The following is a 72,089-nucleotide window of genomic DNA, read 5'->3' as shown; positions in this document are numbered from 1 at the left end:
AATCTATTCTTTTGGCCTCCCAAGGATTCCAAACAACAAACATTACAGGGATTTTGTTTTTAAATGTTTTATGCTTGATAGAAAGAGATATGACATAGATTCTTTTGATTAGTATTGTTTTTAATTAATGTCACCCTTATGCATCACTCAGTGCCCATATATGTTTTGACATTGATTTGGCTCAATGTAGGCATATAGTTAAGATGTTTTTTAACTTCTTTCTGTAAATATCTCATAGTTGTGACTGCTACATTGGCTACTGTGACTAATTACTTAGATTAGATGATCATGTCTCAAAATCTAGTTAGGTTAGATAATCACAGCTCTCTCATAAGCTTGAAGCTTGTAAATTGGCTGGAGAGAACACATGGTATTCAGACATTATGTAGGATGAAACTTGAGATAGCTGTGTTGGGATTTACTAGTTTCTTCAAAGGATATCCTTTGCAATTAAAGATTGGATACTCCCTTTAATAAGATATAGGGAATGTGAAACTTTATTATATTCCTATACATTAACCGAGATCCATCTTGAGCTTCTCCAAACTTAGTACTACTAGCCGATATTGTTCGTTTTGGTACATTCGTATCGATTTTAGTTTCACGGTTTTTAAAATACGTGTACTAGGGGAGAGGTTTTCACCCTCTTGTAAGAAATGTTTTGTTCTCTTGATAGTTTTACGATTTTTAAAATACGTGTACTAGGGAGAGGTTTCCACCCCTGGTAAAAAATGTTTTGTTCTCCTGTCCAACCAACGTGTGATCTCACAATCCACCCCTTTTGGGGACTCAACGAGCACACTGCCTAGTGTCTCGCTCTGATATCGTTTGTAATAGTCCAAGTTCATTACTAGCAGATATTGTCTGTCTTGACTCGTTACGTATTACCGTTAGCCTTTTCCTTCTCTGACTGATGTGTGATCTCACAATTCACTCTTATTGGGGGCTACCAACGAGCACACCACCTGGTGTCTGGCTTTAATACCACTTGTAACCGCTCAAATCCACGGCTAGCACATATTGTCCGCTTTGGCTCGTTACGTATCGCTGTTAGCCTCACGATTGTTAAAACACGTCACTAGAGATAGATTTCCACACTTTTATAAGAAATGTTTTGTTCTCCTCACTGTAGGATCTCACAAATATGAATGATTTGATTGGAGGAAAATGTGATACAACAGTTGGAAGAATAAATTCAAATGAAGTGTCCAAACTTATCATTCGAGGTTATTAAAACAAATAGATTGATATGGTAGTGATTCGATTCACAAATATTTTGTAAGAATAATTAGTTCCATTATTATTAAAAGTGTATTACACACGAGTTACATGTGAATATTATTGTATCTATTTACGTTAACTGGTCAAAGTATACCTTCAAATTTAAGGTCCGAGATTTTAATCTTTCACCGGTATATATATATATATTATAGTTTGACTAATATATATATATTTTAAGTAATTGATGGGATCCTTTTACAGTGTTATTAAAGGTTATAAACTGAGTATACAATGTTTGATTGTTGTTTTGGATATGCATCATTGTGATGTCAAGGGAGTTATGAGCCAATTTAGAAGTTGCTTTCACGTTAAGCCCCATGTTTTTGGCAATAATTTATGCCAAATTTAATCCCAAAAAGGAAAAAAAAACTTAAAAAGTTTGTATTTACTCTTTTGAGCTGATTACGTCAAATTTCTGTCTCTCATCCTATAGATGCAGCTAGAACATATTTTCTATTGTACATCAATTAATTTGTGCCCTCAAATTTCTTTTGTATGAACACGTTTGTGCCGTCTTCATCTAGTATTACATAAATTTAAAAGAGATATGTATATCAATTCCCGATAAAGATCTCAAACCTTTAATATAGGAATGAATATATGTCGATTATATTTCAAACCGTGCAAGATAGCGTTGGTCAGTTGTTGCTTGTCTCACGGCTTTCCAACTTCATGGAAACCCAACAATAATTTGAAACGAAAACGATATGTTCTTAGTTTAGTTGTTATGTAAATAACTTGTTTCCTAATGATATTAGGTTAGATGACGATACGGTATTAGTTTTTGTCGAGTGAGAAAGTTGAAATAGAAAAGAGAAGAGTTAAATGGAAAGACCCAAATGAGATTAAACGAGTAATAACTTTAGTGAATTGTACGTCGATTTCATTTTCCGAATTACTTGGGTCTATAACTATTTGGTGTATAACGTTTCAAACAATTTCCTATTCAAACAAGAAATTCAAGAGAGTATTCAACAAAAAAAAAAAAAACATGCCAGGCCTTTTTCTTATTAAAATTGATAGATCTCCAATTTTGGCTAATTATCTACCACATAGCTATCAATGTAGGATTAAGCTCATCCCGTTAATAATCAATGACTACATCAATGGTGCACGTACTGGTGTTGCTATATTTGAAAAATGTTATTTAATCATTTGCAAATAAAATCGAATGGTAGAACAAAAGGGAAAAAAAAGTTGATATCTATTACAAAGTTAAAATACGATAAGAGCGGTGTCTATAATAATATAAACTTTAACAAGTTTGTTGAGATATAATATTTGGAGAATATATTATAATAATTAGTTATGGAATATATTTTACATATTCGTAATCAGTTAATATTATTTCATTTATGATTTGATCCGTAGTATATTTTATTTTATTATCAATATTTAATTAGTTTATATTTTTTTTAATTGGTAGATATTAGTTGGTAGCTTGTATTCTATTTAAACGTTATGAATATCAATAAAGAATATACACCTTCGATCCATATTCTATTTCTCATTCTTAACAAAGTTACTTAAGGATCACTCGTAACGACTTTTTAACCGTCTAAAAAAAATAGGCAATAAAAAACTAAATGAATACTTTATATTATTTTCATATTCATAATATTTTTCTTATCCAACCTTTTCTTTTATACTTTAATAGAAGCCACAAGAGTGAGATCCAGCCAGCCACACTCACAATCAAACCAAAAAGAAGAAAATAATAATAATAATAATAATAAAGAATTGAAATAATTACATATAAATAAAAAAAAGACCATAAAATTAGGCCAATCCAAACATTTAAGACTATCCAGAAAGAAAAAACAAAGTCCAAAAGGGATGGTTAGTGCATATTTGGAAGCCTATCTATGCTTCAAAGGGTGTTTTTGTGAGCTGAAGTAGAATCATTGGTGCAAGGTGGCTCATAAATCAATTCAATCTATTCTATATGGATTTGACCTAAAATTTTAAAGGTACGTCCAGGTCGAAGATTTTACCCAACCAATAGTGAAATCGTACAAATATTGCTCCTTTACAAAGTAGATAGTGGCCGTGTGCAACTATATAATGAGTATTACGTAGAACAATACTTATTATCGAGACTATTCTAGTGACCCCTTCTCTCACTGGTGTGCACGCGTACACGTGTATACCCACACCCATATCTTCACATGCGTACTGAAACAGTCAAAACTCATTGTTAGTAGATATTATTATTTTTGGGTTTCTCCTCAAAGTTTTAAAACGGTATGTTAGAGAGAGGTTTCCACACCCTTATAAAAATTGGTTCGTTCTCCTCTCCAACTGGTATGAGATCTCACACATACACATGACCGTCAAGTTTAAGCTTACAGATTAGAGGTTAATTCAGACATAACCCAATAGTAGATATTAATAGTAATAATAATAATAAAAATCGATGGATTAGACGAATCAAACTCTTTTTTTTTTCGATAAACATTAATGTTTTGCATTAAAGCATTAAACTTTGAAGGGTTTTAATCCAAAATTGGCTATAAAAGAAAATGGAAGATGGTTTTTCCACAAGGCAATACAACTGTTAAGCATGATACCAACATGTAACTAAAAAGTGCGGAAAGGCAAAGATCATAGTGTTTATCAATGTTGATATTTAATAAAAGCTCTCCCACTTCAATGCCCTTTCATGTCTTGTTTAGTCATTCATCCACACCATTCCTTTGTATCCAAATAAAAAAATTTCCAATTTTTTCAACGATGTATAAGGAAGATCGAATCATTGATATTTCAGATAATAATTAATATTTTATCTACGAAACTATATTCGTATCATCGGGTACAAACTTCAGTGGCCTTTCAGGTCTTGTTTAGACATTCAAGCCATTCGATTAGATAAAAACAAAAAACCCAATTTTTTTTCAAGGATTGGAGGGTGGAAATCGAACCTAATATTTCATATAGTAATCGATATTTTTATCCATATAACTATACTCGGATTGAGTATTGACTTCATTGACCTTTCACGTCTTGTTTAGACATCAAAGGCATTCATGTATGATCCGAACAAAAAAAATCCAATATTTTCAACGATCGGTGGGTGGAGATCGAACCTAATATTTTATACGGTAATTGATACTTTATCCATATAACTATACTCGAATTGGGTACCGACTTCATTGGTCTTTCATATCTTGTTTAGACATCCAAGCCATTCATTTAAATCATGACAAAAAATCAATCTTTTTTCAAATGGTAAGTGGAGATCAAATTATCCATATCTGAAATAGTTAAGTGGATAAACCTCATTCGAACTTCATTACTTATTTAGACATTCAAGTCATTCATTCCGACGGTTTAAACGATAAAGGTGGAATTCGAACTATCAATATTTCAGATGGTAATTGACAATTTATCTACATAACTATGCTCGAGTGAGTTGAGTATAAGAGAATAATTGAAAATACTTTATCGATAGTCAAATATATTTCTATAAATGGCAACAAAAAGCACTTTCATTCACCAAATATGTTTAAATTCTTGTGTTCATTACACATTATTTCACAAACTTTAAATTTCCACATAGTTTCTACTACAAGCCTCTCTCTTTACATATACATTATTATTTATTTTTACACTAAAAAGTACTTTTGATAATCCACACATAAACGCTTGGATTGGAAACATGTGTCCTAAATGATATCAAAGCTTTTCTTTACTTAATATTTATCTTTTAAGAAAATTAAAGCATTAATTAAGTACTTAGTAAAATTAATAAACAAAGAATGTTGTCCAAATCACATGAAGAACAAACCAATTCCAATGGCACTAAAAAACGTGCACTTTTGTTGATGTGATTTCCAATCCAAAAGTATATCTTTGCCTTATAACCCAACCAATTAAGTTGGATTAATACAAACCCATTTTTCTAATCACTAAAAACAGTGGTGGGCTTGATTTGAATACGAAGACGAACCTAATTTCAAGTCAGATAGATTAGAGATAAACTTTAGAGAAGTAGAAATTAGATCGCAAAAATGACCGGTAACTAGGATCAAATTATTGTTACGTAAGTTTAAGGATTAAAATGAAATTAACACGAAAGTTTAGGAATGAAAATAGACATATTTCGAAAGTTTAAGGACTAAAATGAAATAAATTTAAAAGTTTAAGGACCAAAATAGAATTTAAACCTATATATGCACACACTAAAAGGGACTTTGTAGAGAAACAAAATTTTAAAATAGATCTTTTTATATATTATCGATGTTTTTAGGGTTTAGAGTTTAGGGTTTCTATCGGATTTCAAAACTTGTCTTTAGGGTTTGGGGTTTAAGGTTTCTATCAGATTTCAAAACTCGTTTTTAGGGTTTGGAGTTTAAGGTTTTTATTTAGTTTCCAAACTTGTTTTTAAGATTTGGGGTTTAAAGTTTATATCGAATTTTAAAACTGGTTGAACAATTTTGTTATCGATCTTTTAATTTAGATTCTTAATATAAACACGAATTATTATATATAATATTGTTGTGGTGAGCATTAGGTCTTGTTTATTGTAAAGAGTGTATTTTGTTTGCATCTTTGAGTCAGATCCAACTAAGAATTTGATGAGATTCAAAAATGTCCCTTTCGATACCAAATTTCATCACCAAATGAACAAAAAAGTGATGACGTAGTGATCATCATCCACTTCATATATATTCAGACAATCACCACTTTTTATTTTATTTTATTATTTTATCATTCTAAGCACAGCCATTCATTCAAGCTCATTGGTTGACTCAAATCATCAGCTTTCTTTTCTTAAAAAACAAAAACAAAAACAAAAACAAATATGTTTGTAGTGAATGTTGTGTTTATCTGTCTCTCAATCTTCAGTTTCATTCTTACTTTTACTGTAAAGTCAACAAAACATTGTACCCACCAAACAAACACATGGACAACATTAGCTACACATACACATCTTCACATTCCCCTTTTCTTCTTTCTTACTTTTACCAAAATGGGTCCGAGTAAATTGAAGGCTAAATTGTGAGATCCCACGTCGATTGTAGAGAGAAACGAGTGTCAGGGAGGACGCTAGGACATGAAGGGAGGTGGATTGTGAGATCCCACATCGATTAGAGAGAAAAACGAAACATTGTTTGTATGGGTATGAAAACCTATTCCTAACAGATGTGTTTTAAAAACCTTGAATGGGAGTTTCGAAGGAAAAACCTAAAGAGAACAATATCTGCTACCTGTGAGCTAGGATCGTTACATAAATACCCACATAAATACTTCTCTACTTTATTATTATTTAGTTTTCTTAGTGACTAAAATTTATTTCGATAATTAAAAAAAAAAAAAAACACACTACAACAGAAGCCCGAGATCTTAAGAGACTCTTATTAATCAACTGTTTGACATGTTTTATTAAAATATGAATGGTTAAGTTACAAAACGATCCTAGTTCTAAAGAAATCTTATTGTAAAGGTTGCTCATATTCCGTGAAATAAGTGTATTTTATATCACATTTGGTGTGAGATCCCATGTCGATTGAAAAGAGAAACGAGCGCCAGTAAAGACATTGTGCCTCAAAGGGAGGTAAATGATGAGATCCCACATTGATTCAGGAGGAGAACGAAACATTCTTGATAAGAGTGTAAAAATCTCTCCCTAACACACACTTTTTAAAAAATCTTAAGAAAAATATCAAAAAGAAAAATCGAAAGATAACAATATATACTATCAGTGGACTTGAATTGTTACGCTATGAATACAACGATCAACGATGTTTATAGAATTTAGGACAAAACTGCATTATTTGACGATGAATTAAAGCAATTACATGAATCATGATTACATGCTTCCCAATTGTTTTTTAAGGATACATTTTTTTAAATTGCTGTTTTTTTTTTAGTTATATATATATATATATATATATATATATAATATCGCAGTAATGGTAGACATTGACCTGACAAGTCACTAAGGTACTGATATAAAGTCTTATGATCAATTTATTAGGTCATCCCACAAACGATATTAACTTTTTATTTATTTATTTATTTATTTATTTTTAATTTTATATTTGAAGATAAAATGAAGCCCTAATTTCTATGTCTGACTTTCTTCCAGACGGCAGCATTTTATGGTCGGCATCACCATGGTGTAACCATCTTTTAATTTCCCCATTGTTCATAAAGTAAAAACCCAAAAAACCCTAATGATACGACTTTCTAAATCTTAAGCGGAGTTGAAACTTGTTACTATATGCATTTTTACGTCGTTCAAAGCGGGAAATGAAAACATGTACATTACAAATATCGTAAGTTATATGTCCGTACTAATCATCACGAGTAAGTATTTCGGTGCACATGACATACAAAATGTACGAGGCCCCATAGTATCAAAATATGACATATACTTATGATGAAAGTCAAACCTTCGTTCTTTTCATGACAAAGCATTCCAATGAGATATGCATACGTATATTGAACATATCTTTCATGGTTATCATACCTGATTTATCAATGTCTTGTAGGTATAGAGTGAACATGCCAAAAAGGTATGCAGCTCCATACATTGTACAACATTAAAATCACAATGTAATTTTATAACATAGCATAATCATATCATAGTATAATATCATAGCAATAACTCGTCACATCATACAATCATAAAATATGACACGTGGAGGGGCCACATGGCACGCATCATTCATACAACATGCAATTCATCCAACTAGGCCGGTAAGCATACAACAATAGAATCACTTATTTGGTTGGCCTAAACCAAAGTCACCACGTTTCCTTGATGCTAGCTTAAGACTACTGCTTAAAATCTAATTCTACTTAACGAGTCCCATAATCATAATTTGGAATTCTACCTTAAAAATGATTCATTTAATTGCAATAAATAATCTCAACTTAGCTTTAAATAATTTAAATTTGTAAATAGTAGTTATATTGACCTCAAACGCCTCAAAAAATGTAAAAGATAGCTTCCTTAGAAATTTGAGCATCATCTTTGTTATTTCTAAGAATTCAAATAATTTTTATGGTAGATTACAGATGAGTTATTCAATCAAGCCTTAATCAAGTTTGATGATGGTAGATTGGATCATTACACAGAAGATTAGAATTGGCTTATTAAAATTGGACCCGGTTTGAAAGTTAGTTAATAGAAGCAAATAATCATTGGATTAAGCTCATTGAGGGAAGCAAATTAACGGTTGGATTTCTACAACCTTGGACGGATGAATTGTATAAATAAAACATATATTTTAAATTAGAAGCTATTGAGATAAATGATTCACGTAAGACGTGTATTATTATGAAATAGAGAAGTAGATCATGTATGGATATTGTTGATAGTTCTCTGTATATGCACCACATCACCAAATGAGTGATTCGAAGAGTGGAATCTCATATATGTTGTATGATCATTCGGTCATGGATTATTTCTTCAAGCATGTCTTATTTCTCCGGACATGCCTTGTATTAACACATACATTTACAATATTTTATTTTCATGCTCCTTTCCCGTATTGGTTTCACATACGTGTGTGCACGCAAACTCGTAGTCAAGTTTATAGAATATAATAACGGTGCTCATCTCATGGATCTAGTGTATGTGCAAGGGTCGTGCGAAGAAAAGTAAAGTGCATCAAATTATAGCCGAGACTAAAAGTAAATCTCAAAATTGATCGTAAATTTAGGTCTTATCAGCCATTTTATATGAATAAAATATGATCTAAGATAACACAAACCATATAGCTAAATCTCGACGAGTTCAAAACAAGATCCAACACAATTGAATTTAATATTAACTCATCCAACAATTGGGTGAAGGTGGGAAAATCCCATAAATCTTTTGTTGAAAGATTTGGAAACCAAACAAAAACCTTAGAGGAAGGATTTAAGTTTGAAAAGTTGAATAAATTAAAACAAACTTTGCCCCCTAACCCTTCATAATATTTCATTTTATTATATGATACGTTCATTCTTAATATATTAAAGATGATTATTGTAACCTAACAACATAGTATATAGTATCAAAGTATAGAATATTAAATTAAAAGTATTTGTAATGCTTGTTTGATCAAACAAATTTTTGATAGTGGAAATAATATATATATATATATATGCTTTGTTTACTTTTAATTATTGGTAGGCTCCAAATACAATCCATCACTATTAATAATTGTTAGGGTAAGTTAATGAGTATCATATTAGGTGATCACCGGTAATGGACACAGAGGTGTTTCGTGAGGTGGGTTAGATCAAGTTAGGACAGTTTCTAAACCCAATCGAATTATTAGAATTGTAATTTTTTTTCAACCCAAACAACCTTCGTTAAATACTAAACTCGACCCAACTATAAATTTTATAGATTGGGTTGATTCAGATGGTTCCCGTCATTTATTCAATTTTTAAATGGGTATGTAATTGTACCATAAGAAAAAAAAATCTTAAAATTAACAATAAATTCGAGTTTGTTCGGTTTAACCCGAGTAGTTTTAGAAAAATCTATCAACCAATGAAATTCATAAAAATTTTCATTTATTTGAACCAAATCTAAATAAGTTCATAGCCTGAATTAGGTTGATCGAATTTTTTGAACACCTCTACCTTAGCATCGAAAGCTCAAATTTAAATCGAGTATCACATTATTTTGATATTTGTAATTACTTTTATAAGAATACAAATTTCTCATCAAGGCAAATCAGGCCTTTCTTAAACTTATTTCACATTGCTTAGGCCCATTCTAAAATTATTTCACTAGCCCATCAGTCCATACCATAATTTTTCTTATAAAATAAGGTTTTAAATGTAAATGTCTATATTTAATTTTATAAAAATATTTGATGTTTCTACGAATGGTATAAACCTATTTTTTTTTTTTTTTTGGGTTATATTTATTTTTAAAGATATAATAGAAAACTTTTCCTATCATTTTGTAATATTTATAATATTTACCAAATCAAATAAATTATAAAATAAATGAAAATAATAATAAATTAAAATATTTTCTTATAATAAAATGTTAAATATGATAGGTATAACCCAACAACCTGACAACTCGGACTAACCCAACCCAACCCCAACTACAAGGATTGAGTTGGGTTGGATTAACATTTCGGGTAGGGTTTGATTTATTTTTTCAGTTCGTGGGCCAAAACCTTCAAATTGACCTGAGCCAAATAAAAATATATAAAATATATTAAGAATCTTTCCATATTAATTAGTTTGGTGTGGTATCTATGGGTAAGTATACGTTTTTTTATTATTTTATTTTAATTTTGAACAAACTAACATATAACTATTAATACATTTTATTCTATTTTTAAATAATTTTATACTATTTTTAAAAGTATATATTATTTATGATATCAACCTATAAGTTTATTAATTATGATTTATATATACATTAAAATTATTTTGAAATAAATGCTGATCCATATTATTTATGATAAAAACTAACCAACACTCCTTTAATTTAATCCTTTAATTTAATCCTTTAATTTAAGGATATGATTTAGGATAAGTTTATTAATTTAATCCTTTAATTTAAATATGATTTAGGATAAGTTTATTAATTTAATCCTTTCATTTAAGAATATAATTTAGGATAAGTTTATTAATTATGATTTACACCTACATTTAAATTATTTTGAAATAAATACTTATGATGGAAGGTTCAGATATATATATATAATTTTAAAGCATATTATTTTTATTTTACGGATTCTAAAATGAATATTTAAACTACGGTTGCAATAGTATTATATCATAATTTATAATAAATATATATATTTTTTCTAATAGTTGAGGGTTCTTAGGTCATTTCAATTAAAAATTTTTTATAGTATTTTTTTATTTTTGTTATATATTATACGTTGAAACTAATCATTATTTAATTTCTTCATCTATCCTTATATTTTTTTTTATTCTAACCATTTTTCAAGAAATGTTGATATATTAACTTGTCTTTAGTTTGTATGACAATTTTGAACTATGTTAAGATGTTCCAATTTTTACTCGTTGTTTATTTATTGAATTTAATTTTTTTTTGAATAATTATAGATTGATTTGTATTTGTCGTGTGAACTTTTAATATATTTTATTTAAGATTGTCTACGAATAATTATTACTCATGGATAAATAAAACTTAAAAATAAAAAGTTTGACAATTTGACAACCCAACCCAATCCAACTCGAACCCAACTCGAAAATAGAGGGTTGGGTAAAAAAAATCCTTCAATTACAGTTTAACATAGACAAATATCTATGATTAACGAAATTCTTCCTTCAATTACCGTTTAACATAAATACCATATTTGACCTTTTAATTATAGACAAATATCTTGAGGATATTTACCCTTCTTTTACGATTTAGCATAAATATCATATTTGACCATTTATTATAGGCAAATATGTGGTATAATATTTAACATTCTATTATGGTTTAACATAGGTATCATATTTGACATTAACAAATATCTTATATCCATTTATTGTTGTTTCCTTTTCCTCTGTCATTTATTTGATTCGGTAAATGATTATAAAGAGAAAAATTTCACTACCATTTAGGTATTGTTATTTTAGCAAATATTCTCCTATACAATACCCTATCATAACATCACGACGAACATAAATGTCATAAGGTACATGTCCATACTAATCATAACGGGCAAGTATGCCAATGCACGTGAGCATACATTATGCATGAGGTCCCTATAGTTTAAAATCATGACATGTATTTGTGATGCAATACATACCTTCGTTTATTTAATACATAGCATAATCATTTCATAAGATAGTGTACAATAATGCTACCATATTTCCATAACATGTCACATTCATCAACGACATATTGTATCAACATGATCTTCCATAACATGACATATCTCATCATAACATAATAAGTAAGCATAACAATGACAAGGTACCGCACGTGCAAGTGCGACAAGGCACGTGTCGTTCATGCTTCATACAAGTCATCTAACCCAAACAATAGTAAAGCCATTTTTCCTATTTTATAATTTTTTTTTGCTTTTTCTTCTTATTTCTTATTATTTGAGGAGATATTTACAATTATTGGAGTAGCATGTCAATATTTTGGTATTAAAGTTCTAATCCAAAACCTAAATTCTAAAAACATTTGGATCCGATATTTAGCTTCAAATCGTAAATCAACATCATAACAAAACATGTTCAATTCTTGAAACACTAATAAAGTGTGCAAAATTTTATTTATTTTTGTTTGTTTTTAGTCAGTGTCTCATCTTCGGTCAAATTTTTTATAGCTTAGCTTCTTACAATTTAAGATTTTCTTATTTTCATGACGTTTAGTTGAATTATTTAGTTATTAGTTAGAAGGTATTAATCAATGGTTCATAATTATTAATAGTGGGCCAACAAAGCAAAAAAAATGATATTAATGGTGGGAGGACACTTGTTTCATAAAAAAAATGTATACTTGGTTAACGTAAGACGTAAGACATGGTTGAAAGTGATTGAAAAAGAAAATGAACGTACTTCTCGTTCTAGAAAAGTCAATCCAACATCTCATAAACGTTACATCACGTTACTTATCCAAGCATCCTGCTATATTGTCGGATATGGCATACTCTAATTTTGATAAGGTTGGAACGATTTGCTGTTACTAGCATTACTCATTATTAGGAAACACTTTCTCGGTTATTAGTTTTCATTAAGATTACCTTAGTTTATCGCTTTAATAATGAATTATATGGAGTCCCTCAATATATATATAACTCGCTTGACTAATGTTTTCTAAAAAAGTTTGAACCTTCTATTTCTGTCGGAACTCTTTTCAAATTTTTTATAAAAAATGTTTCAATTCTACTCTCCAATAGATGTGAGATCTCACAATCCATTCCCCTTCTTTAGGGTCCAACGTCCTTATTGACACTCGTTCCTTTCTCCAATCGATGTGGAACTCCCCAATCCACCCTGCAGCTCAGCCTCCTCGCTGGTTCATAGTTCGATGTCTGACTCTGATATCATTTGTAACATCCTAAACTCACTCCTAAAAGATATTATCATTTTTGGGCTTTCCGTTCTGGGCTTCCCCTCAAAGTTTGATATGCGTCTAACATAAAGATAAATTCTTTGTTCTCCTCCCCAGCCGAGGTGGGATCTCACAGTTTCCCTCCTAACAAACAGGAAAAGCTAATCATTTCTCACTCGTGTTCGCCTAATCAAGCAGAATACTACTCGACGATCATCCTACAACTATTTGAGAAGATTTTCAAATAGTTAAAATCATTTTTCATATTCAAAATCATTTCTAAACCAACTTATTTTAATATTTAGTTATAAACTTTTAAACACCATTTTTTTATACATGAAAATGGACTTCGAATGATTTTGATGGCTCTTTAAAGCTTGTAAGCTGAGGATTAATATTGTATGAAGAATAATTAAAAATGTTGTTAACTTATGTCCCTAATGATTTAAAGTTTTAAATTTTATAACAATGTTTTAATATAATGGTGGAGAACTTTATCAAAATAATTGCATTCATTTTTTTTTAGAAAAAATGCTGATCGTCGATTATGTAAAAGATAGAGAAATCAATGGTTGGATTTCCTTGTTAATTTAGCTCATCGTGTTGGTTATATAAAAGACAAGGGACCAAACCAAACAAATAACAATTGTTTTGTTTCTTAGTACAACCAAATAACAATTGTTGGATAAGGTAAGATGTCCATTTCCCTTGAATGTCATCACATTTTCATTTTATTTTCTTTTCTTTTTCTAATTAGCTTCCAACGTTCTTGTTGTCTTTCTCGTTTAATTATTATTATTATTATTTTTTTTCGAACAAAATCCAAGGACCAGACCCTCGAGAATCAACTCTAGGGTTTGGAGAATCCATGATTAGTTCAACTTCTTTGAGTTTGATATGAGAGGAAGACCACGTGTAAATACAACATTATGATTCAAAAGGTAGGTAAGTTCGAATTTCTATTGAGTATCTTCTTCTCGAACCCTAAATATTACTAAGATATTTGACCTAATATGTCAAGCACGATACTGGTTTGCGATGTGCATATTTTCATTTGTTCGCTAATGATGTATGTATGTATATAGTAACAATCTTTGTTCGATCTATGATGTTAGAAAGTCGAGTCTTTACAATTGCTTGTATGTCAACTGCATACCGTTCAAAATTATAATAATAAACTTAGACTTTATCCAATATAAAATAACAAATTATTTTATTAATAAACGAGAAATTGTTTAATTACTAAACTGAATCAAATAATATTTAGAATATGGGTAGTGTTAAGGATATTTAGTAATAAATTATAGTTTACCATATATATTATATTTGATATTTTATTATAAGCAAATATCTAATATTTGCCATATTATCAGAGGTATCTTTCCATTTATTGTTATTTCCATTTATTACTATTTTCATATCCTTGTAATTTATTTGATTATAAATAAGATAACTTTCACACCATTTAGATGTGGTGGATTAATCAAACATTCACAGGTAGGTTCGTATACTTTCATAGTTGAGTAAGTATTTTTATTAATTAAATTTTGTTTGATTTGATTATATGTTCGTGTATAAGTTTTAAGTTAAACCTATAAAGTTCTATTCAAATTTAGAATTTAAATTTTATTAATATGAAAGTGTAAGGTTTTCATTAATCAACTTAAATATGGTAATACAAGCGTAAATTTAGCAATATATAAATATATTGGAGTTTTTTAATATTATTTATTTATTATTATTATTTTTTTTTGTCGGAACATGATTATTTTATTTTATGAATTATTACCTTTAATTTAGGGAATATAATTGATAATATGCATATAATATGTTTCATCAAACTTTTATAATGAAGACAACCAATATAGTCATCCAATCGGTTCAATAAGTTAGATGATCATTTAATGCTTTAATTTCATATAGTTTTATAGTCCATAAATTAAGGTGTTCATATGATGTGATGTTTCAACCAACTCGGACTACCGAACTCAAATTGTAAAAACTGGGTTGGATTAGATTTTTTTTTTTTTCTAGTTTAAGTTGGGTTGATTTTTTTGGTGAAAAACCAAAAATTAAGGTGGGTTTAGTGAGTTAATATGTTTTTGGTCGGGTTAATCCAACAAACTCAAAAATAAGGTTAGAACCCAGCCTTCCAACCCTACTATACTTTTACGATTCTGGGGGTATTGTTAATTTACATCTATCCCAATGAGCCGTTTATCGAATCATTGCAATTGATGTTCGAGCCCGAAGAGAAGGAAGAGATCTTCGTAAAGTGGGTTTTTATGATCCGATAAAGAATCAAACCTATTTAAATGTTCCTGCTATTCTATATTTCCTTGAAAAGGGTGCTCAACTTACAGGAACTATTCATGATATTTTAAAGAAGGCAGGAGTTTTTACAGAACTTCACCTTAATCAATAACCGAAATTCCATTAATGAAATAAAAAAAAGAGGGTGTGGATAACTTGTATATAGCTTTGGCTAACCTTTTCTTTATTATTTCCCCCCTCTCTTGTTCTATTCCTACTATACTTATTACCTTAAAATTAACTCACTCCTACTAAACAATAGAAGGTTTGGTTGAGTTAGATTGTGAACTCTATTCAGGTTGCTATAGTTGTCAACCAAACAAACCAGAAATTTTAGATGGGTCCATTTTTTATCCTAATTAAACCCCTTCAAATTCTCCTAAAATCACTATAAAAAATTATATATATAGAAATAAAGGTAAAGGCTTTCTTAGGATTCTAGAAATTATTAATAATACCTGTGAATGTTTGATTAATCCACCACACCTAAATGGTGTGAAAGTTATCTTATTTATAATCAAATAAATTACAAGAATATGGAAATAACAATAAATGGAAATAACAATAAATGGAAAGATACATATGATAATAAGACAAATATTAGATATTTGCCTTATAATAAAATATCAAATATAATATATATGGTAAACTATAATTTATTACTAAATATCCTTAACACCCCACCGCAAGCTAAGCGTCGGATTTAAACGAACGTGAAGCTTGAATCTGAAAAATTCAAAGAGGTTGAGAAACACTTTTCATGAAGATGCTAACAACTCGGTTCTTGGTCATCAAACATTGCAGAGGGATCGCCGCTCAGCGGCGATGCTGCCTTGGCTTCGACGAGAATATGTCTAACCCATGAAGAGGGATTGTCGCTTAGCGACGATGCTGCCTTGGCTCTGGTGAGAATATTTTTAACCCCAAAAAGTAGAAGGGGAAACCTAGAGCAAGGGACAAAGACAATGTTGAAGCCGGAAGAGTCGCCACATTGGGCGAAGGAGCCAATTTTGGTGAGAAGGGCAGTCGGAAGAGTCGCCTCATCGGGCGAAGAAGCCAATTTTGGCAGGAAGGGCGGCGGCAACTTGGTTGGCGAATAGGCCAGTGCGGCACCCAGATTCCGAAGGTAAATCTCTGCAAAAGGTTGATAGGTTTAGGTTAGGGTTTATGTGAAGGATGAAGGTTGATTGGGAAGAAAATGAGAGAGACTATATTGGCCAAGGGGAAAACCAATTTGGTTGGAAAAGGTGAGGTTGTATGTACAGAGTATGACGAAAGGTGATTTGGAGGTCAATAGGGTGGAGCCGAAGAGTAATCAATCGGCTCCGACTACGGCAGCCATGAAGACTGCCCCTACGGTGTCAAAACCATCAGGAGTGGTGGAGAAGAAGATTAGAGGATTCAAAAGCCATTGAAAAGAAATGATCAGGGTTGTTAAACCGAGAGGGCTCTGATACCATGTGAATGTTTGATTAATCCACCACACCTAAATGGTGTGAAAGTTATCTTATTCATAATCAAATAAATTACAAGAATATGGAAATAGTAATAAATGAAAATAACAATAAATGAAAAGATACATATGATAATAAGGCAAATATAGATATTTGACTTATAATAAAATATCAAATATAATATATATGATAAACTATAATTTATTAATAAATATCCTTAACAATACCACGGGTTCCATTAGAATAAGCATTTTAAAATCAAAATTAAAAAAATCATATTTGTGTTCAACTTGTTAAAAGGAATACTAAATATACAAAATTAATAATATCATATGTGAGGTCAACTTGATAAAAGAAATACTAAATATATAAGCAATTTTGTGTTTACAATATTGTCCAAGATCTAACGATTATTTATTATTTATTATTTATTATTTATTATTTCTTGTGTTTAGTTTGTGCCATCAAATCTTATCTTATCCTATCCATTTAGTACCATAAATAACACCACCTTGATTGCTTCGCCTAAACAATTTTAGTCAAATGTTTGTTCAATAATGCCCAAAATGGCAAAGAAGGCATTCTTTATTTACATTCTAAAGAAGGAAAGCATAAGGAATCAAATATAAAAAATAAAAGGATATTTCAATTATTTAGGTTCTAATTAGGTGGGTTCACATGACTCGTGACTAATACCGGCTGTCCAATCCAAACTATAAAAATTGGGTTGGATTATTTTATTTATTTATTTCTTTTTCCCAGTTTGGGTTGAGTTGAAATTTTGAAAAATCGAAAAATTTGGGTTGATTGGTGGGTATGACCAGTCCGAAAATAGGGTTACAACCTAAACTACTTTTAAGAGTATTACTAAGATTATATATACATATATATCAAGATTCTACTCCTGCAAAGTCTCTAATGCTCACATGAAATCTAACACATGGACCATTGTAAAATCTAGAGAATTGAATTTGAAAATGTCATGGGTTCATATAGGTTCACTTGGGTGCAAAGGAAAAGATCGAACTTTTATTAAAGATAAATTGGTGACACTAGTCTAAGCTAATCAAGTAAATGATCTTACTATCGGTTTGGTTAGAAGTTGATATTTGTACGATGACACATGCCCCGTGGTTATGCACGTGTTATATGTTTGATATGTGTGAAGTGTTTACGATATGATCAAGATATGTTTATGAAACTATATGACTATGATATGTCTGTGATATATTATGTGAATGATATGATATATGTTATGGTACGATGCGTTTGACTATATGTTTGAGATATGATACCCGAATGGATGTTATGGTACGTTGACTACTTTCGTTTGACTACTTTCATCATGTTTTTTCTCACTCATGGATTTTAGAAAAATTCACAAGGGACCACCCAACATATAATTACTTCAAGTAAATCACGCTTAACTTTAAAGTTTCTATGATTAAGTCACCCAAAATGAAAGAACACCTTCTTAGTATAGGTATTACTTTCAATTCTTTTATATTTTTCTTAGTCATTCTATCCTCAGGATCACTCTCATTCAAATGTAGTATCGGTTCATTCATATATCCATATCTTATTTGAGTGTCACATTCCATCCAAGTTTCGGTTTGATTTATTTTTATTGTTTTAGTTTATTAACGAGCTATTGAGAAGAAATACCATCGCCGTCGCAAGTTTCCGCAAAGCCAAAACAGACATAAACATCAATGGTGAGTTGTTTTAGTTTATTAACTCTTATTTCGGGTAAGACGTGATTGATAGACTAAACAATGCAACATGGGTGTATGGGTCAACAATAGAAAAACTCCCATAAAATTTCGTGCGATTTGAAACCATTGAACAACATTTTCAAAATCAATTTAATAACGTATACAGGTACAAATATTCAGTTTTTTCATAAAGAGAGAATGGGTTCGAGATGCAAAAGAAGTATATATATGATATAACAAGACTATAAAAATGTGTGGACAAGACAAATGCCCCTTGGTGGCTTCTAAGAAAATGTAGGAGTGGCGTATATAAATATACCTAATAAGTGACCTACTTATCGGATCTCATCGCATTTTTGACCTATCAGGTAATCACAGACTGTACTCTAATTAGATCAATGAACACCCCAACATTATTTTTCCCACCTAGGTTGTAACACCCGAGCCCCGACTAGAAACTTAAAACCTAATTTTTTTTTTTGTTTAAAGTTGAAGTTCCGAAATTTTATTGAGGGTTTTAGAGAAGAATTTTGAGATAGATAGAAGAGAAAAATGGTTAGAAATATCTCACGAACTCAAGACAAATATAAAAGAAAAATGCTCAAAAGTCAACCTCCGAGGGTGATTTGGTCATTCTGCCCTCCTTCCGTTAAGGACCTGAAATGGAAAAAGAAAAAGAAAAGAAAAAGAAAATAGAGAGAAAGAAGGTTCTAGAGAGAGAATGGAAAATAACCGCCACAATTTCGATCCTACATAAGGAGTACGACTCTAGTCGAGATTTCTTCACAAATCCTTCACAGAAGCAATATGGACCATTGTATCGTCCAAAACCATCAGGAGCGAAGAAAATCTGTAGGTAAGTTCTTGAACTTTTGCATTCGGATTTTCTTTAGATCTGTGAGAAATATAGGGGGTTAAATTTTAAAATTTGAGTATGTTAATCTAGAGATGATTGCACTCATAATCCATGAAGGAAGTCTTGATTGGCTCGGATCGAAAATAAGAGTTACGACTTTCACCAAACGATGCAAGTATTGATGTTTCGTGTCAACTTTGGACTAAGTTAATTAGTTAGAAATAAATTACAAGCAAACATCTCCTTCGGGAAGGAATGGTGTTAATATGAGTTAGGTAGAAAATAATCAATTTTCTCGAAAATCATAAAAAATATTGCGTCGGGTAGGATTTGAAGACCGACGCCCGCTACCAGACCCGGGAACCTGCGCTCGTCTTGAATCTGTCTACTGACTTGACTTCGCGTTCCCCAGCATTAGCGTGGGAAAAACCGAAAGAATCCGCACGCCCTGGCTCTCGGTGGACCAGTCAGCCCGCACCACGTGGCTATACCTCAGCGCTCGTCTTCCCTCCCTCACGGTACGCGCGCGTGGGTGATTCATTAGGCACGTGGTCGCGTGCATTAGCGCGTAAGCCTCTTTTTTGTCCCGATTTGACTCTCGTTTGACTGTTTTCATTCCGGTTTTAATACTGACCCGAATTTAACTTGATTCAGGATCTACCAACGAGCTTTCAAGAGATTTAGGACTCCCAAGTAATAGTAAAGCAAGTTTTGAAGGGCACGCTTCACTCCAATAAGTAACCACCTGAATTTTAAGGAAGTAATACTTATAGGATCGTTAGGACAAGTTAGCATGCGAGCATGATTGATCTTAAGTGGTTAGAATATGTAAATAGAACCCAGAATGAACAACTTTGGTGATTATTACTGACATGTACATGATGAGACTACAAAATTACCCATAGAACAAGAGAATTGAGAAACATGCTTAGTAAAAATCTAGACGAGTTACTGGTTATTTCTAAAAATAATCAAGGTACCTGCCACTTCTATTTTAGGTAAAGGCAAGACATCCTTGTATGGCTTATGAATACATCGCAAATTGAGAGCATGACACATGTATAGGGTTATAAGGTAGTTGTACTTATTTTCTTAGACTTAGGTTAAAATATGATGTTTTTAATTTTAACGCTTATTTATTTCATTTAATATTTTGTTGTGTCGTTTTAAGGATGTTTTCAAATATGTAAGATCATGGTAGTGTTTTAAGATGACATTTATGTTTTATGATAAAATTAAAATGCTTATTTCCGCACAAAATGATTACGTTATGATGACGGTAGCAACTCTAGGTAATTAGAAATCTAGAATCGTTACAACTCTCGTAATCAATTCATCATTACCTGACATTTTAGGTTGATCTAAAAGACTTTTAATTGAACCCAACTTAATCCATGTACGCACGTGTTTCTAATCATTCACATTATAAATCTTTTCATTATTAAATAATACTTTTTAAAAAGTTAGAACCTATTTGTGAGCCATACGTCTTTCTAACATGATAACTCAATCAATTTCTTATCACAACCTTTTTGACCATTGAATTGGGCTGGAGATAAAAATTGAGAGAGATCAACTGGTTTAAGGAAGAATTTGCTTATTTCCGCACAAACTTATGAAGTATCTTTATTAGGGAATTGAAAGGTACATCGACTTTCTTTAACTTTTTAGAATTGTAATTTAACTTTTAAGTTCAAGTTTAATTTGGAAGCATACATTCATAATTGTCAAGTTCTTCTAACACTTAATTACTAAGTTAAAAATTAATTGATTCAATTTTGTGTCTATTTTCGTCTCTATCTTTTTTGCTCCCGTTAGAGAGTTGAAGTTGTAACACCCGAGTAAGAGAGGGTTACATGAATGAATTGAGACCACATTCGAAAAAAAGCTATACTAAAAAAGACTTTAAAAAATGAAACAAGATGCACCTTTCTTTTCGGTGGCTTAAACATAGAAACACCATAGTTATGTGTGCTTTACTCGGAGTAATTCTATGTTTGGCGATCTCAATATAGGAGGATGCCGAGACCGTTAGGTGCCGAATTCAAATTTCGAATCCTAATCTGAATTCTGAGTATTGGACGTTTATAAATGGTATTAGAGCGATACCTCTCCCAGTAAGATGTGGTTTGAGGATGAACAAAAACGAAAATTAGTGGACACGAGTAAATGAGAGGTACATGAATGAACCAAGATTATATCTAAATGATAGTTATCCTACATATAAGATGATTAAGAAAGACTTAAATGTCACTATTAAAAAGCGAGAAGCAGGTAACCTAACCATATCGTAAGAGGATAAGTATGAAGCATTATAGAAGCCTTGAAATCTATAAATTTTGGAGTCTTTGTAATTATTTTAATTTGTATTCTGTGTTAGATAAACACGACTCTCCACAATGGTATGATATTGTCCACTTTGAGTGTAAGCTCTCATGGCTTTGCTTTGGGCTTCCCCAAAAGGCCTCACACCAATGGATAGTATATTCTTAGATTATAAACTCATGAACATTCCCTAACTTAACCAATGTGGAACACTTTCATCTAACATCCTGAATCCTATTCTCCATTTATAAATAACATTGAATAGCACTATCTCGTTATTCAAGCGGTTTTAAATTACTTAAAATATTTATTTTTTTTAAGATAAATTTTAATAAATGTTAAAAGAAGTCAAATTAAGGTATAAGCTCCTACCCACTCCCATGAAAAGTGATGTTATTAATAATTTAAGCAATGTTCATACTATAATGAATGAGTTGATGGCATAAGTTGGCACTATAAAAGACTCGCTAGTGTGGCTTTGGAGATATATTCATAGCACAAAGCTATAGACAATGGAAACGATTAATGTTTGTGTTATTATTGGATTTGTTTTAGGGGTTTATATGTTTGTGAGGAAACTCAACGAAATATGGTATTTGGTTAAGTTGGGAAGAAAGGCTTACAAATCTCTTCCTCCTGGTGATATGGGATGGCCTCTTCTTGGCTCATCCTTCTCCTTTTACAAAGCATTTACTGTCGGAGGTGATCCCGACTCTTTCATTTATCACCTTCTTTCCAGGTATGTTTCTTCATCTCTCTTTATCGGGTCATGTGTATAGTTATTACATGTATATCATGAAAGACTTCTCAAATTTAATTTAAACAGAGGTATTTAAAAGCTGACACGTTTTGAAAACACCTTAGATTTGTGTTTGGAAGACTAGAAAAAATTAAGATCTTATTGTCGATTGCTTCGATCCGGGAAGAAGAGGCTAAAAGGTTGGCCCCCCAATTCTCAAACCGCCCTAGACAAGTGGTTTTAGAACACGATATCGTGGAAATGCTGCTAAATCTTTCCGAAGTGAGAGAAGGAGGGAAGGCGCGCTACAGCTAACAGAACAGCTAGCGGCCTTCCCTACCAACTCTATCTTCACTTCTTGTTCTGATTATGAGGGAAACGGTTTGAAACCCATAACTAGGGATCCACACTAATCTATAATCTAAAATCTAAAAATAGAAATAAAATACTAGACCATGACTAACTATTTAATGATCGCTACCGTTTGCCCTTACCCAAAAAAGTTAAGATTTGGAAAAGGTTGGTGGGTAGAAAAATTTAAATATTTAAATATGATATTATGAGACCTAAAATTAGATATTGGGCTCCACTTATTATTTTGATAAAAAGTATGTGGGGATTATCTTCATGCTCTCGAGGCATGACGCAGCCGAAATGATCAAAAGAAAATAAATTATTTCTTAAGTGGTAGGTCAATTATCTAAGAAGTGTTTATAAATAATAATTTAATGAGACCTCTTTTTTTACAGTAGATCTTGTCTGTGTTTGCCTCTTATATAAGAAGAGGTGTCCACCACTAGTAGATATTGTATGTGTTTACCCGTTATGTAGGGAGGGGTTTCCAGACCCTTAATACTTTGTTCTCCTCTCAAACTAGCATGGATCTAACAATCTACTCTCCTTTCTCCTTGCGTAATCCATCCTCCATAGGTACCCAACATTCTTACCCTCTCCAAAACTTATAAATAATGTTTCGTTCTCCTTTCCAACCGATATGAGATCTCATAATTCACCCTTCTTGGGGGACCTAGCCTCCTTCCCCTCTCCAACCGATGTGGGATCTCACAATCCCTCCCTTGGAGACCCAGCATCATTCCCCTCTTCAACATTTATAAAGAATGTGTCGTTCCCCTATCAAACCAATATGAGATCTCACAATCCACCTTCCTTAGAGACCTAGAGTCCTTCCCCTCTCCAATCGATGTATGATCTTACAACCCCTCCCTTGTGGACCCAACATCCTTCCCCTCTTCAACCGATGTGGGTTCTAACATTCCCTCCCTTGAGGGTCTAGCGTTCTCGTTGACACACTGCCCGATATCTAGCTCTGATACCATTTGTAATAGTGTAAACTCATCGCTAGTAGATATTATCCGCTCCGACCCCGTTATGTATCGCCTTTAGCTTCACAGTTTTTAAAACGCATCTGTTAGGGAGAGGTTTCCACACGCTTACAAAGAATGTTTCGTTCAATTATCTAACCGATGTGGAATCTCCCAATTATAAAAGATTATAGACCACGTGATATGTTTAGCTTGGAAAATTAGAAGGAAAAAACTTGAAAACAATAATTTATGTCATAAATCCTTTCCTCTAAAGTTCGAAAATTAAAATTGTGGGCATTCTTGCACAGGAATGGAAGAGTCGGGATGTATAAAAGTCATCTCTATGGAAAACCAACAATCATCGTAACAGATCCAGAAATATGTCGACGCATTTACTTAGATGATGAAATCTTCCAGCCAAATTATCCAAAATCGGTGAAGATATTAGAAGTAAATGGCCTTTTCTCAAGGATGGATCACAACTGTGCATATAGAATCATGGCAGCTCCCATAAATGGCTATAATGTATTATCTCATTATGTGGACTTCATTGATCAAATAATGGCAAAAGGCTTGGAGAAATGGAGCACCAAGAAAGAGCCCATTGAGTTGTTGGGTGAGATTGGAAGCCTCTTTTTTAAAGTAATTTCACGTATTTTCTTGGGGACTGACATTGGAGCATCTCGCATGGCTGAGCTTGAGACATTATATAAAGATTTGGGTCCTGCAATCTTGTCCATTCTTCCTTATGATGTGCCTGGACTCACTTTTCATCGCGCACTGAAGGTACCGTTATCATAAGTTCATGCATCTCCTGTGTATATATGTATTGACATTTATTTGGTTTATAGCTCTCATTTATTTGGTTATAACTCTCATTTGTTTGGTTTATCTCTTATTAATTTGTTTCTTAACCTCTTAGTTCATAACTCATTTATTTGAATCACCTTTCATTTACTTGGTTCATAATCCTTTTAGTTGATCTTTCATTTTGATATCAATACTTCTATGCCTCTCTAAAGGGTTTTTTAGGATGATTGAGATATATTGAGTTTGAGTGTCATTTTATATTTGTTGAGTGACATTTGAGAAGAACTTTATTGAGATACTTTGTGTGCGAGACATACCTTTTGTAAACATTTTGATTATTAAGATTGGTTGCTACTCGTGGATCTAGAAAAATTTCTTCTCTTTGAACGACGTAAATCTTTGTGTCTTTTCGTTTAATTTTTTTTTGTATATATAAGTGTGATCGATCTTACATATGCTTCCGTCTTCCGTCCAACTATTATTGAATACCTTTTTTTTGCATTATTTATTTACTTATGCTAATGGATGTGCTTGGAGGATATTAAATGTTATTTTGTATACAACAATTGGCAGGCAAGAAAAAAGATAGAAAATATTCTGCAATGTGTGATAGAGGAGAAACGAAGAGCCCTAGAAAAGCAAGAAAGAGAGGTGGAGAGCCAGATGGACAAATTGATTATGGCAAGGGATGAGAATGGGATGAAATTATATGATAACAATGCCATTATAGACTTGCTTCTTGGATTGCTACATGGTGGGCATCATACCCCAGCTTATGCTGCTATGTGGGCTCTTGTGCAAATCTTTGAGACACCTCATGTATTCCACAAAGCCAAGGTTAGCTCATTCTCTCAAAAACAACTTTTAACTCCTTTTTAATTCCTTTTTGTAATCGTTTTGAGATACATTCTACAGGAAGAGCAAGAGTCGATTCTAAAACAAAGACCATCAACTCAAAAGGGATTAACTTTTCAAGAAATCAAACAAATGAAATATCTTATGAAGGTATGTTTTTTGTTTTCCTTTAATTTTCTCAGCAAGCGAGTGAAAAAAAAAATGCTATAAGAACTTGAGTTAGTGTTGAAGAATATTTTTCCCTCTCCCAAGTTTAAATTCTAAATCTAAGGCCTAGGTGGGTTACCTTTTACTAAAAAATTCTTTCACCAAGCAAAAATATTAGGTTAATGAACATAGTTTAACGAGAGCTTAAAGTTAGACATCTCATTCCATGTAATGCCCCATACCCAAAATTCGAAATCCTATTTCGATACCTGTGTGCCTCGACATTCTTCTACATCCCTTGCAACATGGTCACATTATTTATTTCTTGCTTCTAAGAGTAAAAGTTATCCCAACAGACCAACACAAGTCTTTTCGTCATGTTTTGCTCTCACTCACATGCATCTAATGAAAATTCACAAGAGATCACCCAACATATAATTACTCCAAGTAAAACACGCTTAACTTTGAAGTTCATATGATTGAGCCACACAAAATGAAAGTGCATCTTGTTAGTATAGGTATTTACTAAAAATTCTTTTAAGTTTTCTTAGTCATTTTATCTTCAAGATTACTCTCATTCAAATGTGATATCAGTTTATTCATGTATCCTTCTTCCATCCATATTAGAAATAAAATAGAGAATATAAAGTTAATTTGATTTATGTATCGTTTCAGTTTATTAACGAGTTATTGAGAAGAAATACCATCGCCGTTGCAAGTTTCCGTGAAGCAAAAACAGATATAAACATCAATGGTGAGTTATTCTATTATATTGTTTTAGACTACACCATACCAAAAGGATGGACCGTACTGATTTGGACAAGAGCTATTCATATGGATCCTCAATTATATTCAAATCCAAAAGAGTTTGATCCTTCAAGATGGGAGGTATGATTTATGATCCAATCAATTCATTAACATGTTTATCACAAAGATATTAATGTTGGTGGTGTTCATAAGCAGAATCATTCACCAAAACCAGGAACATTCATCCCTTTTGGAATGGGAACTAGATTTTGTCCGGGGAGTGAGCTTACCAAACTTGAGCTTACAATTTTACTTCATCACTTTATCCTCAATTACAAGTAAATACCCTCCCAAGTCTATTTTTTTTTTTACTGTTTAATCAAAATAAAAATGCACAAGTGATGGAATTGTTTTGTTTGTGTTGTTGTAGAATGGAACGTGTCAATCCAAAATGCTGCATCACTCACTTGCCTGCCCCCAAACTTGTAGACAACTGCCTTTGCACAATTACCAAGCTCCCATGATCAGAGATGGTTGTAGTTTCGAAACAACAAAAAGTGATTCCCAAATGAATTTATGTTGTCACCTTGCCATAATTCACTCAGTCTAGGGATAAAGTTTAATGAATAATTTTATACATCATCAGTAAGCAATATATTGATATGCTTACCTAATAAGCCACCTACTTAATATATAAATGAAAGATCATAAACAAATGGATGAAAAAATGAATATTTTAATTTAGAGGAGGAAAACTTATAAACTAATTCAGGACCCTCGGACCAATTAGTTATAAAATAAAAAAGATTGACTTCTCGTAAAGGAAGACCATTCATGGATGTGAAAGGATGCAACTCTCCTAGAAGAGTCAGCATACCATTTATTCCAACTAGATCCCAGAATTTATATCAAGATAAGTAATAAAAATAGATTATGCAAGGCAACATGGGTGTATGAAAAAACCATAGAAAAACTATTATAAAATTTTGCGTGATTTTAAACCATTCAACTTTTTGTAAATTATCGTAAGTTTTTATTTAATTTAGTTAGTAACTCTCTTTAATTGATTAAATAAGAATATTATTAATTTGATTATTAATTTTGTAACCATTTTAATCTTAATCCTTATTTAATTCCAAAAGTTTGATGATTCAAACAATTGTCCCTATATAATGGGTTTGATATCGAAGTTTAATTGAGTTTTGTGTGTCACATTGTATTCTTGAGTGACATTTTGGTGAGTTTTTGTAGTGTAAGAGTGAGGTATTCACTTGTAACACTTTGATTATTAGTGATTGGTTGCTACCCGTGGATATAGGAGAATTTATTTTCTCCGAACCACGTAAATATTTTAGTGTCTCTTTGTGTAATTCCGTTCATTGTGCTTGTGAGTACATTTGTTCCGCTTTCGCTACAACAATCGGTATCATAGTTTTATAGTTGTAGCTTTTGAAGGTTGTGGCATTACGACACACAACAAGTGGTATTAGAGCCCTATTGTGGTATTTGGGGTATTGTGAAAGTTTTGACTTCATCAACCACTAGAGGTGCTCACAATCATGCTTATTTTCTTGAAAATCAATTTTCAAGAATTGTGTTTTTCTACCTTCATCCAGATTACTTATTACAAATGATAGAGTCATCTGGAATTAAATCAAGACGTCGATCGAGAATTTTGAGTTCTAATCCTGAAGTAGAGAAATTTGATGGAACCAATAATTTTGGTGTTTGGCAAGGCGAAGTTAGCGATTTGCTGGCCATGCAAGACCTTGATACTTCTCTTGAGGAGGAGATGCCTCAAGACATGACTGAAGAAGAATGGAGGAAATTAAATTGACAAGCTTGTGGAATTATTCAATCTTGTCTTGGCAAGGATCATAAATATCCATTTATGAAGGTGACTATGGCAAAAGAACTATGAGACAAGCTTGAGGCGAAATAGGTGGAAAATAAACTCTATTTGAAGAAGAAACTCTTCTACTTTAATTATAAGAAAGGTATCTCAATGGTTGAGCATTTGGATGATTTTAACAAAATCATCACCGATTTGCTCAATCTGGATGTTATAATTGATGACGAAGATAAGGCGTTGTTGTTATTGAATTCTTTGCCGGAATCCTACGAGTTTTTAGTAACCACCCTGATACATGGAATCATTGATCTTGAATTTGAAGATGTTTCAAATGCCTTGATGAATAATGAGGTGGAAAGAAGGACAAGGAGGCATATCAAGATTCTAGCTCAAATGTTCTCACTGCTTGTGGAAGGACTTCTACTTGGAAAAAGAGAGAACGTGAAAGTTCCGATCAGAGTCGAGAGGTAGATATGAAAATTGGAGAAACCTTGATAAAAATGAGTGTGCATATTGTTGACAGAAAGGCCATTGGAAGAAAGATTGTCCGATCTTAAAAGAGAATGGGTCGAAGTCCAATGTGGTTAAAGATGACAACATTGATACAGATAATACGTTGACGATCTCCTTACCAGTTAGTCAAATCAATGAATGGATTCTTGATTCTGGGTGCTCCTATCATGCTTCCCAATAGAGAGATGTTTTTGGACTTCAAAGAGTTTAATGGAGTTGTCTATATGGGCAATGATAGTACTTGCAAGATGATGGGAATCGACTCAGTACAAATCAAGATGCTTGATGCGGTGTACGAAACCTCAATGATGTGAGGTATGTCCCTGATTTGAAGAAAAATTTGATTTTCCTTGGCGTTTTGGATACGAGTGGTTATCGTATCATTTTGGAATGAGGGAATTTGAAAGTAGGTCGTGAAACTTTGGTGGCAATTAAAGGGACTAGAAGAGGTACCATATACTATCTCAATGGAACCACAATAATTGAGCATGCTACTGTGGCAAGTTTGAAAGAACAAGACATATCAAAATTATGGCACATGTGACTCGGGCATGCTGGTGAGAAGGCGCTCCAGACAAGGTGCCACAACTGGTCCAATTGATTTTTGTGAACCTTGTATATTTGGTAAACAAAAAAAATGTGAAGTTTGGTATCGCCATACACCAAACAAAGGGCATCTTGAATTATGTTCACACTGATGTATGGCGTCTCACAAAGAATGTCTCATTGGAAGGAAAGGGGTGGTTTGTCACCTTTATTGATGACTACTGGGAATAGAGTTTGGATGTATCTCATGAGGCACAAAAACGAGGTTCTCTAAATCTTCCTAGAGTGGAAGAAAATGGTAGAGAATCAGACAAACAAGAAAACCAAAAAACTGAGATCAGACAATGGTGGAGAATATACTTATGATCCATTCCTTAAAGTATGTCGAGATGAAGGGATCGTTCGACACTTGACTGTTCCTGGTAAGCCACAACAAAATGGAGTTGCTGATAAAATGAACCAGACATTGATAGAGAAGGTTCAATGCATATTGTCTCAAGCAGGATTGAGTAAGACATTTTGGGCTGAGACTCTCATTTACGCAGTTCACTTGGTGAATCGATTACCTGTTTCTGCAAATGGTGGAAAAGCTTCGCTTGAGGTATGATCAGGTGTTCTTGTTAGAGATTATGATAATTTGCATGTGACAACTCAAACCTCGATCCTAGAACCAAAAAAAGCCAAGTTTATGGGCTTTAATAAAGGCATGAAGGGTTATAGGTTATGGTGTCCAGAAACAAGTGAGATTGTCAATATTCGAAATGTGACTTTCGATGAGTCTGAAATATTTTTACAGAAAATTGAAAATAATGACGAGGTATCAAAGCAAGTGGAGAAAGTGGTGTTCTCTCTCGATGTGGTTGCTCCTACTGAAAAACCTATTGATTGGGTAGACAATAACTCTAATGTCTTAGAGTAGGTGGAGCAAAGCCTCGTAAATGAAAGATTGGAGGAACCTAAGTCCATCGCCATGAAAAGACCACTAAGGAAAATTCGAAAACCTGCAAGGTTTGATGATACGATAGCATATGTTTTCCCTATGATCGATGAAGTTTCCAATAGTTACCAAGATGTTATTCAAAATCAAACTTGGAATTTGGTACTGCTTCTAAGAGGTAAAAAGAAAATTGGTTATAAATGGGTTTATGAAGAAAAAGAAAATTCTTTTTGGTATAAGTAATGAGGCTTGAGGTAGTGGGAACCAAATCAATTATTTACTTATGAGAAGGTAAGATTGTTGTAAATTGTTTAATTTAGTTATTAACTCTCTTTCATTTATAACCATGGATTAAATAAGAATATTATTAATTTGGTCATTAATTTTGTAACTATTTTAATATTAATCCTTATTTAATTCCATAAGTTTGATAATTCAAACAATTGTCTCAATATAATGGGTTTGTCTATGAGGTTGATGATGTATCGAAATTTGATATCCAAGTTTGATTGAGTTTTGTGTGTCACTTTGTATTCTTGAGTGACATTTTGGTGAGAGCTTTGTAGTGTAAAAGTGAGGTATTCACTTGTAACACTTTGATTATCAGTGATTGGTTACTACCCGTGGATGTAAGGGAATTTCTTCTCTTCGAACCACATAAATATCTTGGTATCTCTTTGTTTAATTTCGTTCACTGTGGTTGTGAGTACATTCGTTCCGCTTTCGCTACAACAAACGGTTTCATAGATTTGTAGTTGTAGCATTTGGCGCACAATATCAACAACGTTTCCAAAAATCAATGTAATAACGTATACATATAAAAAATGCTCAGTTTATTCATAAAAGAGAGAACAAAATCAGGGTAAAAAAGTTATATACGATATCATAGACTACAAAAATATACGGGCAAGACAAATGCTCTGAGTCGACACCCCTTTATAGCTACTGAGCTCTCGAGCACCCCTTCACCTCGACCAACAACATCATGCACTTGAAAAACGAAAATGTAGAAAGAGTTGAGTATATGAATATACCTAGTAAGCAACCTACTTCTAGGCTTCCACTGCATCCTTTACCTAGTAGGTAACCATAAACTTTGGCTCCATGTAAAGGATGATGTTATTCACAGACTTGAGTAGCTAGCTTAGCCTACGCAGTGGTATTTAGTATCTAAGGCTTAATCCCTTTCTTGGCTTATTGCAAGATATGATATCAGAAAAGGGTTAACTAGCCAAGCTACTAGCTTCGTCAATCACTGTTTGGATAAAATTGTTAACTACCCTATGTTCTTTGTTCTTGCTATTGCTCCGTTAATCTCAAGTTAAATCATGTTAGAAATTTCAATCTAAATGCTACATTCACATTCTAGCCATCGAGTTATCTTTCACACAATATTCGAAGTTTTGGGTCAAACTAACCTTGACAAAGATCATTTTATACATATGTTTACATTGAGAGTTGTTGAGCAGACAATAAGCATAAGTAAAATCAATCACATTTTTTCGTAGTAAAATTAAAGGGAAAGAAATCATAGACACAAAACCTTCTCGGTTAACCTCATTATCGTTCAAATGTGGGCTCTTATACACATCTCTGACAAACCTCATGTCTTTCGCAAGGTTAAGGTTAACTCATTTTCTCAAAAGAAAAAAAAAAGGCACTTTTAATTCCTTTTCTGATTAGTTTGAGTTTCATTTTATCGAAAGAGCAAGAGTCTGACTATAAAATAAAGATCATCTGCTCTAAAAGAATTAACTTTTCAAAAAATCAAGCAAATGAAATATCTTTGAAGATTTATTTATTTATTTATTTTTTAATTTGGTTTATAAAGTAAATGAGTGAAAATAAAACATGCTAAAAGAACGTGGGTTCAATCATTCAAGATAAGTAAGATGTCGAGACTAAGTTGGATTCTAAATCTAAGGTTTAGGAGAGTTATCTCCTACTAAAAAAATCTTCACTCTTAAAAAGTGAAAGAGTAAGTAACATGACCATGTACGATGCAAGCTAATGTTGGGGATATCATGTATTCCAAACCCTATTCCTCTTTTGTAAATAATTTTGAACAATACTATAATTGATTTTGTTTGTGGTTTTAAATTGCACAAAATATTTCGTTTTCTTATTAAATGCTGAAAAGGTGAAAGGTGTAGCTCTTACCCACTCCCACTTAGTAATGTCATTAATAATTTATGCAATATTCATACCATAATGAATGAGTTGATGGCATTAGTTGACACTATAAAAGACTCGCTAGTGTGGCTTTGGAGATATGTTCATAGCACAAAGCTATGGACAATGGAAACGATTAATGTTTGTGTTATTATTGGATGTGTTTTAGGGGTTTATATGTTCGTTATTATGTGCATATCATGAAAGACTTCTCAAAACTAATTTGAATAGAAGTATCTGAAAGCTTAAACGTTTTAAAACCCCTTAGATATATGTTTGGAATTCTAGAAAGAAATCTTAAAATGATAAATGATATGCTTTAAACATCATAAAAGTTTTAGTATTTATCAAAACATTTAAAATCTTATGGTCAAATAACCGGACTAAAATCTAAAAATAAAAATAAAAAGGTCAACTACCACCAAAAACGTCTTTGACCTTGTCCTTACCTAGAAAAAATTAAGTTTTGAAAATGGTTGTTGGATCCAAAAATTCAAACATACAAATATGATTATGACCCTCCTTACTTGTGAGACCTAAACGGACTCAACTTATTATGTTGATAAAAAGTATATGTCCATTACTTATAAATTCATGATTCATGTATATGTACATGAATTTGCTAGGCAAGCATTACCTTCATTCTCTGAGGCATGACACAGCGGAAATGATCAAAAGAAAAGAATTTATTTTTGAAGTGGATTATGAGATCTTTTTTTTTTTCGACAAATTACTATTTGTTTCTTACAAACACCTAATTAATCATTTTTAATAAGTTTGATGAAATCGAGAATTATTGTAATAACTTAAGTCCACTGTTAGTAGATATTGTTTGTTTTTGCGTGTTACATTATCTTTGGGATAGTTTCGGTTCCCTTCATCCCATCAACTTCACAATATTCAAAACGCGTCTACTAAGGAGAGATTTTTACACCCTTTTAAGGAATGGTTCCTTTTTTCGTTTCCCTCTCCTACCAATGTGAGATCTCACAATCTACCCCCTTAGGGGCCAACGTCCTCATTGACACACCGTTCGGTATCAACCTCATGATTTTTAAAACCTCACAATCTACCCTCCTAGAAGCCAACGTCGTCGCTGGCACACCGTCTGGTAAAACCTCACGATTTTTAAAACGCGTATGCTAGAAAGAAATTTCTACACACTTAATAGGGTGTTTGGTTCCCCTCTCCAATTGAAACGAGATCTCATTTATAAAAGATTATTACATTCTTGCACAGGAATGGAAGAGCCGGGATGTATAAAAGTCACCTCTATGGAAGGCCAACAATCATCGTAACAGATCCAGAGATATGTCGACCCATATACTTAGATGATGAAATCTTCAAATCAAATTATCCAAAGTCGGTGAAGATATTAGAAGTAAATGGTTTTTTCACAAGGGCTAATCACAAATCTGCATATAGAATCATGGCAGCTCCCATGAATGGCTATGAGGTATTGTCTCATTATGTGGACTTCATTGATCAAGTAATGGCAAAAGGCTTGGAGGAATGGAGCAGCATGAAAGAGCCCATTGAGTTGTTGGGTGAGATTGGAAGCCTCTTTTTTAAAGTAATTTCACGTATTTTCTTGGGGACTGACATTGGAGCATCTCGCATGGCTGAGCTTGAGACATTATATAAAGATTTGGGTCCTGCAATCTTGTCCATTCTTCCTTATGATTTGCCTGGACTCACTTTTCATCGTGCACTGAAAGTACCGTTATCATAAGTTCATGCATCTCCAGTGTATATATGTATTGACATTTATTTGGTTTATAGCTCTCATTTATTTGGTTATAACTCTCATTTGTTTGGTTTATCTCTTATTAATTTGTTTCTTAACCTTTTAGTTCATAGCTCATTTATTTGAATCACCTCTCATTTACTTGGTTCATAATCCTTTTAGTTGATCTTTTATTTTGATATCAATACTTCTATGCCTATCTAAAGGGTTTTTTAGGATGATTGAGATATATTGAGTTTGAGTGTCATTTTATATTTGTTGAGTGACATTTGAGAAGAACTTTATTGAGATACTTTGTGTGCGAGATATACCTTTTGTAAACATTTTGATTATTAAGATTGGTTGCTACTCGTGGATCTAGAAAAATCTCTTCTCTTTGAACCACGTAAATCTTTGTGTCTTTTCGTTTAATTTCTGTTTGTATATATAAGTGTGATCGATCTTACATATGCTTCCGTCTTCCGTCCAAGAATTACTTCATTTGAATACGTTTTTTGGTGCATTATTTATTTACTTATGCTAATGGATGTGATGGGAAGATATTAAATGTTATTTTGAATGCAACATATTTGGCAGGCAAGAAAAAAGATAGAAAATATTCTAGAATGTGTGATAGAGGAGAAAAGAAGAGCCCTAGAAAAGGAAGAAAGAGAAGTGGAGAGCCAAATGGACAGATTGATTATGGCAAGGGATGAGAATGGGATGAAATTATATGATAACAATGCCATTATAGACTTGCTTCTTGGATTGCTGTATGCTGGCCATCATACCCCATCTATTGCTGCTATGTGGGCTCTCGTACACATCTCTTAAACTCATGTCTTTCGCTAAGGTTAGCTCACCATCAACTCAAAAGGGATTAACTTTTCAAGAAATGAAGCCGATGAAATTTCTTATGAAGGTACGTCTTTTTTCTAAAAAAGTAAAAAAAATCGTAGAAAGTAAACCAGTGAAAACAAAACGAGCTACAAGAACCTGGATCAGTTTTGAAGGACATTTTTCGCTCACACAAGTCGTTCGAGACGTCGAAAGTGTTCTAACTAGGTTGTAGGAAAATGTCGAGGCTGTGTGTCGAATCTAGATTCTAAATCTAGGGCTTAGGAGTGTTACCTCCTACTAAAAAAATCTTCTACCAAGCAGATTAAATTAGGTTAATGAACACATTTTAACAAGAACTTAAAGTCAGTCATCACATTTCAAGTAACACCTCATGCCCAAGATTCATAATCATTTTTTTATACCGGTGTGCCTTGACATTTTCCTGCAATATGGTCACATTACTTACTTCTTGTTTCTAAAAGTGAAAACTATCCCAATAGATCAACACGAATTCTTTCATCATGTTTTATTCTCACTCACATAATTACTCAAAGTTTCTATGATTGGGTCACCAAAAAAGAAAGTAAATTTATAATTGCTCAAAGATATTAACTTTCCATTTTTTTTAAGTTTTTCATAGTCATTCTATCATCTGGATCATTCTCATTCAAATATAGTATCGGTTCATTCATGCATCCTTCCTTTATTCCGGTATCTCATTTCATCGACATTAGAGATAAAATAGAGAATATAAAGTTTGAGTTTGATTAATTTATCGTTTCAGTTTATTAACGAGCTATTGAGAAGAAACACCATCGTCGTTGCAAGTTTCCGCAAAGCAAAAAAAGATGTAAACATCAATGGTTAGTTATTCTATTAATGTTTGATATATAATTACATGACATTTATAATTTCTTTGTTGATCTTTTCGTATTTGTTTTAGACTACACCATACCAAAGGGATGGAACGTACTAATTTGGACAAGAGCTATTCATATGGACCCTCAATTATATTCAAATCCACAAGAGTTTGATCCTTTGAGATGGGAGGTATGATTTATGATCCCAATCATTTCATCAATTCATTAGGATTGTTGGATGAAAGTTCCACGTCGGCTAATTTAGTAAATGATCAAAGAATACTATCTCTATTGGTACGAAGCATTTTGGGGAAGCTCAAAACAAAGGCATGAGAGCTTATGCTCAAAGTGGACAATATCATGTCATTGTGGAGAGTTGTATTCATCTAACATAGTATCAGAGTCATCTCTTAAACTTAGTCATGTCAATAGAATCCTCAAATGTCGAACAAAGGACTCCAAAAGAAAAGGAGTCGAGTCTCGATTAAAGGGAGGTGTAATTTAGGGAATGATCATAGGTTTATAATCGATGAATATTATCTCTATTGGTATGAGGTCATGAGAGCTTATGCTCAAAGTGGACAATATCATACTATTGTGGAGAGTCGTGTTCATCTAACAAAGATGTTTATCATAAAGATATTAATGTGAGTGGTGTTCATAAGCAGAATTATTCATCAAAGCCGGGAACATTCATCCCTTTTGGAATCGGAACTAGATTTTGTCCAGTCCTCGAAGTGAGCTTACCAAGCTTGAGATTACAATTTTACTTCATCATTTTATCCTCAATTACAAGTAAATACCCATCCAAATCTATCTTTTTACTGTTTAATCAAAATAAAAAATGCATAAGTGATAGAATTGTTTTGCTTGTGTTATTGTAGAATGGAACTGCCCCCAAGCTCGTAGACAAATGCCTTTGCACAATTACCAAGCTCCCATAGTGAATACTACTGCTCGAGTTATGAACTCGAGGAATTAGCGTTCTCCTTAAGATCGAGTTTAATGAGTAATTGTCTTGTATGATCCATCCGATTACCTTTATATGGATATAACGCCTTAATAAAATTGTGAAGTAAACTGAATTTCAATAAATTTTGATTTGGAAAAAAATGATCACGAAAAAAGTGAGTGTTCTAAATTTCCTACAAAAATAGCGTTTTATGAACTTCATAAATCTCTACTAAATTAAAAATGGTTCTAAATTCACAAATTAACAATAAAATATATCAAACATTTCAAAAAAAAATTAATTTGAGCTAAAACATAGAAGTAGAAATCTCAATATAATCTCTAAATTCAAACTTAACTATAGATTTCTTCCGTAAATCATTTAGTAAAAATAAGCCCCACATTAGATAGTTTCGACAACATCGTCTATTCATGTTATTACTCTAAGTAACATATATGCATTGGTTTTTATACGTTCATCATCATTAACATTAATTAGAGTTATGTCCTATAAAAATATTGGTTATAATGTGTCATGAAATTTAATACATGTACATCATCTTAATATGAAGTGTTTCATCATCATACGTCTTACATCATCACATAACATCATCACATCATCATATAACATCATCACATTATCATATAACGTCATCAAATCATCATATAACATCATCACATTATCTTATAACATAATCATGTCATCATATTCATAAAGCATAAATGCGTGCAAGGACCATTGAGCACGTGTCGTCATATATAAAACAAGTCTTCCTATCGAGTCAATAAATGTTACTTACTTGGTTGGCCTTAGCCAAATTTCTATCTAACTCCAAATTCATTCTCACTTATATGAAGACTTCTTATTCACTTAGTTGCCTCATTCAAAGTCAATTCCATGTTTTTATTGTGATTACTTTCTTCTTTCTTTTTTTTTTTTTTTTTTTTTTTCCCTCTTTTCTAATAGCATTTTCTTTAAATTGCTATAAAGAAAAGCAATTATATAGTATATTTCTTGTAGGATCCTCATGGTCTAAGTCCATGTTTATAAAAGTGTTTGATAGTAAAACTTTAATTAAAAAATATGAAGTGATTTCCTCCGGTTGAATGAGTCGTGTTCATTTAACATGGTACCAGAGTTATGCCCTAAACTTAGCCATGTTAATAAAATTCTCAAATGTCGAACAAATGACTCCAAAAGAAAAAAAAATGAGTCAAGGCTCCTCAAAGGCATAGTAAAAAATGACTAAGACTCCAAAAGAAAATGAGTTGAACCTCAATTAAGGGGAGGTGTACTTTGTTCGAGGGGAGGTGTTGGATGAAAGTTCTAGATTGGCTAATTTAGGGAATGATCATTAGTTTATAATCAAAGAATACTATCTCGATTGGGGTGAGGCATCTTAGGAAGTCTAAAGCAAAGCTATGAGAGTTTATACTCAAAGTGGACAATATCATACCATTCTGGAGAGTCATCTAACACCTCCCACTTATAAATAACTCAACGCCAAATAATTGTAATGAAATTAGGATAAAAGAAACCTAAAATCTAAAATATAACTTAATGTAACAAACTGAGACATTATGCTTAAAGACCATCTTCATTTTTCTTAAATCTCCCATTTTTGTTTTGTTTTTTTTTTTTTTTTTTTTTTTCTTTCTTTTCAAAAATCTTTGGCTCGTGTATTTTAGGGAAGAGAGACGTTAGTGAAGAGATGGGACTCTTTTACTATTAATCTTTTTTTTTACATTGTTCGGCCAATTTAAAGAGTCAAAGAGGTATGAAGAAGCATCACAAAATATAGCTTTGCAAAAGACAATAGAGGAACAATTTAGAGCCTTGAAGCAAAATCAAACTTGAAAACTAGTGTTGAGACTAGGAGATGTCAAACTCATCTTTTGAGAGTGGGTTTACAAAATAAAGCGTGTCTCAAATGAATCAATCGAGAGATACATGGCTCGAATTGTAGCTCAATGAGTCTCAACAATATGAACTAAACTGTGATAAAACTTATGTTTAGTGGCAAAGATCACTACCATACGAGTCCCGCTAGTACTTCGGTAAGTAAAGATTAGAAATTATGGCAGATGGATGTGAAAAATGTTTTCTTACACAGTTGGACTAGAAGATCTACCTGAACAAATAGAAAGAATTTAAGAATGCAATTAGAATCATGAGTCCGAACGTGAAAAGTCTGAAGCAACCTAATTTGGATGCGGCTAGACATATCCTGAGATATGTCAAAGATACAATCAACTACGATCTTTTGTACAAAAGAAGTGAAGACGGCAAGCTAGTTGTATACTGTATTTCCTACTGCAAGCTAGTCCTATTGCCATCGAATGGCATCCCTCTAAAAACACATGTTTAAAACAAATGAAAATCACATATTCACGATAGAAACGCTACTTCACCACTTTTTAGGACACGTAACTTATCAATGAAGGATTTGTAATTACGATGGGAGGCTAGGAGCTCACTAGGGAGAAACTCGTATAGCCCCACAACTTGTAAACATCCTTATTTCCTTTGCACAACTTTCTTCATCAATCTTTTTAAGAATATCTCATCATTCCAAGATAATTTGATTAACTCTTTACCCGTCCACACATATGCAATCGACCGATATATAATAGGTACTCAATAATAGGTATTTAATAGGCAACCTAATCCTAATTTAAACTCATAAACTCATAACAATATACATTGGACTCCCCAAATAAGTTCATAAATTCATATTTAAGCTTAACCCACCTAGATAAGCTTAAATATCTAAACTCAATCTGATTTTATATTAGATATAGATTCAATAATAATTCATAAATGTGTTTATATTTTAGTGATGCTTAACTGATCCAAATAGCTACATACGATATATCAATTCAATCATACTTCAAACATAACATCTCTTAATCGTGTTTCATCTATAGGTTTAGTTCGAAAGAAAATTTCAAAAAACTACTTTGCCTCATTCAAAGATTCATTTTCTAACGAAATTAGCCTATATTTTGATCTAAATTCTTTCAAACCTCTTAAATAAGTCATAAAATAAGAGAATAGATTAGCACATACGAAATCAGCTAAAAAAAATGAAGAAAATGAGATCGAACCGTGCTAAATAGACAAAACTGGTTCAATTGGATCGAACCCGCTAATATAAAACACGTCTACTTCTTCTCGTTGTCAAGATCATTATGTGGACTATCTAAATCAAGTACCACCGAGATCATTACATACCAATTGCTATCTCGTTGTCATACATACCAATTGCTATCTCGTTGTCAAGTTCCACTTAGACTCCCTAAATGGCTACAAGGTATTGTCTCATTGTGTGGACTTCATTGATCAAATAATGGCAAAAGGCTTGGAGGAATGGAGCACCAAGAAAGAGGCCATTGAGTTGTTTGGTGAGATTGGAAGTCTCTTTTTTAAAGTAATTTCACTTATGTTCTTGGGGACTGACATGGGTGGCCCTCGCATAGCTGAGTTTGAGACCATGTATAAATATGGTACTCCACCAAAAAAAAAAAAAGAACCGAGGGGAGATATCTTTTGAAATAAATACACTTTAAACACGTTGTGCTTTTTATTTTTCGTTGTTGTTGCGAATAAAACATACATTTGACAGTATTTACGTACAAAAAAAACATAAATAAATTTCCTAAACTTTCTCTCGAATTAAAACGACCGACAATTCTCCTAAATAAATCACAGACTATTTCTTAACCTTATTCGAAAAAGAAAAAATAAAAAGAAAAGGTCATTCCATTTCGACAAAAGACCCACACCCAAGTTCTATACCTTTGGGTCCGCTATCCCGATCATGATTTTCCTACCCCCAGAGGGAAAAGTCCTTCCCTTTTTGGCCGGTTGTGGGCGAGGAGGGATTCGAACCCCCGACACCGTAGTTCGTAGCCACGTGCTCTAATCCTTTGAGCTACAGGCCCCACCTCGTCTCCACTGGATCTGTTCTCGGGGGTACCCTAAAAAAAGGAACCTTTCCTCTCCCCAGCCATTTGCCATTTCAGGTTAAGAAGATGTGAAAGCGTCTCTCTCTATAAGAACGGTGCGTTCCAAGGTGTGAAATGAGAAAGTTAATAGCTATTTTTATCGAGTCAAGATTAATGACTCACATTGATAAGTTTTACTTTGCTTTAGATTCTTGACTACAAACAATTCCAACATATTTACAAAACTTTACCCTTGCTAAGTGTTTGGCGAGAATATTTGCGTGTTGGTCTGTAGTGTCAGTGTTGCTCGGTCCCTAACCAACTCCATATTTTTCATAAGAAATTTTAATTCCACTCCATGCAATTTGTCCCAATTCTCTCTTTGTGCAGGTACTTCTTCATCGTGTAGCTTACTCTTTTGTCTTCTCACCTTCTTTCTAGACATGCCTCTAGTCTTCTTTGATTGGGAGGACAAGTTTGATGTCTCATTTTTTTTACATCCTCGTGACCTTTCTTAATATGTCAACCATAGAGCATGCTAAGAATTCTATAAGATCATACAATTTACACTAACGTCAATCTGATACCAGATTGTTGAAGACAACTCTTTGTAGAAAACGCTCACACTATTTATTAACACAAATCAAAGAGATTACAAGACACTATGTACTAGTGCTTTGTATTTCTTGGTAAATGAAAACATGGATAGGGTGGAGGGTTATTTATACCCGCTTGAGAATCTATTACTAGAATATTTAAAAAAAATTCATAAAATATCTAGATATTTTTATTTTAAAATACCTAAATTATTTTACTAAAATAAATATTTAGTGAGCTCATACAATTATTGGGCTCAACCCTCGGAGTAATGATATTTTAACAATTTTCACTCGGGTAAGTTTCGCCAAAGAAGCATTTTATTGTTTTTAAATAAGTTAATGTTATTTATATAGTTATATTTTGTTGATATTTTTTATACTTAGTAAATTGCTTTAAGAAAATAAAAATTCAAAATTAATGATTGAAATTATACAATTTTACAATAGGCTCAACTTTAGTATAGCTAGGATTACCAGCGGGTCATTATCAGGCCACAACTCTTCAGATGATGATATGGAAGAAAAAAGAAAAAAGGAGCAAAAAGCAGTTTTTAGATGAGGCAGTCACTGCCCACCATCCATCGAAGATAAAGCAATGTCATCGTCTTTTAATCTTTACTGGTAGCAGAGGCAGAGCAAAACAGAGGAGCAAGAAGAAGAAAACAGAGCAAATTGAACAAGAAAACTATGGCGCTTAGAATGTGGGCTTCTTCTACCGCCAATGCACTCAGACTTTCATCTGCATCTAAAACCCATCTCTCTTCTCCATTCTCCCTCTCCAGATGCTTTTCCACCGGTAATTTTTGCTCTTTCCTCCTTTGCCTACAAACTGTTTGTGGAAATGCCTCTATGAATTTGGATTTTGTTTTTTTTGCTGTTGGATCTCGTTTCCGTTCTGTAGTGTTGTTTGATTGTTAAGTATGTTTAATTTGTTATCTGGGTATGATAAAAGAGGGGATTTGTTTGTTCTTAGTTGAATTTAAAGCATGTTGGTCGGGTTTGCAGTTTTGGATGGACTGAAGTATGCTTCTTCTCATGAGTGGGTGAAGCATGAGGGTGAGGTTGCTACCGTTGGCATCACTGACCATGCTCAGGTGCTTTTTCTTTTTTCGTCATTAAACATCTATTTATGACGATCGTCCTTTAAATTTTGTTTCTAATAGGTTTATGTTGTTAATTCCACTATTTTAATGCTAACATGATATGTTTTTACTATGACGGTTGCATTGGAAATGAACCCACTCGAATGATACACAATTTGTGTGAGATTTTACATCAGTTGAGGAGGAGAACGAAACATTCTTTATAAGGGTGTGGAGGCGGTCACGAGGCGGCGTGCCAGCAAGGACGCTGGGCTCCGAAGGGGGTGGATTGGAGAAGGGAACGAGTGTTAGCGAGGACGTTAGGCCCTGAAGGGGAGTGAATTGTAAAATTACAGTCCCACATCGGTTGGGGAGGAGAACGAGTCGTTCTTTATAAGGGTGTGGAAACCTTCCCCTAACAGACACGTTTTAAAAACCTTGAGGGGAGACCCAAAAGGGAAAACCCAAAGAAAACAATATCTGCTAGCGGTGGACTTGGGCTCTTACAACTAGCGTATCTTGTTATCGTTAGATGAGTTAGTTGTTGGACAAAAAATTTGAGACCTATTAGAAACTTTTTAAGGACTAAATAGACACAATCCTAAAAGATTATGACATAGGAACTAAGCTTATAATTGTAGGTAAATTTTATTTGTGAGGTCCCATATCAGTTAGAGAGGAGAACAAAGCATTTTTTATGAGGGTGTAGAAACTTCTCCCGCTGGGCTCCGAAGGGGAGTGGATTGTGAGATCCCAAATCGGTTGGGGAGGAGAACGAAAGAAAACCTCTCCCTAGCAAACGCGTTTTAAAAACCTTAAGGGCAATCCCGAAAAAGAAAGTCGAAAAAGGACAATATCTACTCACGTGGGCTTGAGCTGTTTTATTATTACTTGGGATGATGTTTAGATAAGAAATCTTGATAGTTACAATTCCTTTTGCTGCTACACACCCATGGAAACTGATTCATCTTCTATTTTATTAACTTTTATATTAATCCATTCTAGAAATTATGCATTTATCTTGATATTCAAACATGGGTTGGAAGCGTTTTGTTTGATGCATTTTCACAGGACCATCTAGGAGAAGTGGTGTTTGTGGATCTGCCAGAATCAGGTGGTTCAGTTTCTCAAGGTAAGAGCTTTGGAGCAGTGGAAAGTGTGAAAGCAACGAGTGATATCAACTCCCCAATCTCTGGTGAAATTGTTGAAGTTAACCCACAGCTTAAGGATTCTCCTGGTTTGGTAATTCCAAATCCTCAACTCTTTTTGCCAATTCTTTGGACTCTGCATTTGATCGGTTCTATTCTTAGATACTCGTGTTTCATTTTGGTTCAAATGCTTTTTTTCGAAGGTATTTAATCTAGTCTTTGTACGTCTGTTATTGTGCAATTAGATATTCAACATTGGGATTGGTTGTTCATAAAATTATATGTTAGGAATCATGAACCTCCACAATGGTATGATATTGTCCACTTTGAGCATAAGTTCTCATGGTTTTGTTTTTGGGTTTCTTCAAAAGGTCTCATACCAATGGAGATGTATTTCTTACTTATAAACCCAGGATCATTCCCTAAATTAGCCAATGTGGGACTCCCTCCCAACAATCCTCAACAATCCTCTCCTCGAACAAAGTACACTATAAAGCCTCCCTTAAGGCCTATGGAGCCCCCGAACAAACAGTCTCCTCTTAATCAAGGCTCGACTCCTTTTTTTTGGAGTCCTCGAACAAAGTACACCCTTTATTGTACTTTGTTCGACACTTGAGTCACTTTTGACTACATCTTCGAGGCTCACAATTTCTTTGTTCAATATTTGAGGATTCTTTTATTGACATGGCTAAGTAAAGGGCATGGCTCTGATATCTTGTTAAGAATCACGAACCTCCACAACGGTATGATATTGTTCACTTTGAGCATAAGCTCTTGTGGTTTTGTTTTTGTGCTTTCCCAAAAGACCTCATACCAATGGAGATGTATTCCTTATTTATAAACCCATGATCACTCCCAACAATCCTCAGACTAAAACGGACAAAAAAAAAGTGCAAAAAAATTGTGATTTTAGTGTAAAGTTCGTATAGTATTGATTTGTTTACTTCCATGTTCATGAAATGAAGATCAATTCAAGTCCATATGAAGGGGGATGGATGATAAAAGTGAAGCCAAGCAATCCAGCTGAATTGGATTCCTTGTTTGGTCCAAAGGAATATACAAAGCATTGTGAAGAAGAAGATGCAGCCCACTAGAGCTGATGAGTAACAAGAGGTTAAGTTAATTCCTTTTCAAGCTGCTTGAATCATTGACATATCAGAAGCTATTTCTTGTGAGTTGAAATGTGTCCAAGCATCTGAACTACATTCATGTTCTTCAATGTTTATCCCACTTGCAATTACTTGTATTTCTATTCCATATTTTTAGTTATTAGTTCTTGAATTTGCTGAATTTTATTGCATTAATAAGCCTTCCATCTCTAAACCCTTTTAACAAATCGACCCCTCAAGTTTGTATCATCGAATTGGTCATTTTGAGCCTCGTTTTCTATCTGGATAGAAGGTTGTAGATCATTATTGTGTCCTGTAACCGATCAAGTCCACCGCTAGCAGATATTGTTTGCTTTAACTCGTTACTTATCACTATCAGTCTCACGGTTTTAAAACGCGTATGCTAGAGAGAGGTTTCCACACCCTTGTAAGAAATGTTTTGTTCTTCTCTTCAATCACTATGAGATCCCACGTTGGTTGGAGAGGGAAACAAATCATTCCTTACAAGGGCGTGGAAACCTCTCCCTAGTAGACACGTCTTAAAACCGTGAGACTGATGGTAGTACGTAACGGATTAAAACAAACAATATCTTTTAGCAGTGGACTTGAGCTGTTGCATGTTCAAACTTTATTTTATCTATCATTTTAATGTCCGGCTATGCACTGGATCATACAATATGTGACCGAACTCATTTTTACTTTAGCCAAGTAACATACATGGTCTCCCTTGTTGATCTCACATCTTTATGAACATGAATGAAATCTATATAAACAAATAGTGGTAGGTGATTATGAGATATATCGTTAGTTGACCATAAATTATGTTAAGAGATTCAAATCGGATTCAAAACATGTACAGTTGTACTTACGTTTAATTATTGTCACGAATCCACCACCGTGTCATAATGAAAAAGTGATCAAAAAGTGGCTAGAATAAGGAGGAAGGAGGAGAAATTGCAAGAAAAATTGAAGAAGTAGCTTCGGAATATGCCTCGAACCCGAGCCTCAAGTTTGAAACCGAACCTCAAGGTGACCTCAGCTTCAAATCAATCTAGACCTCCCGAACCTAAGCAAGTCCACACCTACCGAAGAACCCATCAACATACAACTCATCGCACGAAGCTACACAAAGCTCGTTCCATCAGCGAACCTGCCCCAATGGCCCATTCTCAATCCCACGTTCATATAGCCAATTCAACTGGTCTTTCACACATAGTAATCACGACATTCAAAAAGTAGTGGTCTTAGTTTAAAAGAAAAGGTAGGGTCGTTACATCAAACATTGTTCACACATAAAATTCTAATAGTTCTTTAGTTTAGCCTCTACATCAAGTCTTCTACGTGCATTGTAGATTCTTATTCAACATGATTTAGTTTGAAAAAATAATAATAATAATCAAGCTATAGGTAAATATCTCACAGAGATTTCTTCGCATAAAAGATATTTGTTTTTTTCTCTCTCGACTTCAATTTTCAATCGCTAAATGAACTCGATTGGATTTCGAATGAACGTTAAACTAGCTAAAATATAGGCCTACTAACATTAAATGCTTCTAAAGAGTTAAAACAGTAGAAAATGATCTGCAAGTTGGATTAGTCAAAAATCCGAGTTGGAGCCGTAATTCTTCAACCAATTTCAACTCGCGAGTGAGATAAGAGGAAACAATTGTTGTACCTTAGAAAACTAAAGACATCTCAACCGACAACTTTTGTTTTCTTTTTCTTTTTAGTTTTTGGTTATTACAATCTTTTGTGTTGTTTGACCATTTATTAAATATATATTTAAATTTGGCCATCTATCACATCACCCAACTTTAAAATTTATTAGTGACAGAATAGTTTTCGTTGTTCTTAGAAAAGTCGCACTCGACTCCGTTTAGCCCACAAGTTAAAAAATCTCACCAAAAAACGAATCCACGATAGGGTCAGGGTAGCAAAACAATTTCTTGCCTCATTAGGCAGAAGCAGCGCATATAATATCTTTCTCGAAAATAAGATTTAACAAGTATAAATTTAAAAGCTCAAAAACGTAATACGTAAACTTTTAAAAGCTTAGGTACGATAATATACCAATCTAAAATTTCAGAGACTAACTACACTTATGGTTTAAGCTAATATGAACGTATATTCCTTGGTATATAAAGTTCTAGATCCACCAATCACTCGATCTAAGCTATTCCTTAGACTTGCCTCATTCGATCAAACCGGGCTCGATTTCATGTAACTTTTGCATGAAAATTCTATAAGTTGTAGTAGAATTAACAAGGCTTTCATCTCTAGAATGAAACTGAGATGATTTATTTATAAAACGTTATATATATATGTATATATGATCTCTTTTGATTTCAACGTTTATGAGTCTCTTACAACTCTTGCAAGGCAGTTGTCTGTAGGCCTTGGCAATGGCAGATAATTCTCTGGGCAATTTGGATTTACTCTCTCAAGTCTGCACAAGAACAACACAAAAATCAAGTTTTTAATGATTTTTTTGGTTTAATTTTTACATAAATGAAGAACAATAACACTGCTTTGAAGAACACCTGAAGCCACCATGGATGAAATAGTGAAGAAAAATGGCAATTTCAAGCTTGGAAAGATCAATTCCAGGGCATAGCCTCATCCCTGCTCCAAAAGGAATGAATGATCCAGCTCTTCGTTTTGGATTCTGAAACCGAAAACAAAAATATAAGACGTTTAATTCATCTAATCGGAAAGATAGTGTTCTCTTTCGAAATTCCTTTCAAGGTTTTTAAAACGCGTCTGCTAGGGAGAAGTTTTTACATTCTTATAAGGAATGTTTCGTTCTCCTCCCAACCAATGTGGGATCTCACAATCCACCGAGCGTTCTTGCTGGCACTCGTTCCCTTCTCCCATCGATGTGGGACCCTCCAATCCACCCCCTTTGGGGACCAGTGTCCTTACTGGCACACCACCTTGTGTCTAGCCTCCTTGCTGACACATCGCCCGGTGTTTAACTCCTATACCATTTGTAACGGCCCAAGCCCACAACTAGAAGATATTGTCCTATTTCGGTTTTCTCTTTCGGGCTTCCCCTCAAGGTTTCTCAAATGCGTATGCTAGGAGAGGTTTCCACACTTTTATAAACAATATTTTGTTCTCCTCCCCAACTGATTGGGATCTCACAATCCACCCTCTTTTCGGTCCCACTGTCTTTGTTGGCACACTGCCTCGTGTCCACCTCCTTTCGGGACTTAGCCTCCTCACTGCCACATTGCCCAGTGTCTAGCTCTGATACCATTTGTAACGGCTCAAGCCCACTACGAGCAAATATTGTCCTCTTTGGGCTTCTCTTTCCAAGCTTTCCCTCCAGGTTTTTTAAACATATATACTGGAGAGAGAGGCTTCCACACCCTTATAAACAATGTTTTGTGCTCTTCCCCAACCGATGTGAGATCTCATAGCTAACAAGGCCGATGAACAATGAGAATAGTAGTAACCCTACTTTTTTGTGGTAACGTACAACTAAGTGGGGTGAATGAAGGGAATATGTATTACGAGAGTACTATAAATTTTTTCTTTACTACTTACATCCCATCTAGAGGGGTCGAATTCTTCGGGGTTCTCGTAGATTTCAGGATCCATATGAACCGCTCTCGTCCAAACAAGGATTTTCCAACCTTTCGGAATGGTGTAACCTACAAAATAAAACAATTTTATTACCATGGAAAGTAGTAATTTTGATCCATGAAATACAAATTATGTAATGCTAAACGAACCATTTAAGTTAACATCAGTTCTTGTTTCTCTCGACAACGTGAAGGCCAAACTTGTTTTCCTCAATGTCTCATCAATCACCTAAGACAAAAAAAAATAAAAATAAAAACGTGTTCTTTTAAATAAATCTCGAAAAATAATAATATTTAAACAAAACAAAAATGAACCTTCGAAAGATATTCCATTTGTTTGATTTCCTTCATGGTCAAGCCTCTGTGTCGTTCACTAGTTGGCCTTGCGTTCACAATTTTCTCTTGCTCAGCCTGCACAATAAATCGATCTTTAAATAATGAACTCAATCTATCTCAATTCAACCATAAATTTTTTGGGTTGAATTGGTTCTCGTCATTTATTTAAAATGAATGCCTAAAACATATATTTATTTATTTATAAACATTTATTTAAGATTTATCACTCAAATTCAATATATATTTTTACTTTCCAAACCGTTAAATATTATTTTTTTAGAATAAATAATAAAAAAAATAATTATTAAATTAAAATTTTAAATATATGTATATATAATTATAGCAGAGGTTTTAACCTAATGTCGACTCAACCCAGTATAATAACCCAACCCAACTCATTTAGGTTAGATTAGGTTGATCGAGTTTTTAGAGTCACCAAGTTTCTTAAACACCCTTAACAAAAACCATAAAGAACCAGACATCAGGTGAGAATACCAATTTGCTCGTAAAAGTCGAATCTTTTTGTAGTTATTAAACGAGGATTGAAAACATAGGAAGAAGAAACGAACCTTAGCTTTACAAAGGGTTTCGGGATTTTCGGAGAGAAACATGATAGCCCTCATGATACTATGAGCCGAGGTTTCGTGGCCAGCAAAGAAGAAACCGATCAATAGATCAATAATGCAGCCATCATCCAAGCCATGGCCTTCTTCATCTTTAACTTCTAACAGCAAATCAGTCATGTCTTTTTTTCTATTTTCTTCCACTTTGTTCTTTAAATTCTCCCTCTTCTCCTTTAGAACACTTTCAAAGATCCTTATCAACTCGTTTCTTGCCTGAAATTTACATTACAAAAAAAAGGATTATAAACTAGTCGATGTGGGACTTTCATCCCGACATTTGAGGATTCTCTATTGACATGGCTAAGTTTAAGACATGACTCTGATATCATGTTAGATGAACACGACTCTCCACAATTGTATGATATTGTTCACTTTGTGTGTAAGCTCTCATTCGTTTTGCTTTGGACTTCTCCAAAATGTCTCGTACCAATGGAGATAGTATTCCTTAGTTATAAATTCATGATCATTCTCTACATTAACGACGTTGGACTTTCATCCAACATGTGTATATCATGTGTTCGCATGTTAGGTAAAATACAAAAACCAAAATTAGCCGCTAAAAAAAATTAAATTAATAAAAATATTCCTAAATTATTATTATTAGTTATTATTATTTCATTTACTTTATAATAAATACAAATTCATTTGAATGTCATGAGTCAGATTTTCTGGCTTTTCGTTATTAAATTAAATTTTCATGTTTTAGATGCCTTATGTTTTCATACTCATTTATAAATTTAATATTAAATAAAATAATACAAATTTACATAATAAAATACTCTATAAAATTTCGTGTTAAATCAAAATAAAATAAATAAGTCTACGTGGAAATTAATTTTAAGCCTTACTTTAATCTTTAAACCCTTAATTCCACCTTGTAAGACCATGAATGTTCATCAAATAAATGAAAAAAAAAAAAATATATATATATATATATAGTATATAAAACCAAAATCAATTTTTAAACATCAAATTATATTTCTTTTCGGGCTTCCGTTTTAAAACGCGTCTGCTAGGGAAAGGTTTCTACACTGTAGAGGGTGTTTCGTTCTCCTCCTCAACAAATGTGGGATATCACATTACGTATTGTCATCAGCCTCACGGTTTTAAAACACATCTGCTAGGAAGAGATTTCCACACTTTTATAAAGGTTGTTTCATTCTCAATCTACCCCTTTAGAGCCCAGTGTCCTCGCTGGTCCTCGTTCCTTTCCCCAATTGATGACACATCATCTCGTGTATGGCTTTGATACCATTTCTGACAGCCCAATATCACAACTAGTAGATATTGTCCGCTTTGGCCCGTTACGTATCGTCGTTAGCCTCACGGGTTTAAAACGCGTCTATATGCTAGGAAGAGGTTTTCACACCCTTATAAAGCGTGTTTTGTTTTCCTCCCTGACCGATGTGAGATCTCACATTAGCATAGCTCTATTAGCATCATGCATATATCATCGATTAGAAAGTTAGAATCGATGGTTAGAGTTTCGAATCTCTCGACTAGACCCGACTCACATATAGTTAGTGTTTTGATCTTTTAGCCTCTTCTTTTTTTTTTTTTTTTTTTTTTTTTAAAGGTTGAAATTTCGATCTTTTACTAAGTTACCTTGAGAGCTCGGCTGAAGGTAGTTCCGGGAATATCGACGGCGGAGGACATGAACCCCAAGTGGAAATCAGTGTAGAGCTTCTCCATCTTATCTATAAACGCCGCCGTATTGGCTCCGATGAAAATATGCAACAGAATCTTAAACGCCATCGTTTTCATCTCCGATAAGAATTCAACCGGCTTCTTCATGGTGGCCCACTCCTCTAGGCACGTGATCACAATCCCCTCCACGTGACCTATGTAGATCGACAGCGCATCGTTGCCGCTGATTAGGGAGGCGATGAGACGACGTATACGGCGGTGCTCAGGCCTGGAGACGGTATTGAGAGCCTTGCTTCCGGTGAGGATTCTGGTGGCTTTTGAGTAACCAAAGGCAAACTGTTCGTCGTTCATTAGCACGTGCCGGCACACTTCCGGCACGCATACGATCACGCTTGGGCTCCCGAATAAGTATGTCTTGTACATCCCTATTTTTCCATACCTGAAATTTCATCCAATTTTTTTTAAATTAAATTAAATTTTAATTCCTTTTTTACTATTTTATGGACCTTAAAAAAAATTAAATAGAAATAAATTAAAATTCAAAACCTAACTCATTGAATTAGATTAAATTAAAAAAATAATAATAATTTATAAATTTAGTTCGTTCATGCATTCAAATTCAATCAACCAAATCCAAAAATGAAAATTTTATAAATTTAATTAGTTCATTCAAATTCAATCAACCAAAATCATAAATTGGATTAAATTTTGACATTTTTATTTTTATATATTTATTTTATTATTTATTCTTCAACTAACTGTCAAAAATAATTTTTAATTAATATTATTGATTCCATCTTAATTACCTATTTATAAATAAATAAATAAAAAATTTATATATTTTTAAAAAAAAATTAAATAAATAAATCAAATAATCAAAATCAACCCTGGTCGGGATAAGTTCATTATGTGATAAAAGTGGTTTAAATTGAAAATTTTAACCAGGGTTTTCAACCGACCTCAACATGGTTGACCACGCCTAATAAAATATATTAAATTAAAAATTTTAAATAAATAGAAAAAACTTCAAAAAAAAAAGAAAAAAAAAACACAAAATTGAAAGAAATTAAGAAGAATTGGGATCCAAAGACTCCGGCGAGAGGGGGAGAGAGAGAGAGAATTACTGCGAGGCAAAGTGATGAATGAAGGAATCGGGTCGACCCGATCGGAAAGCTTGAAGAAAGGGGAGAAGAGTTCCGACGAGCGGCCAGCCCATATCGCCGGGAGGGAGATTGTAACGGCCGCCGTGTCGGGTGACAAACCGCCATTGATTAAGGTTTCTGAGAATCCCAAACACAAAAACGTAAGCACCGACCAAAGCTCCGACCAGCCATACCCAAACCTCCATTTTTTTTCTTTTTTTTTTTTTTGGAGCTGAGAATAAAATGCATCGGAAAAGCATTTATAATAATCCGTTTTTTCTTAGCTTCCTTCTACCAACTCCCTCCTTTGTCTACTTTCGTCATTTCCTCTTATTTTATTTTTTTAATTAATTAATTAATTAATTAATGGTTGTTGTTGGTGGCTTAGTTTTGATTTATTAATTATTTTGGAGTTAATTAAGACTAAATTATATTGAAAGTACAAGATCTGGTCTTTTTTAATAAAAAAAATTATTTTCCTTTGGAATTTTTTTAATCAAATAAACATTTAATAAAAATATCTCATTTATTTATTTATTTAATCAAAGAAAAATGCAATTACATCATTTTTAACACCTAATAAATTAAATATTATATATTTAATTCTTTCATTCAACTAAATATAAAAATAAACAATTCTAAAACATTTTTTTTTATTTTAATAAAATCTTAAACTTATATAGCTTATATATTTACCATTTAAAGGATTTTTTTTTTTTATTTTAGCTTTTGTCTTGTTTACATTCATACGTGATAAGAGAAACAAAACATTCCTTATAAAAGTTTAGAAATCTCTCGTTAACATACACATTTTAAAACTATGAGGCTCATGACGACACGTAACAAGCTAAAATGAACAATATTATTTAAAAGTGAGCTTAAGCGGTTAGAGTGATATTAGAGCTAGACACTAGATAGGGTGCAAGACGTTGAGCCCCCAAGGGATTCTTTACATGCGTTAAAACCATGAGACAATCAATACAGACAACATCATATATGCTATAGCAGGTTTGGGTGGGCTCCACTCGAATAATCTCATTCTTTTGTTTTATTTGTTTATTAATGATCATTTGTTAATTTACCTAACTCATACAATATTAAAATGTAAAATGTTCATATAATTGGACTATATTATATAATGAATATATATATATATATATATATATATATATATATATATATATATATATATATTTATTGAGTTTTGTGGATGATTTTAATTATGGAATATTTTTCAAATTTATTTAAATTTTACCATTTAGTTTTGCCAACATGTATAAGGTCAACTAGTTAAAATAAACTAAAATAAAAGTCAACGAATTAAATTAAACTCGAGCAATATTTATCCATTTATTTCCCGACATGAAATTTTTAACATTTCTTATTTAAAATTAAAATTTTTTGAAAATTTTATTGATTTCACACATGCAAATAAAATTATTAAAATTTGAACGTGGATTCCATTATTTAAGCTTGACATTTTCTTCCTCCCACCTACTCCCATAAATGAATTAGCTTGGAATTTAAGTTTTTTTACCAAAAATAAATAAATAAACCAACAATACATAAATATATTATAAATTAATTTACGTTTAGAGAGGTCGAGTCCAAGTTCGGCAAGCGCTAATTTTGAACCAGACAGAGAATTTATATTTTAAACGAAAAATGGTGAATTGATTTCTCCCCCATTAAGTAAATAGAGCCGAGGTTCAAAATTATATTTTATTTCGTTTCTACCCAATTTTTCACTTATATATATAAATATAGATGTATAAAAATTCAAGATTCTTTTAAATGTATAACGAAAAAAATTTACGAAAAACCCAATTCCCATGAGCTTCCGATAAAAAAATTTCTGCCCTGATTCCGGTAACGATAAATGAAAATTTTCACTTAGATAAAGATCGAAAAAGATGACAAGGTGAGGCAGAAAAGGCTTCTCCATCTATACGCTGCTGATCTATAGATATCTCTATTTATGTGTTAAAATTTTCAAGACGGGGATCAACGTAGTCAATTTCTAAAAGTATATCGATCCCATTAAACGTTTTAAAAATATAGTGACTAAAACGAACTCGAGTTGAAATTGCAGCGATCAAAGTATTTTGGAATATTAATATATACGTAAACAGACGAATTGAATGTTTTTTATAAATGAAAGTCAACCGTTCAATAATTATTGTCGTATACTATTTTCTTAGTAAAAAAAAATGTTGATAAATTATTTATTGCTTTATTTTTGTGTGGTTTTAATTTTTTTTCACTTATTATATTTAAAAGGAAAAAGAAAAAAGAATAATATTTGTGTTCTTGGATAATAAAAAAGAATAATTTTTTTATTTCTTAATGAAATTGACAACGAAGATCCATCTTTGTCAAACAATACCTACCCAAGATTTCTCTTTTATATTATTTTCCCCCCACTTTTGGTTTTAGATAATTAAATGAAAAGAAAATATGATTAATTACGTCTTAAACACGAAATTAATATTTTTTTCAAAACCTTATGGCCTCGTGGTAACCGTTCAAGCCAACTACTAATAGATATTGTCCGTTTTGACTCGTTACGTATCGTGATTAGCCTCACAATTTTAAAACTCATCTCTTAATGAGAGATTTCCACACCTTACAATGAATGATTAGTTCTTCTCTCCAACAAATTTGGGGTCTCACTAACTTTATATCTAAATATTGTTACTGTATAGAAAGATCTTAGCTGGCTCATGGGTCGAACCAAATAGGGTGTCCCTCTTAAGCAAGTCCCGAGAGGACTTCGCTTGGTTGATTCATGATTTATGTTTTAACAGTTCACGCCCACTACTAATAGATATTGTCCGTTTTGGCTCATTACTTATCGTCGTCAACCTCACAGTTTTAAAACGCATCTTCTAAGGAAAGATTTTCACACACTTCTCTCCAGCCGATGTGGGGTCTCACTAACTTTATATCTAAATATTGTTACTGTATAGAAAGATCTTAGTTGGTTCATGGGTCAAGCCAAATAGACAGTTCCTCTTAAGCAAGTCTCGAGAGGACTTGACTTTGTTGATTCGTGATTTATGTTTTAACAGTTCACGCTCACTACTAATAGATATTTTCTATTTTGGCCCATTACGTATTGTCGTTAGCCTCACAGTTTTAAAACGCATTTCCTAAGGAGAGATTTCCACACGCTTATAAGGAATGGTTCGTTCCCCTCTCCAGTCGATGTGGGGTCTCACTAACTTTATATCTAAACATTGTTACTATATAGAAAGATCTTAGCTGGTTCATGGGTCGAGCCAAATAGGGTGTTCCTCTTAAGCAAGTCCCGAGAGGATTTGGCTTGGTTGATCCATGATTCATGTTTCATCTTTCGTTTCCTTTTCATTTGTTTCATTAATATATATATCGATCAATTCCCAATTCTTTCTTTTTTTATTGATTCTTTGTCAATCGAGATGCATGGATTCATGAATCTAAGTGTCGATATAAGTAATTATTAAGATGTTCAAAAGATCGATGCGTTAAGTTATCTACAAAAATAAATAATAAAAAGAATTGAAGGGGGAGAAGGAGAAGGAGAAGTCTTTACCTACCACATATCCAAATCATGATTAAGTTAATTTAAAATTGAATTAATAATTCGGTAAAGATGATTAGTGGTACTAATTGGAAGTTAAGGAAATAGTCATAAAAAGGATTAAATTATTAATTAATTTAAACTCTAATGTGCTCTCTTTACGTGCATTCATTGTTCTTCCATTTCTTCAACCAAACGCCTTTAGATTTAGTCTTTTCAATTTTTTTTTTTTTTTAATTTGAAATTTGAGAATTAGTTTTCTCAAAGATTATGCAAAAATATAAGAACCCTTTTACTCGTTAAAAAAATTACACTTTTGTCCCTAACCGTTGGATTCAGTTGTATTTAGATCTTTGAATTTTTAAACTCGATATTTGAACGTTTAAAACTTGAAAAAAAATGGGTTAGTTAGTCCATGGCTAGTGTAGTCGTCTGGTGTTTGCTCATCTCCCTCGATTTAAGATGAGTGGGAGAAGAGAGTAGTAGACAATGATAATACGCAATGAAATCGGTAGCATTTAGTAAGAGGGATGTCATGCTATCGTCCAAAATAGTAGAGGAATAAAAGGAAATTACATTAATAACAATGTTTGTATTTAGGAGAATTTAATGTCATGATATACATATTTGAATTTGTGACGCTAGAGTACATGAATGAACCGAACCCACATCTAAAAGAGAGCGATTTTGAGAATATAGTAGTTAAAATTATGTTGGGTGTTGGTCTGTGGAGATAGCTTTCACTCTTAGCAACAAGAAATAAGTAACGTGATTTGTCACAAGAGAATGTCAAGATTATTATGTGAGATTCACATTAGTTGGATAGAGAACGAAAATTTCTTATAAAGGTGTGGAAATCTCTCCCTAATCAACGCGTTTTAAGAATCGTGAGATTGACGGCGACACGTAATGAACCAAAATGGACAATATCTACTAGCGGAGGGCTTGAGTTGTTACACATCAGGTGTCGAATTCAGATTTTGAATCCTGATTAGTGATACGTAACAAGCCAAAACAGGCAATATCATCCGTGGTCAAACTAAGGTCCGAATCCTAATCTAAAAGAACGTGAGATGTTTGTTAGTGAGAGTCGGTTACCAAATTTTGTAAGTGTACATCATATTCATAAAGTCGTTAAAATAGGGAGATGGTGACACTTGGAGAACTACTCCATTAAAGTTCAACCTTCATATTTTGGCTGTTTTCTCTTCTTTTTCTTCGTTTAACAATGAACACAAGACAACAAATTAGAGAATGTCAAGAAAGTGTCCAAAATTAGGAGGAATTAATGAAGAATAAATTTATACACGATTTTATAGTCAACTTTCTAGACTCGTTTTGGATTCAGTTGGATTAGTTTGTCCATTTTTTCCCTTTTGTAAGTATTTTCGATCCAATTAAGATTAGAAAACGACATTGTTTTGGACAATTTATAATATTTAACACGTTTAGAATTTGTTTTAGAATAATTTAATGATGTTAACTCATAGATAGATTTAAAGCTCAATTTTATGAATGGATGGAATATGGATCATGTGAAGTGAATCTAGGAATAGTTGGCCAAAGCACGTTTAGGAGAGCATCAAGTTGAGCCTGAAATTGTAAGTGAGTTGACTGTTAGAACGTCTTCGGCCTAAGGTTGGACGAGTTGTTTGGCACATGAATAATGTCTAACATATGACTTATTTACGTGTTATTATTTATGATATGATATGCTAATAAACTTCTGTGATGCATGTACTTCCTACTTATTGATTCTTATTTGTTAAACATGAATGATTCCACGAATATGTATGTCTTATAGGAAATTTATGTCATGATAAATAAGAAAGTATTGTGTGTTTCATCATCTCATTGAACCATAATTCTTAACACGGGACCTCATATATTTTTTGGCAATTGAGCGTGTGCTAACTCATAGTCATACCTAGTGGCACGTATACAAGTCTACTTAATGGATTCATGTATGCATGGACAAAGAAGTATTATGCATCCAAAAAAATAAATCACACCAGTCATAAAGCTTGTTGCATGAAGTATTTTTAAATATTCATCATGTTTTTCTTTTATATCGATTATGTTTTTACCATGTTTGCAAGGTTTATGAACGTTGAATTCAATAATTTTCTCACATAATAGTCATGAAATACACGTCATAGCGATTCTGTTTTTAAGGGAAAAGTTGGCTCCTTACACTAAGAATCTACTCGACCAATAAACCTAATCAATATTGCATACATAATGTTTGACTAACGAACCATTTAAAAAACTGATGGATGATATATTATTATACATAATGTTTGACTAACGAACCATATAAAAAAAATAGTTTGAAATCTTAAAAGCATGTATGATAATGTCATGTTGGGTAGAATGAAGAAAAATGGCATACCAAAACATTATTGTTGCTTCTATATGTGCATAAAAGATTTGACATTTCCTTAGTCAAACACTTGTTCATTTAGGCATTTCACCAAACACCTTACATAACATGGGATTTCACAACTTCTTTCATATTACCACTTGGATAGTTCTTCAAACCCATCTTCCAAGAATTTAAATTAATCAATTTTTTTTTTTTAAGTATTCAAATGCTACTCGACATATATCATCGATCGACTAGACATACCAAACATATATCATCGATCAACAGGATATATTAGACATATATCAACGATGACTAGGACATAAAGACATAAGAAAACTCAAGATAATGATTTTAAAAAAACAAGGATTTATTTGGGAGCTCCCAACAGTTCTTGTGGTTTTTAAGTTCGAATAGATATGATATCATTACAGCTACAAATGGAGGATAAGGTGGGATTATAATACTTACTTGAAACAAAAAAAATGCTTGATTTTCAAGGCCTGTGGTTAGTGTTGGGATGTTTCAAGTGTGGGGTTCAACAATTCTTTTATATGATGCTCGACTCTCTTGCGAACGGAGCTGGAAGGTAAGCGTTCGATCACCTCGGATCCGAAAGAAAATATCAGAGCCTTCCTTGCTGTCTTCAAATCGATGCCACGAGCCTGAAAATAGAAGAGTTGGGTTTCCTCCAGGTCACTTATAGCAGCTCCATGCGAACACTTGACATCATCGGCAATGATTTGAAGATTCGGTTTGACGTTCACAGTCGCTCGAGGTTCCAGAAGAAGACTCCTTGTTAGTTGTCCTGCATCTGTTTGCTGTGCATATCTGGAGAATTTAAGTTCTTCTATTAAGGAGTGAAAATAAGTGACAATAGAATGATCTTATTAAAGCAAGATGAGAATGAAAAGAGTGCTGTAAAGCACTAAATGGAACACGAGGAACGAACAGCAAAGACGGTCATTTTCCCAAAATAATAAAGTTTTGCTATAGTTGATTATGAATTATGAATGTAACAGTCTAAGATCACCGCTAGCAGATATTATCCTCTTTGGCCTTTTCCTTCCAAGCTTTCCTTCAAGGTTTTAAAATGCGTCTACTAGAGAGAGGTTTCCACACTTTTATAAACAATACTTTGTTCTCCTCTCCAACCGATGCGAGATCTCACAATTCATCCCCCTTCAGGACCTAGCATTCTCGCTGACACTCAATCCCCTCTCCAATCGATATTGTGAGATCCCACATCGATTGGGGTAAACAGCGAAGTATTCTTTATAAGGACGTGGAAACCTCTACCCAACATATATGTTTTAAAAACCTTGAGGGAAAACCAAAAAATGACACTATTTGCTAGTGGTGGGCTTGGACTTGTGCTGTTACAATAAAGAAGGCATCCAACCAGTACTTGCAGCATCCAAGAAAACTTTTACAATATTAGTCATCATCTCACCTTAAACCACAAGAAAATTTAAAATTATGTGAAAGGCAAACCAGTTTCTCCATCAAAGTAGAACTATCCCTTCAAGAAAGAGCCTCATCTTTTCTTCTTGGCATATCTATGTCAGTTTCCTGCATTCATCTTTTGATTGATAAGTAATTGTCACTCTTTAGGATTGTATTTAGGATTGTAATTATATGACTATGAGATCCACATTGATTGGAGAGGATAACGAATCATTTTTTATAAGGGTGTGGAACCCACGCCCTAACAAACATGTTTTAAAAACCTGGAAGAAAAGTTCGAGAGGAAAAAACCAAAGAGGACAATATCCGCTAGAAGTGGACGTGGGCTGTTACAAATGGTATTAGAGTCAGACATCGGGCGATGTGCGAGCAAAGAGGCTGAGCCCTGAAGGAGGTGGACCTGAGACAGTGGAGTGGCAACATCGATTGGAGAAGGGAACAAATACCAGCGGGGATGTTGGGTCCCGAAAGGGAGTGGATTGTAAGATCTCACATCGGTTGGGAAGGAGAACGAAACATTCTTTATACGGGTGTGGAAACCTCCCCCTAACAGATGCGTTTTAAAAACTTTAAGGGGAAGTTCGAGAGGAAAAACCCAAAGAGGACAATATCTGCTAACGGTAGACTTTTGACCGTTATAAATTGACACATTTTTGTAATCATGAAGTGACTTAGAACTGCAAGGATTGTAATTATATGACGATGACGAACTTGTGTTGAGAAATGTGATCTACGGTTAACGAGTCTACGAAAGAGAAAGAAAGATGTACCTGTTGACCTTTACGTTACCATCAAATACAGCTTGTCCTTGGGGATTGGCGACGATACATTTATGAAGTTGTCGAGAATATCCTCGGGGGTGGTCGAGCACTAGGCTACTGTGTAGATCTTGTGTTTGATTGCCAACTGATAAGTGCAGTGTTGATAATTCTGTGGTAGTCTCTGGTCCCAATTGCTGGATATGGATATTGTGTCTACTCAATCTTCCGCCAGTGCTAATCTCCACAAGCTCGTAAGCACTGGTTGATTCCTGTAATAATTTCAGACAATTATTTTAGTGCCACGCTCAACCTTTCAAGCGCCAAAGTCGAGTATAAGGCACGAAAAATGAGAGCAAATAATGATGAAATCAAGTAGAATCAAAACGGTTAAAGTGCATCTGTAAATCTATTTTTCTTGATTATCTAATACATGTAACAACTAAAGCCTACTGCTAACAGGTATTGTCCGCTTTGGTCCGTTACATATCGTTGTCAACCTCATGATTGTAAAATGCGTCTGCTAGAGATAGGTTTCCACACTCTTATAACAGATATTTCGTTCTCGATCTCACAATCTCATTCCCCTCTCTAACCGAAGTCAGATCTCACAATCCATCTTCCTTGGGTGCCCAGCGTCCTCGTTAGCACATGGCTCAGTGTCTGTTTCCACACCTTTATAAGGAATGTTTCACTTCCCTCTCCAATCGATGTGAGATCTCACATACCAAGATGGGCAAACATAACAGCAAGAAACAAAATAGTCTGTTATAGCTACCTATATCCACTAATCATTACAATTCCTATAGAGGTTCTCCACACAAGATTTCAAGTTTATAGAGGATTGTCAAGAAAATCAATAAAATTTGACCAACAAGTGACAGCTTCGAGGGAACCAACTAAATCCAATCTCGTTCACGACTAACCTTGATCCACCACTTTGAGGAAAGCGATGGGACCATCTACCTGTTTTTACACACAAGAAATAACACATGGCAAACAAGAGGTGTCAAAAACATGAGCTTTTGCTGCCTTGTGGTGTATGTACTTTCACTTGTTTGAAGGAGAAAAAACTCGGGTTAACGGGCAAGGAATGTACATATAAACTAAGCAACAACCAACAGCAGCCTAAGCTTGAAAGAAGGGGAGAGGCCTAAGACTCAAACCTACTTGCCCAAAACCATACGTTACATGTAACAACCCAAGTCCACCACTAGCAAATATTGTCCTCTTTGGACTTACCCTTCCAAGCTTTCTCTCAAGGTTTTTAAAATGCGTCTGCTAAGAAGAGGTTTCTACACCCTTAATAAAGAATGTTTCATTCTCCTCCCCAACCGATGTGGGATCTCACAATCCACTCGAAGGCCCAGCGTCCTCGCTAGCACTTGTTTCGACCGATGTGGGATTTCACATTACATACGTAGACCATAAGCTTCTAGCTTAAAGAAGTCCTACAATTTTTCACATAAGGGGAGGAAAATCAGCCACTAATACAATTGAAGACCTGTATCTTCAACATAACATAGTAACAACTACTGGTTGGCACTTGATATAAGCATAGGTTACTTTTAAAAGATGCTTCCAAGAGAAAAACCTACATAGGACCATCAAAGTGAACCCAACATTGGGAAGTACATATCATATACTCCTGATTTTTATCTAAACCCAATATTGGGAAGTACATATCATATACTCCTGATTTTTATCATTTAGTTCATAACCCTTTTGGTTCATATTCTCATTTAATTCATAACCATTTTGCTTCATATTCTCATTTATTTAGTTCATTCATGTATAAGAATTAGTATGGTTATGTCTACATAAAGGCTTGTTTAGCATTGTTCTGAGATGTGGAGGCATTGTCATTTTGTATTTGTCTAGTGGAATTTGGGTTAGATTTGGGTTAGATGTGGAGTTATTGTCATTTTATATTTTCCTAGAGACAACTGGGAAGAACTTTGCTGAGAGACTTTGTATTGTGAGAGTGTGAGAGATACACTTGTAAACAGTTTGGTTATAGTGATTAACTACCACCCATGGATGTAGGAGAATTTCTTCTCTCCAAACCACATAAATCTTTGTGTCTCTTTATTTAATTTTTGTTTGTGGGTGTGTGAGTGCGATCAATCTTACTTCTGTTTCCGCTATAACAATTTGGTATCAGAACATTTTGGTTGTGGCATTAAAGTACAACAAGAGGTATCAAAGCATTGAGGTTGTGGCATTACAACACAATAATTGGGTATCAGAGCATTTTTCGTTGTGGCCTTTCAACAAACATTCTCCACATTCTATGAGATTTCACATCAGACGGGGAGGAGAATGAAACACCCTTTATAAGGGCATTGGTTGGGGAGGAGAACAAAACACACTTTATAAGGTTGTGGAAACCTCTCCCTAGTAGACGCATTTTAAAAACCTTGAGGGGAAGTGCGAAAGGGAAAGCCTAAAGAGGACAAAACACACTTTATAAGCTTGGGCCGTTATAATTCTCCACATTCCAAGCTCAACTACCAACAAATTTAACTAAGGTTATTCAGTGTAAGGGCTTGAGAACTTTGGAGATGCTATCTTAGTTCAAATCTCAGCTCAGAAAGCTTAATAACTGACAACATTGTCTCATATGGATGAAAATAAGCTATAAGCATAATGTAAAGAACAGAGCAGCCGACCAACAAAGCTAGATAATGAACAAAGAGAGTACCTGCTGAACAGAAGTCCATTTGATATGAGCAGCATTCAAAGACTGATTCTGAATATAAGAATGTTTAACCCTTCCTTTACTTCCAATTACCACATCCAAAACAGGATTTGCCCAATAAGACCTACCCTGATCCCCACTCAAGAACTCTTCAATGATTTCAATCTCCCCACCATTTTCCACCAAAACCAACACTCTAGGATTCGAAATAGCCAATTCATTCGACCCCTCCTCGCCCCCATGAATCGAAAAGTACCTCAAATGGATTGGATTCTCCACTTTACACCCCGCCGGGACATACACCACCGTCAAATCTGGAGCTCCAACGCCATTAATGGCCCAAAACAAGTCCCCCACGAACTTCCGATCAACAAAATCAGATACCCTTTTCGCAATACTTTCAGAAGGGAGATCAATCAGGCTACCCACGTAAACCCCATTTGGCAATTCAGTCAAATTGGAAACCGATTTGACAAAATGACCATCAACAATTACAACATTGGTGAATTGGTTTTCTAAAGGGATGGTTGATAGCTCAGAAGATTGCGGGGGATTCGAGATTGGGTGGATTTGGGACTGTTTTATGAAAGAAACATCGGTGAAACGGAAGGGTTCGTCTCTGCGAGAGGGCCATGGAGTAGAAAGAAGAGATTCCGATGAAGATTCTCTGAGTTTGTGGAGGGGAAAGGGTGATGAAGAAGAAGGGAGAGAGTCTTCGAGAGTTTCGGCGAGTTGAAGAACGAAGGGGTCGGAGAGTGTCGGTGGGGAAGTTTGAAGGGAGGCTCTGGTGGTGGTGGCGACGGAATTGGCTTTGAGTTTGCGTTTTGAAGAAGAAGTGGGAAATGAGGGGGACGGCGGCGTTGGGAGCCTGCCGATGTGGGGAGTAAATGTGAAGGTCGCCATGGAAGAAGCTTGTTTGTGCGTAGAATGGACGTCACATGATCGATTTGATGCTAATCACTGAGCTTACGTCTTGATTTGGGCCTTTGGCCGTCATTCATTCACTCATTCATTCATTCATTCATACATACATACATACATACATACATACATACATACATACATACATACATACATACATACATACATACATACATACATAATTATTCACGAGGTAAATGTAACTAATAAATAAATAAATAAATAAATGACCATAATTATTCACGAGGTAAATGTAACTAATAAATAAATAAATAATCTTAAAACTTAAAATACAGGAATGAAACATCATAAATCTAAATTTTGATCTTCCATCATAAATTTATAGGAAGGAGATGTCTTGATTTATATCAAAGTGAGTATACGAGTTGTGGGACTATAGGGATCGAGATAGATGCGAGTCTCGATTTTTTAATCTTCAATTGTTTTGCTATACATGTTTGGATGCTATTTGTGGACGATGCCTCTAGTGTCTTTGCACAAACACCTACAAACTTTTCCAATCATTTTAAAATTAGCACAAGTAGTAGCTATATGTGGCTCGAGATCACCCTCGACTACAAACAGAAACTCTTATAATACTTAATACTTTTACAGAATATATGACACTCGTTTTATTCCTGCATCGAAGACCGACATTAAAAGGCGTTGGCTTCGGGACCCCATCGAAATTTTCGACCTTGCATCGACAAAAGCCTAGATGATCTTTGTTGTCATTTTTCTTTATAAGCAATTTGGATACCGGTTTAGATGTGTTGAGTATGGTAGTATGCAACTACCAATCTGATTGTTATCATCTTTAAGCTCAACGTCGCCTATATAGTTCGAGTACTCATACGACGACCACGGTATCGTTGAACCCGAATAATCGAACCAAGGAAAGCATATAGACATAGCTCCCTGCATTTCTGTATAATCCAGCTACAAAGCCAAGAAATAAATGTTTGAGCAAGTCAATTACAAACATCTCAACCAAGTTTTTGTTGAACAACTTTCACACCTTGGATGAGTCAAGGATCAGATCAGGTGAGATCCATACTTTTTCTCGATTTGTCTCCATAATTGACATGCTACGCCAAGACATCATGTTCGTGTTGTAGGAACTCGTTATCGGGCTCGACAAACGACTCTCGTCTGTGAGAAAATTGGTTTGAGATGAATCGTCTTTCGAAATATTTGACAATTCATTCGAAACGACTAGTCTCATTGATGTAGAATCTTCAATATCCCGACCGTTCCCAACAATATTACCCTTTGATTCTCGAAGATTATCATTCTTTTTCACAATACGACACAAAGCAAAAGCGCCCTATAGAACACATAATATCACACACAAACACCAACACAAAGTTAGTTCTTAGCACATATGCATCATGGCATTGCTTCATAGGTATATATACCTTAAAATTAGGAGTTCCATGAGAGAACTCATCGCAAAGTCGATACTCGTGCATGACCCAATCCATTCGATCACCTGACGGTGCTCGACCGCGATGAAAAACGAGTGTCTTTCGGTATCCCATCACAGAAGATTGACAATTGATCTTCCTGTCTTTTCCAGTGGCTTTCCAGTAGCCAGCTTTGGTAGCTCTATTCGTTCTCGATCCATTCGGGTATTTTCGATCTCGAGGACAAAAGAAAAACCACTCCATATCTCGTTTGGGAAGAAAAGATTTCTCTGAAATCAGAGTAACCCAATGTTATAACAACAAAATCATGAACAGATCATGTCAAAATAGAAAGAAGTCCTTCCATTGGTACATAAAAAAATTGTCATTTCTTCTAAAGTGTTTGTGATAAATTGTGAGATCTCATGTCGGTCGGAGAAGGGAAAGAAACATTCTTTACAAGAATGTGGAAACCTCTCTCTAATAGACGTGTTTTAATATAGTGAGGCTGACGACGATATGTAACGGGCTAAAAAGCAGACAATATGTATTATCGATGGACTTAAGCTGTTATAAATGATATTAGAGCCAGACATCAGGCAGTGTGCCAACGAGAACGTTGGGCTCTCAAAGAGGTGGACTGTGTCTCCACACCACATTCCTTAAAAGGGTGTGAAGTCTCTCCTTAACATACGTGTTTTAAAACCGTGAGACTGACGACAATAAGTAATTGACTAAAGTAGCAATTCTATTAGTGGTGTGCTTGGACTCTTATGAATGATATCAGAGTCAGACATCGGACGGTGTGCCAGTAAGGACATTGGATCCTCAGAGGGGTGGACTGTGTCTCCACACCACATTTCTTTTATAGGTGTGAAAACCTCTCCCTAACAGACATTTTAAAAGTGTGAGGTTCACGGCAGTACGTAATGGACTAAAGCAAACAATACCTATTAGCGATGAGCTTATGCTATTACGAATGATATCAGAACCAGACAACGGGCGATGTGTCAATAAGGACGTTTGACTCCCAATGAGGTGGATTATGTCTCCACACCACATCCCTTATAAGGGTGTGGAAACTTCCCCTAACAGACGCGTTTTAATACGTAACGAGCTAAAACAAACCATATCTACTAGCGGTGGGCTTGAACGGTTACATAAAAACACCTTTTTATCGGCCCACTTAAAAGCAAGTGAAAAAAAGCATCACTTTCAGTTTCTTTCATTCTAAAGCTCCACTTTATGAAGAATCCAAACCTCAACAGTAACAAAGAACAAAGAACAAAGAACAAAGAACAGAGAATTTGAAGATTCATTTAGAACCAAAACAAGAAGCAAAAAGAAAAGGGTGTAAAACTAATGATACCTGGAAGCTCCCAAGGATCAAAATTGTACAAATCAATGACAGGAATCACTTCAAGCTCAATTGGAAGTCCTTCAACTTTCCTTTTGAGATAATAACCCACCAATTCTTCATCTCTTGGGTGAAATCTGAACCCTGGTGGAAGCGAACCACTCCCCATTCTTTACCCACTTCAAAAAAATGTGGAAGATCCGATGCTTTTTCAGTCGAAAACAGAGTGAAATTTCAACAGGCTGCTGCTGATGCACCTGTTTAGTTCAAGAATCATTGTCTGTTCTTAACTTTCTGGGTTTTGAGTTAACCAAATCCCCAAGATTTTGAAGAAATTTGATGGGGTTTGTGAGAAAAACAGGAAAGTTTTGAACTTTGAAATGGTTTTAAGATATCGAGAAAGAAATCTGTGTTGTTTTAGGAGTGTAAAAACAGGGGATGAAGTGGGGCTTATAAATAGACAGCCATTGGGAAGGGAACAAGCAGTCTATTGATACACCGAAAGTTTGAGATGGCTTGTCCTAAGTGCACCCAAAATTCCTATGTCTTAGGCCCCACTCTCATGTAAACTCCCACCCATTTCACACTCATTTGAGTTTCGAGTTTTTAAAATTTGGTCGGCTAGGAAGTTTCACACCTTTATAAAGAATAGTTCGTTCTACTTCTCAACCGATATGAGATCTCTCAATCCACCCTCTTAAGAGCCCAGCGCCCTTACTAATGCACTGCTCGGTGATACCATTTGTAACAGCTCAAGTCTACCGCTATCAGATATTGTTTGCTTTAGCCCATAATGTATTGCCACCACATCCTTATAAGGAATATTTCGTTGTACTTTCCAATCGATATGAGATCTCACAATCCACCCCCTTAAGGGCCCAGCGTCCTTATTAATGTATTGCTCGATGATATCATATTGTCTGCTTTGACCTGTAACGTATTGTCATCGACCTCACAGTTTTAGAACGCATCTACTAGGAAGAGGTTTCTGCATTGTTATAAGAAATGTTTCGTTCCCCTCTCAAATCGATATGAGATCTCACAAAAAAGAAATCAAGGGACGAACAAAACATCCAAACATTGCAGGTCTATGGTGAAGATGTGATTGCCTTATGTGGGATAGATTTATGACTAAACTGTTGAATCTTTTGTTCACCGAACATCATTTGTTAACGTATGAACTGATGCATTTCATGCTTTACGAGTAAGAAGAAAATCTTAGATTCATTCGATCTTACAAAAATGTTTAAGGTGCTCGATAAAAAAAAACTATTTCATTGTAATGGTATGGTATGTTGAGGATTGTTGGGAGAGAGTCCTACCTTGGCTAATTTAATAAAAGATTATGGGTTTATAAGTAAGAAATACTTTCTGCATTGATTTCAAGCCTTTTGGGGAAGCGAAAGCAAAGCCACAAGAAATACTCAAAGTGACAATATTATATCATTGTGGAGATCAGTAATTCCTAATATGGTATCAGAGTCGTGCCCTTAATTTAGTCATGTCAATAGAATCCTCAAATGTCGAACAAAAAAGTTGTGAGCCTCGAAAGATGGAGGAGTGACCATTCGAGAGGAAGAAACAAAACCCACCATTTTTCTTGAATGAGCAATTGGGACAAAGAAACCGTCATTTTGTTCGTTGGATCTAATGAGCTTGAGTTTAAATTATATCACTCGTTTTCATATTCAACTTTGAGTTAGAGATGAAGAGAGAGTGACATCATCCGAGCCTCACTAAAATGGGTATTGCTGCACCGTTAAGTATATGACAAACACGCTTTAAAATAGACATTGATATACGGTTAAATATATGAAAGAGAAATTACACGATGATAATAGTGTGAACATATAAATTTTAAATTTCAAATGGTGATATTCAAGGAGTTGGGGCCTTTGATTCATAATTTTTATAGTTCTTTTGAGAGGTTCGGTACTTGCGGTGTAAGTTCAATCCATATCATAATGAGTCGGACAAACTACCTTTGCCTTATCTTTTTCTTTCCAAGCTTTTGAAGCCTTGCCATTTGTAAGGCCCCATTTCCTCCCAAAAGCCAAAAGACAACCCCTTGTGAAGTGTTCAATATATATATATATATATATAGCGGGGCGGGAAAGTAGGCGAGAACAAGGACGGGGAATATAATCTCATCCCCGACGTCATTTATCTAAAAGAAAAAAATATTTCTCACTCCCATCTTCATTCTTCGTCTAAATGGGAATCCCCTCCCTGTTCAAGACGAGTTTTCGCAGGGTCCCGACCTTGCAGGTAAAATGGACATCTCTACGTGCGTGAGATCCCACATCAGTTGGAGAGGGGAACAAACAATTCCTTATAAATGTGTGAAAACCTCTCCTAACATACGTGTTTTAAAACCTTGAGGGGAAGCCAAGAAGAAAAAGCCTAAAAAGAACCATATCGGCTACGTGGTGAACTTAGGCTGTTACAAATGATTTTAGAGTCAGATACTAAGCGGTGTGCTAGCGAGGACGCTGGCCCCCAAGGAGGGTGGATTGTGAGATCCTACATTGGTGGTAAGGGTGTTAAGAATGAGAAATAGAATTGGGTTCGAATGTGTGTATTCTCATTCATATTCATAATGCTTAAATAGGATACAAGTTATTCACTAACACCTCCCAATAAAAAAAATATGGAAAATATAAACTAATTAAATATTAATAATAAAATAGAATATACTATTAATCAAATTATAAAAGAATATTAACCGAATATATTATAATATATTCTCCAAATATTATATTTCAACACGCGGAACAAATCCTTTGAAGGTGAGCCTGGAGCCCCTGTAGTCCTACCAACTAATACCTACAAATAAGAAAAAAAATATAAACTAATTAAATATTGAAAATAAAATAAAATATACGGAAAATATTAACTGATTACGAATATCTAAGATATATTCTATAACTAATATATTATAATATATTCTCCCGATATTATATCTCAACAAGGGGAACAAAGCAATCTAAGGGTGAACCTTGACGGTAAGCCCCAAAGGAAAAGTTAAAAAAGAACAATATCTGCTAGTGATGAACTTGGACTATTACAACTTGTCAGATTACCTACTTCTTACTTCTAAAGAGTACACGAGCTCTTCCAACATGTTTTGTCCTTACTCATATGCATCCCAAGAAAAATATTAATTTATGATATAAATATGAATAAATACGAAAACTTGCTTTTGAGGAGTTAATTATTTTGGTATTTAATCAACCCTACTTTTACCTATTAGAATAATGGGTAGAAAAATAATGGAAAGTTGAAGCCTTTATAGGGCATTAATTAGAATAATTTTAGAATAATGTTTAAAATAATAATATATGGTTTTATTATACATTATGAACTTTATAATAAATTTATATAATATGGTTGAATACCTTGCTTCCTATATGCAAAAAGCATGGAAATATCATTTTTATGGTCTTATATAATCATAAAAGGAAATCCCACTAGTGCTTTTATAATACAAATTGGTTCTAACTTTTTTTAATGGGGCACTAACCCATTCTTATAAGACTATGAATAAAGCATAATAAAGGTCAAATATTATAGAAATGGTAATAAAAATACATAAAATATTTATGGTTAAAGAAAATGGCTGGTCGGTGGCAATTCAAGACCTTTGGATTTTTTTCCGAACTTAGTGCGGTCAAGATGGTTCGGGGTTCAGGCTCATCGAGCTCAAATTCTTTCTTGACCCTTTTATTACGTGACCGTAATATTTTGTTACGTTTCACTGCAAAAACCCCCTTAGTGCCCTTGCACTTATGGGAAGTAGCATCGACCAAGTTATTTGTAATTTTAACTCTCTAATTCGTTTGGTTGTTATAAAATATATATACGAATATAGAATTGATAGTATTTTTAGAGAAAAAAACTGGGATAAGTTATGAACTTATTGAATCGAACCCACTCGAATTTATGGGTAATTTTAAAAAATATATTTTCGCTTATGATACAATTTGCAGAACCCATGAACCAACTCAATCAATAAAATTTTCATTTATTTGAACCCAACCCAACTCAATATCGTACGGATTAGGTTGAGTTGTTCGAGTTTTTTTGAGTCTATCGAATTTCTTTTATAGGCATTCCCACTCCCATCACCTTTTTTTCAATAACTAGAAGTGATCTCGAGATAGTTAAAATAAAATATAGATGAGACCATAACTTCTTCATAAATAGATAAACTAAATCTCAAGAGAATTATATATTTTTTTTAGAGACGTTATTGTCTAGTTCAACAATATGCGAGACAATAAGACTCAAACTTTCATTCCTGTTATGATTAGTATGGACGCATACACTACGATGTTATAATACAGTATTATGTAAACTATGATATTATGCACGTTCTCTTCCTTTCGTGATATATCGACAGTGTGAATATACGCTAGTTGAAGGCCAAGTCTAAAAGGTTTGTATACAAGTCCGCTTGGAGTCTAGTACAAGAATATAGGTCGTGTGTAAATAATTACTATATATCCAATTTTTTAAAATTACAAATTTTGTCTCAAATTTTTTAATTTTAAAAATTCATTATTCCACTAAACACAAAATCAAGGCATAAAATTTATATCTATATTTAATTAAAACATAATAATATATTAAACTATGATTTAAAATTTGAAATTTTCATTTCACAATTCAATCTAATAGTAAAAAAAATAATACAATAAATTTAATGTATGGGACATGTTCCCGACATTAATATAAAAAATTATAAAAAAATATATATCCACTCTATTAATATGGATTAGGGAAGAATAAAATAATATATTTTATGGACAAAATTTGTCAGTTGATCCAATAATAATTATAATTTAATTTTGATGACATTTTTGGAATTAAATAAATGAAGGCAGCCACTTTATGGAATAAAACACATGATTATAATGTTTTATTTTTATTTCTTTTTATAACGGAGTGAATAATAATATTATAATTTTTATGATTTTGAGACATGTTTTAATGAAAGTTGTCGAGTTTATCTCGTTTGTTCGTTATATTTTTTCATAACTAAGAAAATAAATATTTGATTGTAGAGATGTCTATCGGTCGAGAGATGGGACACTTTCTCCATCTCAGCTCCTATTTCAATACCCATTTATTTAAGTGGGGCGGGAGTGTGGAGAAATTGGAGCAGAAACAACATGGCAAATATAACCTATGTTCTCGGTTCCCAACTTTGATCCGGTTCAACTAATGGGGGAAATTTATTTTTCCGTTGGGATTCTCCACCTCATCCAATCTACTTTGTTGATCGAATATTTCAAGACAAGAACAATTATTTGAGATTCAAATTACTCTATAAACAAAATCGATCCAGTCAAATTTTAATGATTCAGATATGT

General features: G+C 33.7%; 6 protein-coding genes across 7 annotated transcripts; 3 read left to right on the top strand and 3 right to left on the bottom strand.

Annotated features, from left to right (window-relative positions):
* Positions 1-22,433: 22,433 nt before the first annotated feature.
* LOC111470631 (beta-amyrin 11-oxidase-like) lies at positions 22,434-27,163 on the top strand. Its single transcript, XM_023116205.1, has 7 exons — positions 22,434-22,675; positions 24,309-24,786; positions 25,384-25,647; positions 25,726-25,815; positions 26,488-26,700; positions 26,776-26,897; positions 26,990-27,163. Exons 1-7 carry the CDS (start codon positions 22,449-22,451, stop codon positions 27,081-27,083), a joined length of 1,488 nt encoding a protein of 495 aa, XP_022971973.1. The 5' UTR covers positions 22,434-22,448; the 3' UTR covers positions 27,084-27,163.
* Positions 27,164-33,834: 6,671 nt separating this feature from the next.
* LOC111470563 (beta-amyrin 11-oxidase-like) lies at positions 33,835-36,949 on the top strand. The gene is made up of 5 exons (XM_023116102.1): positions 33,835-34,296; positions 34,903-35,124; positions 35,930-36,008; positions 36,089-36,195; positions 36,890-36,949. Exons 1-5 carry the CDS (start codon positions 33,835-33,837, stop codon positions 36,947-36,949), a joined length of 930 nt encoding a protein of 309 aa, XP_022971870.1.
* Positions 36,950-42,053: 5,104 nt separating this feature from the next.
* LOC111470652 (glycine cleavage system H protein, mitochondrial-like) lies at positions 42,054-45,062 on the top strand. Its single transcript, XM_023116235.1, has 4 exons — positions 42,054-42,299; positions 42,509-42,597; positions 43,657-43,827; positions 44,699-45,062. The coding sequence occupies exons 1-4, from the start codon at positions 42,191-42,193 to the stop codon at positions 44,825-44,827; spliced, it is 498 nt and encodes a 165-aa protein (XP_022972003.1). The 5' UTR covers positions 42,054-42,190; the 3' UTR covers positions 44,828-45,062.
* Positions 45,063-46,799: 1,737 nt separating this feature from the next.
* Positions 46,800-52,399, bottom strand: LOC111470633 (beta-amyrin 11-oxidase-like). Its single transcript, XM_023116207.1, has 8 exons — positions 52,160-52,399; positions 50,994-51,474; positions 49,335-49,601; positions 48,745-48,840; positions 48,580-48,658; positions 48,392-48,498; positions 47,383-47,507; positions 46,800-47,288 (listed from the first exon to the last, which is right to left on the bottom strand). The coding sequence occupies exons 1-8, from the start codon at positions 52,381-52,383 to the stop codon at positions 47,195-47,197; spliced, it is 1,473 nt and encodes a 490-aa protein (XP_022971975.1). The 5' UTR covers positions 52,384-52,399; the 3' UTR covers positions 46,800-47,194.
* Positions 52,400-58,347: 5,948 nt separating this feature from the next.
* Positions 58,348-63,960, bottom strand: LOC111470632 (protein ABCI7, chloroplastic-like). Its single transcript, XM_023116206.1, has 3 exons — positions 63,034-63,960; positions 60,342-60,601; positions 58,348-58,935 (listed from the first exon to the last, which is right to left on the bottom strand). The coding sequence occupies exons 1-3, from the start codon at positions 63,931-63,933 to the stop codon at positions 58,614-58,616; spliced, it is 1,482 nt and encodes a 493-aa protein (XP_022971974.1). The 5' UTR covers positions 63,934-63,960; the 3' UTR covers positions 58,348-58,613.
* Positions 63,961-64,331: 371 nt separating this feature from the next.
* Positions 64,332-67,110, bottom strand: LOC111470642 (NAC domain-containing protein 71-like). 2 transcript variants are annotated; one of them, XM_023116220.1, is made up of 4 exons: positions 66,727-67,110; positions 65,370-65,647; positions 64,970-65,278; positions 64,332-64,890 (listed from the first exon to the last, which is right to left on the bottom strand). In XM_023116220.1, exons 1-4 carry the CDS (start codon positions 66,881-66,883, stop codon positions 64,693-64,695), a joined length of 942 nt encoding a protein of 313 aa, XP_022971988.1. In that variant the 5' UTR covers positions 66,884-67,110; the 3' UTR covers positions 64,332-64,692. The 2 variants fall into 2 exon arrangements, with proteins under 2 accessions (XP_022971988.1, XP_022971989.1); XM_023116221.1 differs by having other exon boundaries at positions 64,332-64,887.
* Between the last annotated feature and the right edge of the window lie 4,979 nt (positions 67,111-72,089).

This window comes from Cucurbita maxima, unplaced genomic scaffold (assembly GCF_002738345.1).
Source record: "Cucurbita maxima cultivar Rimu unplaced genomic scaffold, Cmax_1.0 Cma_Scf00046, whole genome shotgun sequence".
Lineage (NCBI taxonomy): Eukaryota > Viridiplantae > Streptophyta > Magnoliopsida > Cucurbitales > Cucurbitaceae > Cucurbita > Cucurbita maxima.
The sequence above is the reverse complement of the archived record's forward strand: the minus strand, read 5'-3'. Positions and strand labels throughout refer to the sequence as shown.

Coding starts and splice junctions, on each gene's coding strand:
- LOC111470632 (XM_023116206.1), bottom strand. CDS start 63,933: ATGGCGACCTTCACATTTACTCCCCACATCGGCAGGCTCCCAACGCCG. Junction 60,602..63,033: donor AATGGACTTCTGTTCAGCAG/GTACTCTCTTTG, acceptor AAATTATTACAG/GAATCAACCAGTGCTTACGA. Junction 58,936..60,341: donor GGTAACGTAAAGGTCAACAG/GTACATCTTTCT, acceptor TAAATTCTCCAG/ATATGCACAGCAAACAGATG.
- LOC111470633 (XM_023116207.1), bottom strand. CDS start 52,383: ATGGAGGTTTGGGTATGGCTGGTCGGAGCTTTGGTCGGTGCTTACGTT. Junction 49,602..50,993: donor CCTTCAGCCGAGCTCTCAAG/GTAACTTAGTAA, acceptor TGTAAATTTCAG/GCAAGAAACGAGTTGATAAG. Junction 47,508..48,391: donor TCGACCCCTCTAGATGGGAT/GTAAGTAGTAAA, acceptor TTTCGGTTTCAG/AATCCAAAACGAAGAGCTGG.
- LOC111470563 (XM_023116102.1), top strand. CDS start 33,835: ATGTATAAAAGTCACCTCTATGGAAGGCCAACAATCATCGTAACAGAT. Junction 34,297..34,902: donor CTTTTCATCGTGCACTGAAA/GTACCGTTATCA, acceptor CATATTTGGCAG/GCAAGAAAAAAGATAGAAAA. Junction 36,009..36,088: donor AAAAGATGTAAACATCAATG/GTTAGTTATTCT, acceptor TATTTGTTTTAG/ACTACACCATACCAAAGGGA.
- LOC111470631 (XM_023116205.1), top strand. CDS start 22,449: ATGGAAACGATTAATGTTTGTGTTATTATTGGATTTGTTTTAGGGGTT. Junction 25,648..25,725: donor ATGTATTCCACAAAGCCAAG/GTTAGCTCATTC, acceptor TACATTCTACAG/GAAGAGCAAGAGTCGATTCT. Junction 25,816..26,487: donor AAATGAAATATCTTATGAAG/GTATGTTTTTTG, acceptor GTATCGTTTCAG/TTTATTAACGAGTTATTGAG.
- LOC111470652 (XM_023116235.1), top strand. CDS start 42,191: ATGGCGCTTAGAATGTGGGCTTCTTCTACCGCCAATGCACTCAGACTT. Junction 42,300..42,508: donor CTCCAGATGCTTTTCCACCG/GTAATTTTTGCT, acceptor TCGGGTTTGCAG/TTTTGGATGGACTGAAGTAT. Junction 42,598..43,656: donor GCATCACTGACCATGCTCAG/GTGCTTTTTCTT, acceptor GCATTTTCACAG/GACCATCTAGGAGAAGTGGT.
- LOC111470642 (XM_023116220.1), bottom strand. CDS start 66,883: ATGGGGAGTGGTTCGCTTCCACCAGGGTTCAGATTTCACCCAAGAGAT. Junction 65,648..66,726: donor TGATCCTTGGGAGCTTCCAG/GTATCATTAGTT, acceptor CTCTGATTTCAG/AGAAATCTTTTCTTCCCAAA. Junction 65,279..65,369: donor ATGGAACTCCTAATTTTAAG/GTATATATACCT, acceptor TGTGTTCTATAG/GGCGCTTTTGCTTTGTGTCG.